At 43.5% G+C, this 72,089-nt stretch overlaps 3 protein-coding genes across 7 annotated transcripts in view; 2 read left to right on the top strand and 1 right to left on the bottom strand.

The window, feature by feature from the left end:
* Positions 1-15,341: 15,341 nt before the first annotated feature.
* KMT5A (lysine methyltransferase 5A) lies at positions 15,342-40,433 on the top strand. Of its 3 annotated transcripts, XM_075833909.1 has the most exons (8): positions 15,342-15,517; positions 26,290-26,387; positions 29,579-29,735; positions 31,275-31,470; positions 32,705-32,792; positions 32,899-32,958; positions 37,099-37,289; positions 38,898-40,433. In XM_075833909.1, the coding sequence occupies exons 1-8, from the start codon at positions 15,508-15,510 to the stop codon at positions 39,106-39,108; spliced, it is 1,011 nt and encodes a 336-aa protein (XP_075690024.1). In that variant the 5' UTR covers positions 15,342-15,507; the 3' UTR covers positions 39,109-40,433. The 3 variants fall into 3 exon arrangements, with proteins under 3 accessions (XP_075690024.1, XP_075690042.1, XP_075690034.1); XM_075833927.1 differs by lacking the exon at positions 26,290-26,387; XM_075833919.1 differs by lacking the exons at positions 15,342-15,517; positions 26,290-26,387 and adding an exon at positions 26,089-26,289.
* A 13,087-nt stretch (positions 40,434-53,520) lies between these two features.
* Positions 53,521-67,906, bottom strand: RILPL2 (Rab interacting lysosomal protein like 2). 2 transcript variants are annotated; one of them, XM_075833885.1, is made up of 5 exons: positions 67,737-67,906; positions 65,176-65,503; positions 63,383-63,534; positions 60,409-60,522; positions 53,521-54,138 (listed from the first exon to the last, which is right to left on the bottom strand). In XM_075833885.1, exons 2-5 carry the CDS (start codon positions 65,479-65,481, stop codon positions 54,099-54,101), a joined length of 612 nt encoding a protein of 203 aa, XP_075690000.1. In that variant the 5' UTR covers positions 65,482-65,503; positions 67,737-67,906; the 3' UTR covers positions 53,521-54,098. The 2 variants fall into 2 exon arrangements, with proteins under 2 accessions (XP_075690000.1, XP_075690011.1); XM_075833896.1 differs by having other exon boundaries at positions 65,176-65,381.
* A 49-nt stretch (positions 67,907-67,955) lies between these two features.
* SNRNP35 (small nuclear ribonucleoprotein U11/U12 subunit 35) overlaps positions 67,956-72,089 on the top strand; it is a 6,146-nt gene continuing 2,012 nt past the window's right edge. The window contains exon 1 of one of the 2 annotated variants that reach the window (XM_075833873.1): positions 67,956-68,074. Coding sequence is in view for 1 of the 2 variants with exons in the window: in XM_075833863.1 (XP_075689978.1) it covers positions 68,111-68,119 (9 nt within the window). In the remaining variant the exon portion in view is untranslated. Of the gene's footprint in view, positions 68,075-68,100; positions 68,120-72,089 lie in introns of those variants that run through there. The other variant, XM_075833863.1, reaches the window with a different exon arrangement.

Raw genomic sequence — 72,089 nt, 5'->3', positions numbered from 1 at the left:
GTGGAACGAGCTGTAGTTTTGATTGGTATCATTTTTTGGCACATACAACTTTTTGAGCACTTTTTATTACATTTTTTGGTAGAGCCAAGGTGATTTTGCCATTTTAAATTCTTTATTTTTCAAGGCGTTCACCGTGTGAGTTAAATAATGCTATATTGTAATAGTTTGGACTTTTACAGACACAGCGATAGCAATTTAGTGTATTTTTTTTTTTTTTTTTACATTACTTTAGAGAAAAAATGTGAAAAGGTTTTTTTTTTTGGACTTTAAATATTTATTAAATTTTTTTCACTAATAATAATTTACTTTTGTTTTTACACATTTTATTAGTCCCCCTAGGGGACTTGAACCAGCAGTCAGTAGATCGCTGGTACAATACACTGCAATGCTAATGTATTGCAGTATATTGTTATTTTTACAGGCTTCTGTAACAGCGCGACCGCTGTTCCTGTCCGTTAGTCCCGGGTGTCAGCTGTAATACACAGCTGACACCCTCAGCGTATGTTGCGGGCTCAGCGCGTGAGCCGCCTCCATACATCACCTGCCACACCACGACATGCTATTAAGTTGTGGTGCGCGAAGAGGTTAATGCGCAACGGATGGGGCGGAGTGCAAATTAAAATTTTCCGCCGATATGCCATTTTAGTGCACAATATGTTATGCCCATTTTGTGCCACTGAAGACAAATACCTCATAAAATATTAACCGGGTTATCCCGGGTTGGGCGATGCCAGATCTGTGGACGTAAACTGCTGTTTGGGCACACTGTAGGGCTCAGAGGGGAGGGAGAGCCATTTGGCTTTTGGAGCGCAGATTTAGCTTAGTAGTAGTTCTGTTTGTCGTGTTGCTGGTATTTCAGTTTATGATGTGGGGGCATATGTAATCTGTACGGGGTACATCAGGGTATAATAAGAGGGTATTATAATGGGGTAAATAACCCGCAGATATGTGTCCAGCGTCGCACTGATAAATGGCGCCCGATCTTATCCACTTTTGGAACACTCTGCACATTTTGTATCGCCATATTCTGAGAGCCAGAACTTTTTTAATTTTTTCTCCACTGGAGCTGTGTGAGGGCTTATTTGTTTGCGGGACAATCTGTAGTTTTCATTGGTACTCTTTTGGGGTACATCTGATTTTATTTTTTATTTATTTATTTTTAAACTCAGTTTATTGAAGGAGACATATTAATACATTAACACAGTTAGCAGCAGGACCCCCGCGTAGCGGACATGTCCATAAGTTATGCATATACAGGGCCGATCTGTTCATAATCACTGTGAAGTACTTAACAAGAGTCATAACACTCCTATACAATAACAAAACAAAACAAAAAAAAAATTATTAACCACATAAACAAAAAAGAAATAAAATAAAATACAATAAAAGAAAATACGTCTCTTTTTATCAAATTCTTGTCAGTTACATTTCTGTCTGTATATAGTATACAGTATCTCAAAATGAACAATTAAAGGATCAGGTATATGAGTATAGGGTACCCCCCTCTGCAGTGCCGATCAATCAACTCGACCCTATTCCACCTAGCTCCTGAATGCTCATATGCGAATCCCTCTAATAGCACCCGTTAGCTCCGTTCCTGAGTAAGACGTAAGATCCGAATTACACCAATTATCCCATATCCAGTTGAATTTTTCAGGACGATTCCTATGAAGAAACATTATACGCTCATAAGGTATAGCTGCATTTACCAATTGGATCCACATAGCCTTGGTAGGTGGACGGGTGTTCATCCACCTGAGCGCTATTGATTTGCGGGCCATAAACAACGTCTCCCGAAGGCAAATTCGAAGATGTGGAGAAATCAGGTCTTCATCCATCATCCCAAATAAGCAGATACCTGGCTCTGCCAACACAGGGATCGACAGAACCCTAGCAAGCAAGGCAGTAACCTCCGTCCAGAAGTGGCGGATATCTGGGCAGTCCCATATCATATGCCGGAAATCAGCCGGGCTATAAAGGCATCTATGACACTGGGGGGAGGGCCTTCTACCCATTTTATATAATCGTAGTGGAGTTAGATAACACTGATGTATTAATAATAGCTGTATAAGTTTGTTATTAATGGCCGGGGATACAAATCTATGTGATTCCAAAAGGCTATCTCTGGCCTCCTCATCCATGGATGGGATCAGCTCCTGCCACTTGTCCAGCGCCGGAAAGGCTGCCCTGCTTGCTTTGGCGTGTATGAGATAAGAGTATATAGAGGAAATCAGCCCTCCCGGTCCCTGGGACCGTACAATACCTATTAGGGGATATGAGGAGATGTCTATGTCTCTACCTCTAAACTGGGCCTGTAAAGAGTGCCTGAATTGCAAAAATTTGTAAAATGCCTGTCTCGGGATCTGATATATCTCTTCCAGCTGGGTAAAAGAAAGTAATACATTATTATTAAACACATCCCCGACAGTGTTGATACCTAGATTAGACCAAAACCCAGCATCCTGTGAAGTACTCATCTGGTCCATCGTGTCATTATGCCACAAGGGGGTTTCTGCCATTATTTGTTCATTCCATGAGAGCTGCCTCGCGGCTCCCCAGGACTTTTTTGCCACCCTGTGGATTGGCAGGGCATTACTGCCAAGTGGAGCCGAAGGTTCCAGTATTGACCACATTTTCCTTAATCCTAGAAAGTTTGCCAGACATCTCTCCAAACCCACCGGTTCTTCATGTGACACCCAGTCTCCCAGGTATTTCAATTGACCAGCTAAATAATATACGTATAAGTCCGTGAGTGCCATGCCCGCCCGGTCTTTAGGCCGTTGTAGTTTGGCTAATTGCAGCTTAGATCTGGAGGACCCCCATATAAACCTTATGAACATAGAATCCATTTCTCTAAAGAACGCCATGGGAATGGGAACAAATATGTGCTGCAGTATATATAGGCACTTAGGTTGAACCACCATTTTAACAAGATTAATCCGGCCCGCCACCGAAAGAGGTAGAGCCGACCAAATTTTAAATTTGTCTTTAAAGGTTGCTAACAAAGGTTCTACATTCAGCTTCAGCATGTCATTATCTGATCTAGCTATCTGAATCCCCAAATATTTAAATTGAGATACCACTTGTAGCCCGCTAATCTTCTGGCCCACCCCCATATTCCGGGTAGGGGAGAGATACATCAGACAAGATTTGCCCCAATTAATACGTAAACCAGAATAGTCTCCAAATAGTTCAATAATTGACATAGCTCTGTGAAGTGACTCCTCCGGGTTCGACATATATAGAAGCATATCATCTGCATATAAGGCAATCCGTTCCTCGCCCCTATTTAAACAGGTACCCCGGAATATCTCATCCTGTCGAATCAAGATTGCAAGGGGTTCTATGTCAAGGGCAAACAATAAAGGAGATATCTGGCACCCCTGCCTGGTTCCCCGTTCCAATTTGAAGTATGAAGACAACTGCCCATTCAGGGCTATGGCCGCTCTGGGATGTGAATATAAGAGGCTTATCCATTGTATAAAAACTGGCCCTAACCCAAATTTTTGGAGAATATGCAGTAAGTATGGCCATTCAATAGAGTCAAAGGCCTTGGCCGCATCCAAGGAGGCCAAGGCCCAGTCCTTTTTTTGCCGCGTAGCTATCTGAGACACAATTTGGGTCCTACGTAAATTGTCTGATGTACTTCTCCCTTTAATAAACCCCGTTTGATCCGGGGCTATAACAGATGGCATGATAGCGTTCAACCTATTGGCCAATACCTTCGTCAGAATTTTATAATCCACGTTAAGAAGTGCTATAGGTCTATATGATGAGCAATCTAGGGGATCTTTATCTGGCTTTAATATGACCACTATAGTTGCATCAGAAAATGAATCTGGTAAAGCGCCCTCAACAAGGGATGCATGATACGTCTTAAGCAGCTCAGGAGCCAACTGGTCTATATACTTCACATAGACTTCCAGTGGGATGCCATCCGGGCCCGAGGCCTTCCCTTTAGGCATGGACGTTATAGCTTCCACTATCTCCTCCATAGTAATGGGACTATCTAGGTACTGTCTTTGGTCTAGTGTTATTTTAGGGCAGCTGACTTGATCACAGTAGCCAACCAGCTCCTCCTTTGATCTATGGGATCTAGTAACATATAAATCTTTGTAAAATTCATAAAACTCCAATAATATATCAGGTGTAGATGTCAGAATCGTACCCTCTCTAGTTTTGATTTTGAGTATGGCTGGTGACGCATTATTCTGGTGAATAATGTGTGCTAGCATGCTACTAGATTGGTTGCCCTGTTCAAAATACTTCTGGTTATTAAAAAACATTCTGCGCTTGCTTTTCTCAGTAAGATATAAAAGATACTGTCTCCCCGCCTGCAGCCATGTCAGTCTGTTAACCTCCGAGGGGTCAGAAATGTAATGTGCTTCCAACCGTGTGCAAGCCTCCGCTAATTCTTTTTCTTTTTTAACCGACTCTCGCTTTATATAGGAGATGGTAGATTGGAGGCAACCCCTGAGGTATGCTTTTTGTGCATCCCAGTAGGCAGAGTGGTTAGGTGTCATCGAATTCTCCCCTACGTATATCTGTAATTGATCCGGTATACGGTCCTGCTGGGTAAACTGTGTTAGCCAGAAGGAGTGTATCTTCCTACTCAACATTCGTGTACCCTCCTGAGTCATCTTTATGCGCACCACGACTGGTGAGTGGTCTGAGAACGTGCGAGGTAAATGTTCTGCAGACTGCAAGGCTAGGCAAATCTGGCCATTCCCGCAGATATAATCAATTCGAGACATCGAATTCTTCCCAGGGGTGAAGCAGGTAAACTCCCGAGCACCGGGCCACATGTGTCTCCAGAGGTCGTGCCACCCAACCTCCTCCAAAAATATTGCCAGTGGCGACGGCCTACTACTCGACAAGGGATCCGGGGCAGCGTCGCCCCTGAACTTATCCAGCCCAGGAGCGGCTAAAGAGTTAAAATCACCCATACAGATAACTGCGGCGGATGGATATGCTGAACCGAAGCCCGCTGCCTTATATAACACAGCTAAGGCCTGTGTAGGGGGTATATATACACACAGTATTACATAGGGCTGACATTCAATCCATGCGTGTATGAAAATGTATCTACCCTCTGGGTCTTTTTTGATTACTCCAGGCTCCCACCTAAGGGACCTATGAACTAGCAAAGAAACCCCTCTGGAATAGGTAGAATAAGTGGCATGTGCTGCCCATTGTATCCATGACCGTCTAAGAAAGCGAACCGTATCTGGAATTGAATGTGTCTCCTGTAGACTTATCATCTGTGCTCCGCTTGCACGTATTTGAGAAAAGACTTGGGTTCGTTTACCTGGGGTACCCATTCCCCTTACATTCCATGATAATACATTGAGAACTACCATTTACTGGGTATTATACGACAGAGAGCTTCAACAGAAGAGAAAAGAAGAGAGACGGAACTTACTAACACAATAAACTATAAACTTCCTCCGAATCTGATGTAAAACTAATCAGATCCTATCAAGAAGATTTTCACGGGGGTAGTCTGTGAAGAACGATCTATCTATCACAGACTATTGCACCGCCCCTTCAGCGTCTCCCAGGCTGTATCAGACATTTTGTTCCACATTATAAAGATATACCCGTATTTGCAGACAATTATTAAATAATTTCACTCCAGCTCCCTCTAATACTTTGTGTGTTATCAGCCACATATATTGTTAAACTTACAGCTATCAGTTGTTTCATACTGCTCAAGTATGTACCCAAACCTACAAATTACAGCAGGAGTGGTTATATGCTTTTTGTAATAAAGAAAAAACAACCCCACACATATTTGAAAAGAACTACCAGGTAATTTACACAGTGGTGCAATTCTGAGTATACAGATATAGAAATCAATCTGGGCTGAAAATAAACGGTACTCAGCCTATCAGTCCAACTTTTCTATCCTTGCCAGGCTCCATGACCTGCTTCACCGCAGGCAGCATCATGGTAAATTTCTTGGCGCCATGGCATTGCGACTGTTCAGCCAGTCTTCGGCCTCCGCCGGCGTGTTAAAGAAAAGGGACCTGTCCTGATGGACGACTCGTAGTCTTGCAGGAAAAACCATTGAGTATGGAATCTGTAGATCTCTCAGGCGCTTTTTAATCCCCACAAACGTGGCCCGTGATTCTGGAGTATAGCAGAGAAATCCGGAAAAAGCATGATGGATGCCGTGTTGTAGGTAATGTGACCTTTTTGGCGCGCAGCTCTCAGGATGGTATCTCTATCTTTACTGCTAAGCAGTTTAACCAGCATGGGTCTCGGTGCAGTCCCTGGGGGGGGGGGGAGAGGGGACTCTGTGTGCTCTCTCAACCGCGTAGGCCATAGATAATTTAGCGTCCGGTAAGATATCCTTAATCCACTGCTCCATGAATGTGCTGGGGTCCAAACCTTCGGCTCGTTCCGGTAAACCCAGAACCCGTACATTGTTCTGCCTTAGGCGGTTTTCCAGATCATCGGATCTTTGTGACCACATTTCTGCTGCCCTCTCCAGGGCCCCAAGCTGTCTAGCCACAGGTGCAGCATCGTCCTCAATCTGTGAAATGCGAGTTTCCGTGTCTTTCACTCTGTCCCGGAGCTTATGCATATCCTGGCGTATCAAGCCAATATCAATTTTAACTTCCTCTATTCTGGTAGTCAATGAGGTAGTCGATTCCCCTATAGCCGTTAATAGCTGAGCTGTGACTTCTTTCAGAGTTGGCTCCTTCTCCCCCTCCCCCTCACCTTCACTCTGCTCTTGCCGCGCCTCAGGAACTTCGGCGCCATGCTGTCCTCCTGGCCTAGCAAACTCCCGGAGCTTGTCCGCTGCCGCCGAATGTCGCGTTTTGCTCATAGTAAGTGCTCCTCTGTTCCTCCGTCTAGTATACCTGGTCCAGGAAATGTTTGCGGCAGTATTATGTCAGGATTATTAGTGGAGACGCTGAGACATGGACGGAGCTCCTACTGCATGTGACTGCTCGTGGTGGTAGCTAGCCACGCCCCCCCTGATTTTATTTTTTATTTTATTTTTAATTCTGTTTTTATTTATTTATCAAAGGTGAATGACAGAGAAATAACACATTTCACAACTCTATAAAACATAGATACGACATGTGAGCACCAATGCAAGTTATACAGTCATAGAAAACACAAAAGAAAGAAAGGGAGGCGGATAGGTGAAGGAAAGAGGGGAGGGAAAGAGGGGTATTAAGGGGGGGAACTTATCCTCAGGGTCCGTCCCCTATTCAGACGTCCCAGAATAGGAACACGAAAATCCAATAATGCACTATTAGGACATTAAATCAAGATACTCCGAAGAATTCTCAAAGTCTATCCACGTAGACCACACACGCATATACTTATCATGAGTGTCTCGTAGGAAAGCCGTAAGCTCTGGGCAACATGTAGTCCGTAAACCGAAATGTTACCGTCCACACCGTCTCCCAGAACGTTTTTAAGTGCTGATACCCTCAGAACGTGTGTAGGAGATCCACCACCCCCACCCCGCATCTCCAACACATAGGAGACACCTCCGGGTAAAATTGATTACAACTGGAAGGGACCCTGTACCACCTCGTCAGAATCTTGTATCCCGCCTCCTGAATTCTACTTGATATCGAGGACTGATGAGTCATGGTATATAGCCGAGTACGCTCATCCGCGGTTAAACTGATGCCAAGGTCCGTCTCCCACTTAGTCAAGTATGAGGGGTGTGAGTCTGCCGTTGGGGAATTTATGAGGCTATAGTTTACCGAGAGGGCGTGACTGACAGTGCCCAACATTGTGCATTGCATTTCAAATGGTGTAAGATCACGCGAGAAATCGGCCGCCGGAGCAAGGGATAACAGAAAATGACGGAGCTGGGAGGCCTGCCAAAGTGGAAGGTGTCCCGGATCCGCCCCGTCCGCTAATTGAGATGTCGTCTTCCAACTGCCATCAGTGATATAACGGTGTGCCTGTGTCGCCCCTACTAAACGTTTGCGGGAAAATGGCCCGGGTTCACAACCCGGATGAAAGGAAGGATTGTCTAATACTGGGTATAGCGGAGACGGTCTCGGGGAGATCCGTAAATGTTGGAACGCCTGCGCCGCAACTCGCAAGGTGGGACCTATAAGAGAGTGCGATTTAGCCAAAGCTGGGATCTGATCCAGTAGCCACGGTGCTGCCGAGAGAGGTAGAGATATGAAGGATTGTTCCAACTTGACCCATGGCTTGGACCCGGCATTTCTACACCAGTCTATAATACGCGTCAAATGTGCCGCCTGGTAATAGCGGTGAATATCAGGCAAGCCCAGACCACCGTCAAATCTCGTGCGGGTCAAAATCGTTCGTGCAATGCGTGCGGGTTTGTTCGACCAGATAAACGTAAGCATTAGAGAAGAGAGTGAGGTAAAGAAAAGACGTGGTATGTAGATTGGGAGAGCCTGAAAGATGTACAACAGCCGAGGCAACACATTCATCTTGAATATGGCGCAACGACCGAACCAAGTGAAGGTCCCTTTCGACCATCTCTCAAGATCTCCCTGGAGTGTTCGTAATATGTGCGGATAGTTACAAGTATAAAGGTGTGTGGGCCGACTTGTGAGCCGAATACCAAGGTATTTAATGGAACTCGTTGCCCACTTGAAGGGGAAGGAATCCGTCAAGGCCGCCACCTCCTGGGGTGAGAGGGAGACATTCAGGGCTTCAGATTTTTGGAAATGAATTTTGAAGTTAGACAGCGCTGCAAATGCTCGGAATTCAGCCATCAGGTTTGGCACCGAAATACGGGGCCGTGAGAGAAAAAATAATAAGTCATCCGCATATGCTGCGACTTTGTGGGTCGTGGCCCCCGTCTGGACACCTGCAACATCTGGGTTGGCTCGGACATGGCATAAGAAGGGTTCCAGACACAGCGTAAAAATCAAAGGAGATAGTGGACAGCCCTGGCGGGTTCTGTTAGAAATGGGAAGGGAGGAGGAATGATTCCCGTTGACCTTCACCGATGCCGAGGGGGAGGAGTACAGACTCAAAATCCAACTGAGCATACCCCGGCCCAGACCTATATAAGATAAAGTCTCCTGGAGGAACGACCAGTCAATCCGGTCAAACGCTTTCTTGGCATCGGTGGAGAGTAAAAACGCTGGGACCGAGGAGGCGGTAATGTGCTCAATTATGTTGACTGCTCGAATGGTATTATCTCTAGTCTCTCTCGTAGGAAGAAAGCCCGATTGATTTCCATGGATTATTGTCGATAAAAATGGTGTGATTCGGGTAGCGAAGATCCTTGAGAAAAGTTTCAAATCTAAGTTTAGAAGGGAGATGGGCCTGTAGCTACTGCATTGGGAGGGATCCTTATCCTCCTTGGGGATTACTGTGATGTGAGCCCGCAACGTGTCTGTAGGCAGCGATCTACCTTCTGTAATGGAATTAAAGGTCGCCAAAAAAGGACTGGTGAGGAGAGGAGTAAGTTTTTTGTAGTAGGGCAGAGAAAGACCATCGGGCCCTGGGGCCTTACCAGAAGGGGAGGTCTTGAGAGCTGCAAGAAACTCATCTGCCATAATCGGGGTGTCTAGGCTTGACACTACCTCTTGCGGAATCTTACGTGGTCCCGAGGATTGGAGATAGGATCTGATGACATCCCGTCTAGAATTGGGAAGCGAAATGCCCTCAGAGTCTCTTAGGTTATATAACTTTAAATAATAGGAACGAAAGGTTTCCGCAATTTGGTCCGGCGAGTGTACCTTTGTGCCCTCAGGTGTAGTAATGCAAGGGACATACGTGCACGTCCGCTGTGCCTGCAGAGCCCGTGCTAACGTGCGACTCGGCTTATTGCCAAATTCAAAATAGTGTCTACGGCATTTAATGAGAGAGGCCTTGGCTGCCGAGAGTGTCAATGTGCGCAGTTTATCCCGTAACCTTATTAGTTCCGCACCCGAGCTCGGGTCCAGTAGTCTTTTATGAGTGAGTTCCAGGGGGTGTATTTTCCCCACGAGATCTGTGAATACCACTGCACGTTCCCTTTTGAGTCTGGAGCCAATCCGTATGAGAACTCCTCTAATAACGCATTTATGGGCTTCCCAGACTGAAAGAGGATTAGAATCGGCCGTAACATTAGTGTCCAAGTAAAATCGGAGTTCAGACATCACTTCCTCCAAGACCGCTGGATCCTGAAGCAAGGTGTCGTTCAGACGCCACTGCCACGGAGTCGAGTGTAAAGAGGGGAGGGACAGGGTTAAAGTGATCCTGGCTTGGTCCGAGAATGATATGCAATCTATTGAGGCTGAGGAAAGTAGTGCAAGCTGGGGTTGCTGAAGCAGAAAATAGTCTATACATGAGTACGTATTGTGCGGGTGAGAAAAAAGGTATAATCTCTATCTTGTGGGTGTAGTATGCGCCAGGTGTCTACTAATTGTTGTGAGTGGAGCAAACGCTGTAGACGATGCGTGAAGGGTCTAGCAACAGCAGGCTGGTTTGTCATGGTATCTACTCTGGGGTCCAGGGCCATATTAAAGTCACCACCTAAAACCAATGTCCCTTCCGCAAAGTCATCTAATGCAGGCAGGACCTCCTCCAGTAATGTCAGTTGACCCAAGTTCGGTAGGTAAATGTTGGCAAAAGTCATGGTGCAGTCTGCAATCTTACCTTTCACGAATATGTATCGTCCCGCGTCATCTGTGTGACATCCCAAACACTTGCAAGGTACAGAGTTCGCAACAAGAATGGATGCACCCTTGGTTTTAGAGTCCGATGAGGAACTGTGGTATACATCTGGGAATATCGAGTTGCGGAGCGACGGCATCTGGTCGGAGCGGAAATGTGTCTCCTGCAAGAAGACCACCTGAGCCTTTTTTTTTTACAGAGAAGACATAGCAAAGAGGATCTTTTCTCCGGTATATTCAGGCCCTGGACATTTAGAGAGGTAATAGTTAGTTTGGACATAGTGCGGACGGTGTAACGACCCCGAGGATAAGGGGAGCGGAGCGGGGGGGAGAAGTGGGTCAAACAAGAGAATAAAAAGAGTACGGTAGGAGGGACAGAGAAGTGGACAAAAGCCAGAGAAAGAGAAGAGCCCAAAGGCTTCAATGGACTACTGGGAGTTGCACGACCCAAAAAGCAGGACGAGCAAGGCCACAGGTCAACAAAGTGGAGTCGCAGAAAGACACAGCAACACAAGGTATCCGGAGCGCCCGGACAACAGACTTCATAAGTCATATTTAGGCAGTAACAGAATGACAGCCATAACCCCAAACTGACATAGAGCCCAGGCGATAAGATAACCCAAACCCCCTCCCTTATGACATAACGTTGGGAACATGGACTCCACCACCCACAAGTCCAACAGTCCCGTTAGAACTTGACGGCCCTACGACAGGGATACAGCCGCTACAACGGCCCACACCACGGGTCATGCGATGAGACCGAACTCCAGGCCTGCAACCCCGAACACTGGCAACATAGAACTCTGCCAGCGGAGATCAAGCCTTAGAGGAGAAAAGGAACAAGGAGCCAGTCAGTCCCTTCAAACTTCGTTTCCCTGGCGAGGGCTACGCGCCGGGCGTCTGGATCCCTCATCTAGCTGCTCCGGCCATCTCGAGTGAGTCGTCGGGTCCCTCCTATGCGGTAATGGAGGAGGCGGTAGAGTCCAATCCGGGACCGGGACCCTCTCAGACTCCAGGAATCGGAAGGCCTCCGTGAGGTCAAGCGGCGTTTTAACGGCCTTCCGAAGGATTATATGAAATGGGTGGCCCCATCCATAAGAGGTACCTGCCCGCTTAGTGGCATCCAGTAGAGGTTTAACAATATGCCTCATGTGGAGAGTTAAGCGAGAGACATCGGGCAGGATCAAGACGTCAGCCCCGTAGTAAGGGACCGAGCCGCGATCCCATTCGTTACATAAAATGTCCTCTTTCTGTCTGTAGAAATGGACTCTACAGATCACATCTCTGGGGCGGTCAAAGTCCCTGATTCCAGGGCCCGCCATGCGGTGTACCCTGTCCAACTCCAGCGGTGCTCCCAGTGCACGATTCAGCAACTTATTAAAGATGGTGGACACCACTTCCTGCAACTCTTCTGAGGGCACTGACTCAGGGATCCCCCGTAACTTAAGATTATTGCACCTGCCTCTGTTTTCGATATCATCCACATGAAACGCAAAGTCCTTCAGATGCATGGCCTGATTACTCACGGTTGTGGAGAGCGTTGACACTTCAGAGGCTAGGGACCGGTTGTTGTTCTCTAGACGAGTGACTCGATCGTCCAGGGAGCGCACAGAGTGTGTGACTTCCATCAAGGCTTTGGCCTGTTTCTTCTCCAGCTGAGACATGTGCGCCGCTATGTCGGATCATGTGGGGAGAGCTCGTACCATCTCCCATAGGCCAGCTAGGGTACGATCCATCTGTGTGCCCAGCTCCTGAACCCCCACGGAGGGCACTACCGGTAAGGGGGAGGCCGACAGGAGAACTGCCGGAAAGTCCTGCGAGAGCTCCGGTAGGACGCATGTGGTCGGGGCAGTGGAGGACGCCATGTCACCTGCAGAAGCGCGGCCGTCAGGTTTCTGCTGCTGGGCAGTCACTGGCTGCAGGAAACGAACCAAGGAGGGTTCTCGGGAGGCTCTGGGTGTGCCGGGCTTAGATTTGCCCCTTGGTATGGTGTTTAGGTCCGGTACCGGGTGAGTATTCACTGTGAGGTAAGCTGATGTGTCCGGAACTCCGAATCAGTGCTGCCTCACGCCGCCATGCCCAAGCCACGCCCCAACATCATCTGATTTTTTTGATCACTTTTTATTTCATTTTTTGGCAAGCAAGGTGACCAAAAACCATCAATTCTGACAATGATTATTTTTCAGCGTCATACACTTCTCTCCACAACACCCACTTGGTCAAAAAGTAAAACACGCCCAGCTGTCCATTAAGAAACTCATTAGCATAAAGCTAAAATAGGTCATAACTCCGTCAAAAATGATTGTTTTTCTAAATAAAAACAACTGTTGTTATCTACATTACAGCGCCGATAATATTATGTAGAATATAGGCCACTTATAATGTGGTGACCATAAACCATCAATTCTGACAACGTTTTTTATTCTTTTTTTTTACGGTGTTCACCCTGGGCTATAAATTCCATTTTACTTTATTCTGTGGGTCGATACAATTACGGCGATACCATATGTATATAGGTTTCTTTATGTTTTGCAGCGTTTGCGCAATAAAATCACTTATTTATAAAATAATTTACTTTCTGTGTTACCATATTCTGAGAGCCGTAACTTTTTTATTTTTCAGTCAAAAAAGCTGTGTAAGGGCTTGTTTTTTGCGGGACGGGTTGTAGTTTGTATTAGTACTATTTTGGCGTGCATGCAACTTTTTTATCACTTTTTATTGTATATTTTGGGAGGGGTGGTGACCAAAAAATAGTGATTCTAGAATTGTTTTTTTACTTTTTTTGTTTTTGTATTGTTAATCGTGCGGGAAAAATAACATTACAGTTTTATAGTTAGGGTTGTTACGAACGCGGTGATACCAGATATGTGTACTTTTTTAACTTGCTCATTTTTTTCCTATAATAAAAGACTTATTATAGGAAAAAAAAGCATTTTTTGTTTATGTAACTTATAACTTTTATTTTTACACTTTTTTAAAACATTTTTATTATCTTTTTTTTACTTGTCCCACTAGGGGACATTTTTCAGCTCTGATCGCTGCTAGAATACATTACACTACCTTTGTAGTGTAATGTGTTCTGTCATTGTGACGGGAGAGTCAGTCACGTGCCATCCTGAAGATCCAGATCAGGTACAGGGGGTGGATGGGAGGGGGGTGATCGGGGGTGTAATAGGGGGGTGCTGGCCCTTATTTAGACCATTTCTCTCCTCTCACAGAATATATTCTAACGGCGATCACGTGACCGGGGACTGGACAAAACGGTTCTTGGTCTGTGCTACGAGGCCTCAGCTACCTCCGTAGCCAAGTCCACTGAGTTTAAAGAGGCTCTGTCACCACATTATAAGTGGCCTATCTTGTACATGATGTGATCGGCACTGTAATGTAGATTACAGCAGTGTTTTTTATTTAGAAAAACGATCATTTTTTACGGAGTTATGACCTATATTAACTTTATGCTAAGGAGTTTCTTAATGACCAACTGGGCGTGTTTTACTTTTTGGCCAAGTGGGCGTTGTGGAGAGAAGTGTATGACGCTGACCAATCAGCGTCATACATTTCTCCCCATTCATTTACACAGCACATAGCGATATAGCTATATCGTTATGTGCAGCCACATAAACACACTATAACATTACTGCAGTGTCCTGACAATGAATATACATTCCCTCCAGCCAGGACGTGATGTCTATTCAGAATCCTGACACTTCGCTAATACAATCCCGACACTACAGCACAGCAAGCGTAATCTTGTTTGAAATGACAGTTTACAGCGTAATCTCGCGAGATTACGCTTGCTGTGCTGTAGTGTCGGGATCACGTCCTGGCTGGAGGTGATGTATATTCATTGTCAGGACACTGCAGTAACGTTATAGTGTGTTTATGTGGCTGCACATAGCGATATAGCTATATCACTATGTGCAGTGTAAATGAATGGAGAGAAGTGTATGACGCTGATTGGTCACTGATTGGTCAGCGTCATACACTCCTCTGTACAACGCCCACTTCGTCATATAGTAAAACACGTCCACTTGTCCATTGAGAAACTCATTAGCATAAAGCTAAAATAGGTCATAACTCCGTCAAAAATGATCGTTTTTCTAAATAAAAAACACTGCTGTAATTTACATTACAGTGCCGATCACATTATGTACAAGATAGGCCACTTATAATGTGATGACAGAGCCTCTTTAAGCTCCTCCCAGGGGGCGCTATCTTATGGCAAAGTGCCGCAGAGCCTTAATGGTCGCCGTGAAACCACGTATAGGCGGTCATTAGGGGTTGAAAAACTAGTGCAAAGGAAAAGTGGAGCAGTTGCCTATGGCAACCAATCAGATTCCATCTCAGATGCCTTTTGGAAAATGAAAGCAGCTACTTGATTGGTTCCAATGTTTCCTTTCCACCAGTTTTGTTATATCTCCCCCATTGAACGTTAATCAGACGTCAATTAACAGCAGAGGTTATCCAAGAAGTCAATGTGCGTTCTCTGTATAGAAGTCGGGTTCACGGAAGTCTCAGTTAACCAATCACCTTTCTGATGCATTTTTCACACTGCCAATCGGATATAACAGCAGAATTTGAAACTACAGGCTCCATACAGAGGACAGGACACGGTGGTGGGGGCGGGACAGTAGGCGGGTCATTTTATTTTACCAATAAGAAGATTAGATCAGCTAACAGGCAGCATTTTGAGCCAATTAAGTGCGAGGTGGGCGGTGACATTTACTCACCCCGCCCCTAGCACGGCAGATCCGGCGTGTGGGGCTTTAAACTTCGCTGGCGAGGTTTAGCGGAATAGCGATTAATGTGGCGATTTCTTTTCTGGCTGTAACTGTATTGTTCAGGTTTTGTGTACGGGATTTACACGATCTTCACCGGAGACATCATGGGGAGAGGTAACGGCGGCTATGCGATTACATTATTGATGTAGGATTATTGGGAAGTGTTCTCTTGTTCTTATGAACAAGTCGTTCTTGTTTATTGATCTAAAGTTGCCATAGAAGTAAATCTTTATTTGCTAAACGAATCAGTGATACGTAACCGTTATTGCCAGTGGTCCTACTAACCACGATCTGTTCCCAGCGATGGAAATCCACCTTATTGTTTGGAACCATTCATGGTCTTATTTTTTTTTCTTTACTCGATTAATAGTAAATGCTAGAATCATAATATTTACTCTGTTATAGCTATTGAGCAATGAAAATATCTCCCATTGTATAAATGCTTTTTGGTCGGAAAATTGTTCATATAGTGTGAAATAATACTTGTGTTTTGAGAAGTGTCCAGGGGAGGAGAAGACTTTTCCTTGGAGGAAATTCACCCCCCCCATCCATGCTGCGGTGACCCCTGTGAATCTCTGGAACGGTGGGAAATTGACGAGTAAGGGTATGTTCACACGGCAAACGCAAAACTGCTGTAAACAGCCTCTGATTTTGATGCGTTTTTTTTATGACGTTTTTGGAGCTGTTTTTCTATTGAGACAATGACAAAGGGCTCAGGAAGTGATATTCACTTCTTCTTTACGGGGTGTTTTTTTTACGCACCGTTTTTACAAACTTTCATGTAAATAAAACGCCCCGTGGGAACGAAATGCCATTTTCCCCATTGAAATCAATGGGCAGATGTTTGTAAGCGTTTAGCCTCCGTGTTTTCAGCCGTTTTTCGGGGCGTTTACGACCTGAAAATAAGCCGTGTGGACATGCCCTTACTGTATAACTTTCCAGAGGAAAACGGCTGCGTTTTCAGTACTACGAATCCGTGAGGAATGGAGCCATTATGTGGCACTCGGGGAGCTCCGTGGGCTGATACTGTATCTCCGTGTGCCCCTGACTTTACACTGTCACAGAAGTTGTTGTGGTGTTTGTTTTTGTTATGGATTTTCTTTTAAAAAAAGTGTTTGCAATCTGAATTACAAAAATCTAGAGCATATAATGCATTGTGGAGGAGACATATGGCAGCACATGAAGTGGCTACAGGTCCACAATACCAGTAGGGACTGCGCCTGTTGCTGTTTTTGTATCCAGCAGAAAAGCCTTTGGCGAAGACTCTTCAGATCTTGCGGTGCAGGATCCAATTTTGGGTTGGTAATGTATAGCTCATGCAAGAAGCTGAAATCTACTTGTGTGCATCAGCCCTAAATGTTACATCCGTTGAGAGCTTCAGGGTATGTCGCTGCTTATGTGGTGGTTTTGTTATGTTGTGAATGGTTTGAACTTAATATTCAGTTTTTAGGGTGGAACCCTTACTTATCTGTTACCCCCTTGAACAAACCCCTAGATGAATATATTAGGGGCTTGCTTGTAGAAGACCTGTTTGCATTCTTGACATGTCTGTTTTAATAAATACTTGTATTTCTGAAAGAATGCTACGTTGTATTGTTACTCCTAGAAATTTATGATAATGACAACTGGGTGATATCAGTTGGGGGTGTGTCCCTACAGACTGACCATATCCAATCAGTGGGATTGTGTGGGGACACGCCCCTGTGAGACGGGGAATGGTAATACCCAGTTGTCAATAGATTCATAAATTTCTTGGAGGAATAACAGAGGAATGGCACAATGCAGATTTCTAAAAAAAGATGCTCCAGAATTGTTACATGGGGAATACAATTATTTTCTAAAATAAACAGACTTGTTGGGAGAGATGAAAGGTCCCCTTTAAAGAGTGTCCCTATAACTAAGTTATCCCGCTGTATTTGGCGAAGATGCAGTGAACACCGAGTGGTACAGCCCACAAGGCAACCATACGACGAAGTTCAGAGTCTTGTGCATGGGTTCTAATAAATATATTCTATTAGAAGAATTGACAAGTTTTGCTATATAGATAATTCCTAAATCCTGAAGCACCTCCTAGGTGTTGAGGCATTTAGGACTTGGTGAGACAGCACTCAAAATCTGGGTCTTCCCTGCTGGAGCTGAAGGAGCCTATATACAGTACTTTATATGAACGTTGGCCAAGCCAGACCATTTTGGCAGGAATTGCCAACCATCTAGTGTGTATTGGGGTGTCCTGACTCCCTGCCCAACAGGAGATATTGATGAAAAGAAGGATTGGGCATGTTTAGGCTATGTTCACACGGGGTATTTTGCCGAGTTTTTTGACGCGGAAACCGCGACGCAAAAACGGCCCGAGAACGCCTCCCATTGATTTCAATGGAAGGCGTCGGCGTCTTTTTCCCGCGAGCAGTAAAACTGCCTCGCGGGAAAAAGAAGCGACATGCCCTATCTTTGGGCGCTTCCGCCTCTGACCTCCCATTGACTTCAATGGGAGGCAGAGAAAGCGTATTTCGCGCTGTTTTATGCCCGCGGCGCTCAATGGCCGCGGGCGAAAATCGGCGCGCAGGGAGAGGAAAATCTGCCTCAAAGTTCCAAATGGAATTTTGAGGCAGATATTCCTCCCCCAAAATACTCCGTGTGAACATAGCCTTAACATGCCCAATCCTTTCTCAATATGGTATCAAAGGAGGCTGGGCTGCGTTCAGAAGAGGATCGCATTGCTAGGATTATGGCAGGCGGGTAAGTATGTGCTTTTATTAATTTCAAATGAAATTAATGCTGCTACTGTATTAAGCTGCTGACTTTCTGCAATGTGACCCGTTGGGGGAAATCTGCAGTGTTTCCGCCTAGTGTGTTCATACTCTAATGCCTCATGCACACGTCCGTTGTGCCACTCGTGCCGTTTTTGACGGCATCCGAGTGGCACCCGATAGCCTTCACGGGCACATTCACTTTAGCGGGTGAATCGGGTCCGTGAAAAATTGTCCAAGTCTCCTATCGGACGGCACACACGGTCGTGTGCGTAAGGTGTAAAGGGGTTGTCTGGGCATGGGGCGGTCTTTCATACTGATGAGCTATTCACAGGATAGGTTATCAGTATATGATTGCTGATGGTCCGACACCCGGACCCTGCTCCGATCAGCTGGCACTGGAGGTTATGCAGTGGGCAGTGCCAGAAGCAGAAGGCTCCGACCACTGTTATAGCGGCCGTGCCGCGGCTCTGCTCCTACTCATTTGGATAGGAGCAGAGCTGCAATATTGCAGCACGTCCACTATACGATGGTCGGAGCCTTCTGCTTCTGGCACCGACCACTGCAAAACTTCAGATTCCGGAGGACTTGTCTTATTTTATACAAACAAATTGATTTGAATGAATATTGTGTAATGCTTAAAATCGTTATCCGGGATGTTTAAATTTGATAGGCCATCAGTTTGCGATCAGTGGGTGTTTGACCCACCAAGTGCCGATCATCTGTTTAAAGGGGCCGCGGCACTCGCATGAGCCCCTTCATTGTTTACATGGATTTTTTTTTTTTCGGACTTGCATGAGCTGCTACTTACGTAGTGGCTCACACGAGTATGAACAAAAATTTAATTCATGTAATCAATGAAGATGCTGCGGCGCTCGTACGGGCGCTGCGACCCCCTTCAAACAGCTGATCGCTGGGCGTGCCAAGATGCTGACCCCCACCGCTCTAATACTGACAGCTTATCTTAAGGGTAATATCCAGGATAACCCCTTTAACTTCCCCTGTGGTGGTGCTGCAGGGAAATAGAACACTTAGGGCTTATTCAGATGAGTGTATTTCACGTCCATGTGCTGTCTGTTAAAAAAAAACTGTACGGAACATGGACCTATGCAATTCAATGGGGCTATTCACACGTTCGTGTCTTTTCACACAGCGTGACCCCCGTTGCGTGAAACTCCATGTACATCCTATTTTAATCCGTTTTTACAGACCACGTCGCCCATTGAAGTCAATGGGTGCGTGAAAACCAGTGACCGCGCAGGGACGTCATCTGTGTGCTGTCTGTTTTTCGCACACCAGTTGGTAAAGAAATGATGGGAAAAAAAAAAACCAGGAACACTGATACCACATGTAAAACACACTGATGCCACAAGGAATGGAAATGCATGAAATACGGTCCTTTTTTTGTGGACGCAAAGCGGACACACTTGTCTGAATAAGCCCTTAGAAATTGGTTTCCCCGCAGATTACAGCTGATGGATAAGTGTCCCAGCAGGGGGCACTTTGGGATCATCTTATTGTCAGTGTACCAATCTAACAAGTAGAAAATAGTCCAAAGCGAACTTTTTTTTTTAGTTGTGTTTTTTTACTTTTGACACTACAGTATCCCATATACATAGAAATTGTATCGCTCTCTCTCAGCCGAATGCGTCAGCTCAACTGACAGCTCTGCTGAGTGCCCTGCCTGTCTCTGACATACAGGATCCAGCTAATATCGATCACATCGAAATTCATACCTTAGATGTGATTGATAGAAGTTCAATCCTGTGTATCAGACACACAGGATCCGACAGAGAACGTCACAGCTTCTATATATACAGGATACATAGAAGCTGGATTGTAAAAACTTTTTTTTAATAGTTTAAAGTAGAAAAGTTTTTTTAAAAACACAAATATTGATTTAATAAAATAAAAACAAATACTCGTGTACACGTAATAGGGGGAATAGTCCAGGTCCGGTATCCAAGGTAACCATAGCTAGTAGAAAGTCTGTTCTTCTGCAATATAATAGTTTGATGGGCAGTATTTCCATGTGGAAATCCCCAAAAAACGACAGTGAAAATAAACAGGGTTTTAGAAAACATAATGTGTTAAAATCCGCAGCATGCCCTTAGTGTCAGATTTTTGTGCAGATTTCACCCATTTCAATGCAGAGGGTGAAATCCGCATGTTAGGCCACGTGCAAACTTCCATCGCCGTTTTTGACGGATCCGTGTGCCCGTTTTAGCGGCCGTGTGGTTTCCGTGTGCACTCAGTGTTTCCGCGCGTCGAGCATGGTACTGTCCAGGGTGCTGAAAGAGCAGGGTTGTTCAGCGCTAGTCATTGTACAGGGTGCTGAGAGTTAATGGGCTGCACTGATCGGCGGTAACTCTTTCAGCACCCTGGACAGTGACTAGCGCTGAAGAATGACCATTCTCGGTGCTCGCAAAATACAATTTTAATTAAATAAAAAAATCAGTTCATACTTACCCAGAGCTCCCTGCATTTTCCTCCTAGGATGACGTTTCATCACATGTCACCGCTGCGGCCAATCATAGGCTGTAGTGGCGGTCACGCCAGACTGGATGACGTCAGAAGTCCAGGCTCCAGGGATGACGCTTCATCCCACGTGACCACCTCTGCAGCCAATCACAGGCTGCAGCGGCCACATGGACTGTCGCGTCATACAGAAAGTTTGGACTGGAGAAAGAAGGACTCGTCACCAAGACAACGACCGGGGTACATATGAACTGCTTTTTATTTTATATTTATCAGCAGCCTCTTCTCTATCAGTGCTGGATAGAGATAAGTGGCTGCCAATTAGTGTAATATCTCTAATGTACCTCTGCCCGCCCGTTGCTAGGCAACGGCTCCATCACACACGGACGGCACACGGATGCCTTCCGTGTCCCTTCAATTTTTTTGACGGCCCCATTGACTTGCATGAGCCTCACGGTCACGGAATCTCGGACCAAAGTAGGACATGCTCTACTTTTGTCGGAACGGAGCAACGGGACCGTCAAAAAAACTGTGTGCATGGCTGCATTGAAATGAATGGGTCAGGGTGCTAGCCGTCAGAAAAACGTCTAGCACCCTGAAAGACTGAAGTGGGCATGAAGCCTAAGGGTATGTTCACACACACTAATTACGGACGTAATTCGGGCGTTTTTGCCCCGAATTACGTCCGAAAAATGCGGCTTGAAAGCGTTGACAAACATCTGCCCATTGAAAGCAATGGGCTGACGTTTGTTCACACGAGGCATATATTTACGCGCCGCTGTCAAATGACGGCGTGTAAATAGACGCCCGCGTCAAAGAAGTGACCTGTCACTTCTTGGGGCGTAATTGGAGCCATTATTCATTGACTCCAATGAAAAGCAGTGCCAATTACGTGCGTAATGGACGCGGCGTTCAAGCGCCTGCACATGCCGTTACGGCTGAAATTACGGGGATGTTTTCTCCTGAAAACATCCCCGTAATTTCAGCCGTTACGGACGCTGCCATGTGAACATACCCTTAGTCATACAGGTATGCAGGCCACTTCTGCAGACGCAAGGTTTTTTATTACATGTAAACATGGCTAAAAGGGTTGGTTTCATCCGGACAAACTTTCCATATGCCTTATTCGAACACCTCATTCGAGCCTCCCTTGGCCAATAGCCAAAGTGGAAGGCCACTACAAAAAGTGCTTGGGGCAGAACGTGGTGCATGCTCTTGAGCTCCATATTTTCCAAAGGTTTGACATTTTTGTCATGGAGAGATTGATAACCTGAGCCCCTGGATTTGTGATCAGATGTGCATGAGATGTGACAGTTGCCCCTTTATTCTCTAGTCTGAACTGTGTGGTTGAGTAAAGGTGGTCCCAGATGACTATGGTGCGGGATCAGCTCACTGTCATGTGTGGGTCTCCTGGCTCTGTCTGCGAGGAGGAAGAATTGGATTTAAGCATGGGTGATCCTTTGTTCCTGTGGGAGAAAAGCCACTGCCAGAGAAGTTTGACGGCGACTTATTCTGCACTATCAGTGCCATTGATTTTTGTTTCAATGAGCTGAAAAATCAGCAACGTGTGAACTATGGCTGATACTTATTAGAAGCAATGGGAGCTAAAGGTCAGGTGAAAAATATGAGATTGGCGTGCAGAAGACGCAGTGTGAACCTGGCCTTAACTGGTTGCCGACACAGGAAGAGTATGCTCGTCCTGAGCGGTGAGTACTTCGCGCATTAGGACGAGCATACTCGTCCTGTGTGACAGCCGTCTCTGCGTGCGATCGAGAGCGGGGCAACGGCTGTAATACACATCCACGGCCCCACTCTGACAGCGGAGAGGAGAGAAACCTCTTCTCTCCGCTGTTAACCCTTTGAACGCCGCGATGAAATCTGATCGCGGCGTTCAGAGAGGGGGGACTGCACATTGATCGCGTCACAGAAGATAACTGTGACGCGATCAAAGCCCACAACTCGTATGGCCAGACAGCCCATGGGCTGTCTGAACATATTTCCTGTTAGGGCATACTGAGGTATGCCCTAACAACTGCCTGTGTACAATCAGTGCACAGGCTAATGTACTGGCATATAGATCTATGCCAGTACATTGCAGTTACAAAATGATAAATCCCTTTATGGGATTAAAAAAAAAAGTGAAATGAGTGTAAAAAAAATTAATGATAAATAAATAAAAAGTAAAAAAAATACACAAACACACATTTTTTATAATAAATAAACTTTTTAAAATATAAGTCCCAAAACATGAAATAATATAGACATATTTGGTATCGCCACGACCGTAACAACCTGTACAACAAATGTATACCATTATTTATGAGCGGTGTATGGTGTAAAAAAATAAATATTAAAACAGCTGCGCAACTGCTTTTTTTTTCTGCATTTTCGCCAAAATAAAACTGTATAGAAATTAAATGATGTATTTGTACCACAAAATGGATACTTACATAAAGTACAACTCGTCCCGCAAAAAACAAAGTCTCATACAACTACGTCGTACAAAAAATAAGAGTTATGAGCGTCGGGATGCAAAGAGGGAAATGTAAAACAATTGCTCTGTCCTCAAGGCCAAAATTGGCCGTGTCCTTAAGGGGTTAAAGGAAAGGTGTCATGTGGTTTTGTTTTTTATTTTTTTTTATTTTTATAGCTTTTAATATAATAACATTTTATTTAATTGTGTTCTCATTTTTTACTTTTACTTCTCTATGGGGGCTGCCTTTTTTTTTTTTTCATCTCTATATGTGTCGATTAACGGCACATACAGAGATGGAATACGGCACATACAACCCCATAGCGAGTATGAACGGGAGCCGTTCCATTCTCAGAAGCGTACGCCGTCTGTGTGGGAAGGGCGCATGTGCTGCTCCCACGCAGACCAAAACGAAGCTTGTTCGTAGAGCGAAATCCGGCCGCAGCTTCCGGCCATATGTTCAACGAAGCGAAGGCGCAAGGAATAGGAGCGTAGACCAGCGGAGGCGACGGCGGCAGGAGCAGGTAATTTATGTTCGTGTTATACTGTCTGCTGAGCCCTGTATCTAATCCTCCTAGCACTATGCAGTCGCTCAGAAAATGGCGGCACACAGTGTAGGAGGTTTGAAGACCTTCAAACCCTTCCTTCTCCTGGCACTAGCCAGAATAAGGGAGGGGGGAATTGTGTGAGGACACTAGAGAGAGTGTGTCCACCCCAAATTTGCAGCATAAAGCAATGAGGTTGCTTTACCACATTGACCATGCTGCAATTTTGGGAACTGCTCCCTCTAGCGGCCAGCACATGGAAATGTTATAAATTAGAATCTAACTTCTAATATTTCCTGACTTGTGAAAAAGTTAAAACAATGTGTAATCGCACAAATACTAATTGTTTAACTGAAAAAAAAATAATATTTATTCTAGCGACACATTCCCTTTAAAGAGGCTCTGTCACCACATTATAAGTGGCATATATTGTACATGATGTGATCGGCACTGTAATGTAGATTACAGCAGTGTTTTTTTTTTTATTGCGTTATGACCTATATTAGCTTTATGCTAATGAGTTTCTTAATGGACAATTGGGTGTGTTTTACTATATGACCAAGTGGGCGTTGTGGAGAGAAGTGTATGACGCTGACCAATCAGTGACCAATCAATGTCATACATTTCTCCCCATTCATTTACAAGGCACATAGCGATATAGCTATATCGCTCTGTGCAGCCACATAAACACACTATAATGTTACTGCAGTGTCCTGACAATGAATATACTTTACCTCCAGCCTGGACGTAATGTTCAGAATCCTGACGCTTCTGTAGTGTCTCTGTGATATTTACAGCAAGGCAAGCGTAATCTCGTTTGAATTGACCGTTTACAGCGTAATCTCGCGAGATTATGCTTGCTGTGCTGTAGTGTCAGGATTGTGTTAGCAAAGTGTCAGGATTCTGAGTACACATCACATCCTGGCTGGAGGTAATGTATATTCATTGTCAGGACACTGCAGTAATGTTAGTGTTTGTGTATGTGGCTGCACAAAGCGATATAACTATATCGCGAGTGCAGTGTAAATTAATGGAGAGAAGTGTATGACTGATTGGTCAGCGTCATACACTCCCCTGTACAACGCCCACTTGGTCATATAGTAAAACACGCCCAGTTGTCCATTGAGAAACTCATTAGCATAAAGCTAATATAGGTCATGTCATAACTCCGTCAAAAATTATTGTTTTTCTAAATAAAAAAAACACTGCTGAAAATCTACATTACAGCGCCAATCACATCATGTACAAGATAGGCCACTTATAATGTGGTGGCAGAGCCTCTTTAAAGAGGCTCTGTCACCAGATTTTGCAACCCCTATCTGCTATTGCAGCAGATCGGCGCTGCAATGTAGATTACAGTAACGTTTTTATTTTTTTTAAAACAAGCATTTTTGGCCAAGTTATGACCATTTTTGTAGTTATGCAAATGAGGCTTGCAAAAGTACAACTGGGCGTGTATTATGTGTGTACATCGGGGCGTTTTTACTTCTTTTACTAGCTGGGCGTTCTGACGAGAAGTATCATCCACTTCTCTTCAGAACGCCCAGCTTCTGGCAGATCACGCTGTGACGTCACTTCCCAGGTCCTGCATCGTGTCAGACGAGCGAGGACACATCGGCACCAGAGGCTTCAGTTGATTCTGCAGCAGCATCGGTGTTAGCAGGTAAGTCGATGTAGCTACTTACCTGCAAACGCTGATGCTGCTGCAGAATCAACTGTAGCCTCTGGTGCCGATGTGTCCTCGCTCGTCTGACACGATGCAGGACCTGGGGAAGTGACGTCACAGCGTGATCTGCCAGAAGCTGGGCGTTCTGAAGAGAAGTGGATGATACTTCTCGTCAGAACGCCCAGCTAGTAAAAGAAGTAAAAACGCCCCCGATGTACGCACATAATACACGCCCACTTGGACTTTTACTTTAAACACGCCCACTTGGACTTTTGCAAGCCTCATTTACATAACTACAAAAATGGTCATAACTTGGCCAAAAATGCTTGTTTTTTTAAAAATAAAAACGTTACTCTTCTCTACATTGCAGCGCCTATCTGCTGCAATAGCACATAGGGGTTGCAAAATCTGGTGACAGAGCCTCTTTAAGTGTATGGCCAGCTTTATATTCCAGACAGGTGGTATAAAGCTTCCATAAAAGTCGTGGGGGTTTGTGTTTTTTCCCCTCTGTGCAGGATTGCCTATATGACCATTGTGGTCCCATATTATTGGGACACACACACACAAACTCACTCTGATAGCTGCGATAGGGAGAAGAACGTGTTGGGAGTTGTACACATCGCTTGTAATGCCATTTTTCCATTTAGTTGCAATGTTGATGGGCGGCTCCCATGTCGGTAGTGTCTGGTCACAGGTCACACGTGCATTACCGGCAGTGGCGATGAACGTACGTTATGTGATGCCCACAAGGACTGATAATCCCGGCAGCATAGCTAATGTGGAGGCATGGCACTGCTGCCATGGTATACTGTGGTGGGTGGAGGGTGACAGGGGGCGGTGCCCGGGTGGCTCTATCTTCCATCGGCCTGAGCCTTCTCCGCCTCCTGGCCTTTTAAAGATGGCGGCGCTATGCCTGTCATAAATCGCTGAACACCTCAACAGCAAACCCCAACAAACCCACCCTGTCTGTCTCCTAGGTAAGAAAATGTCCAAACCCAGCGAAGGAAGAAGTGGGGACGCACCGGAAACCTGTCGAACCGGGGGAACCAATGAGAACAACCCGAAAACGAACGGGGTCGGTGGGCTAGTTACTGTCTTGTTTGTTCTGCTGAGCCAAGTTCAGACGAGGAGCCCGTGTATTGATCGCTGTGCGCCCCCTACATGTGATCTGCCGCATCTCCCCTTGCACGGGGCTGGGCCATGATGGCAGCTGTGGTTGCGGCGTGTGTAGCAGAGCCGCATGTGTTCTTGATTTGTGGTGTAAATTGCCGCATCGCTTCTGGATGGGATTTATTTAGATGACCTCTTATTGTAAAAGGCCGGGGCACATGGAGCGATCAGCATTCACAAGCCAACTATAAATAATGGTGATGGCAATAAGATAAAGTTGGAAGTAGGTAAATTGGAGTCTGCAAACCCAAAAAAATCCCACAAATCTGGCCATGTTAGTGACTAATATAAACCAAAATGTGACAATTGCACCAATCTGATTAAACCAGCAATTGCTTCTGATTCTTCCTATCCTTTACATGTGAACAGGTCTTAACGTCCGGGATTATTGCTGCACTCTGCGTTGTGAAGGAACGCACGTCACCGCCATTCTACGTCTAGTACATGTACTCTAGTCTGCTTCCATAGAGGACCTGTCACCTCTCGACATTTTTGTTAGCACTCTGGTGTTCTGTTCCTCTGTTGTTCCTCCTAGAAATGTTTGAATATATTGACCACTAGATATTACTAGTTGGGCGTGTATAAACACATCACCTTGACAAGAGGAATGGCAACACCCATTTCATAAATTTCTAGGAGGAATAACAGAGGAATGGCACAACTCCGAGTTCTATCCCAGACTTTTCATAGGGAAGACAATTATTTACTAAAGGAGAGGTGGCAGATCCTCTTTAAACAGTAATTCCCTACTACATACCTGTTATCTAACTAATTCCCTCTAAAATAGGGAAGCTGTGGGTACTTAAGTTTACTAGTATAGAGTTTTAGGTTTTTTAAACTAACCATTTATACTTTTTTTTTTTTTTTTTTTAATAGCCATTGTCTGGTTTGTAAATTTTTCTTTATTTTTTATTTTTGTATAAGCGATACAATTTTCCAATAGACTTTCTGTATTCCTCACAGTTTTCAAGATCTCTGCTTGTTGTGATTCCGTAGGAACGTTGTTTACTTCCAGGGGATAAAGTTCTGTCCATGGTCATGTGATGGACACACAGGTGCTGGGATCGTTACAGTATGTGTATCAGAGCTGTGTCTTCTAAAGATCCCAGCGCCAGTGTGTCTATCACATGACCATGGACAGAACTTTATCCCCTGGAAGTAAGCTCTAAGACTATGATCACACTGCGTTTTTTTGACGCGGAAACAGCGCCACAAAACTCGTCAAAATCTACCCTAAAATGCCTCCCATTGATTTCAATGGGAGGCGGAGGCGTCTTTTTCCCGCGAGCGGTAAAATTGCCTCGCGGGAAAAAGAAGCGACATGCCTTATCTTCGGGCGTTTACGCCTCTGACCTCCCATTGACATCAATGGGAGGCAGAGAAAGCGTATTTTGCGGCATTTTATGCCCGCGGCGCTCAACGGCCGCGGACGAAAAACGCAGTGAAAATCGGCGTGCAGGGAGAGGAAAATCTGCCTCAAAATTCCAAACTGAATTTTGAGGCAGAAATTCCACCTGCAAAAAAACTCAGTGTGAACATAGCCTAAGGCTGGGTTCACAGTTTTTTTCAGGCGGAAAATTTGCATCAAAATTTCCGTTTGGAATTTTGAGGCAGACTTTGCTCTAACTGCACGCCGGTTTTCGCTGCGTTTTTCACCCGCGGCCATTGAGTGCCGCGGGGAAAAAACACTGTAAAATATGTTTCTTCTGCCTAAAAACGCCCAAAAATAGGGCATGTCCCTTTTTGCCGCAAGCTGTTTTTTCCGCTCGCGAGAAAAAAGCGCCTCTGCCTCCCATTGAAATCAATGGGCGGTATTTTTGGCCGTTTTTTGACGCGGGTTCCGTGTCAAAAAAACTCACTGTGAACTGGCCCTAAGGCGGGATTCACACGACCGGGTCGTTCCCGAGCCCGAGTGTCGGCCGGTAAAATCGGCCATTTTGCCCGGCCGGTTTGCATTAAGTTTTGCATCCGTGCCGGTCTCGGGCAGATCCGGACAGTGACATCAGCGGCAACTCCTGAAGGGGAATCCCCATGTGTTCGGGGATTCCGCTTCAGGAGTTTCCCCTGATGTCACTGCCCAGATATGGACAGAGACATCAAGCGCTCTGTCCAGGAGCGGAATCCCCCAAAACACTGGGATTCCGCTCCTTCAAGGAGCTAAAGTGCGGCTAGCACATAGCAGAGCGGGGAGATACCTCCCTGCTCTGCTATAGTGGCATCGCTGCAGTAGTAGTAGCAGCCGCAGCTGCTAGCGGCGCCATCGAAGGTGTCGCCGGGCCAGGGTGCTTTTCAAGCAGGGGAAGGGAGCCAGCGCAGCGCTCCCTTCCACCTGCTGTACACCCCGGCCCTGCCACACAGTGTACAGCGATGCCATTCGTCAGAATGGCATCAACTCCTCCTCCTCACATACACTCTGCGCTGTGAGGAGGAGGAGATAGAGCGCAAGCTCCGGAAAACCCGGCCATCACTCGGGACACATCCCGGTGATGGCCGTGTATTACCCGGCCCCATAGACTTCTATGGGAGCCGGGTACCCGGGCGAAGATAGAGCATGTCCTATTTTTTGACGTCCGGATTTCCCGGCCGTCAAAAAAACTGTCGTGTGAATAGCCCCATTAGGGGTCTATCATTCCTAATGCAGCCGGGTGCCGGCCTATTTATGAACGGCCGGCACCCGGCCGGGAAACCCTGACGTGTGAATGAGGCCTAAATGTTCCTACTAAATAAGCCGCAGAGATCTTAAAACCGGTGAGGAATGAATACAGAAAGTCTATTGTAAAGTTGTATAACTTTTTTTTTTTTTTTTTTTAAATTTTTTATTGATATAAAAAAATTAAAATTTTCTGAAATCTGACTAACCCAGTAACTTACAGAAAAACAACTTTGCAAAATGAAGTGCCAGATGATAAATTTATTGTGTTGTTTGCCAGAGAGGTAATTTGGATCTTTTAATCCATTATTTGGCAAGGGATAAAATGTTTGTTTGGACCCATACGCAAAAATTCAATCCCCATGCAATATGGGCATTGCTGGCAGCTGTTGCCCTAAAGATGTTGGTGCTTGTGGCATGATTTTATTTCATCATTGTTTTGGCAGGATCTGGGACATGGGGGACAGTCAAAAATCTTCTCTTATATGAGCCCTACCAAATCTGTCAGTACAAGACCTCCTCTTCAGGAAGAAAACTCTGCAACGCACAATGAGGGCAAATATCCGGGCAAAGCCTCTGTAGACGTGCACAAGAAAACCGATGGTATGATCGAGTCGTTAGTTTCTATAACCTCTTGCTGAAGAAGAAATAATAATTTCTGTATGAGTTATAATGTAAACTGCAACAAGCAAAGCAGATGATAAAAGTTTAGGCTCTCGTTACGCCACGTGTGGTGGACTTTCGGCGTATACACAAGGGCTCTTGACGTATTTGTTGAACATACATCTGACATTTTCCAATATGTGCCATACAATTGCATGTGTCTGCCATAGACTCGACATATGTTGGCAAACACGGCGTGAACTTTTTCTTCCGTTGGGTGCTAAAGAACAAAAACAGCGGAGTGAACGTGCTGGGCTATATCTCTTATTGCCCTGACCCTCTGATCTGAGTCCATTGGGCATTCGGCAGCACCAAAAAATAGGATGTAATAGTACGGGCAGTGGATGGCCGTTTAACCCCTTAGATGCCGCAATCCATCGCTGCCGTAGCTACAGGAGGGCGGCTCGTGGTCTAACAAAGTGCTTTCAGGCCTGCCATGACTTTTTGCCTATTAGGCCGTGCCAAAGACATGACCTAATCGCCTGTCCGTTTATAACTGACAGGCAATAATGCTTCGGTATACTTGGAATACCAAAGCTTTTTAAGGGGCTTTTACACAGGACGATTATCAGGCAGACGAGCGTTACTATAACGCTCGTTGCCGATAATCGCTCCGTGTAAACGGGAACGGTCAGCAGATGAACGAGTAAACGCTCGATCATCTACTGGTCGTATTGTTTTAAAAAAGTAAAAGATTATCGTTGTCGGCAGCGCTGCCGACATGATGTATGGGGACGAGCGATCGGAGTAACGACCACTCGTCCCCATCCATAGCTCCGTGTGACAGGAGCAAACGAGGGCCGATCAACGATGTCTCGTTGATTGTCGCTCGCTGCACCGGCCGGTGTAAAAGGGCCTTAAGTAGCGTGATTGTATTGTAAAGTCCCCTAGTGGGATAAATAAAATAAAAAAATATACGTTTTTGGTATTGCTTCAATTGTAATGACCCATATAACGGAGTTAACGATCTAATACCGCATAGTGAAAAAAAATAAAGTGCCGCAATTGCTGTTTTGTTTTTTTTCCCCAATCCTCTAAGTAAATAAAAAAAAATGTACGTTTTGTACGTACTCAAATGGTACCATTTGAAAAATACAACTTGTCTCGTAAAAAACAAAACAAAAAAAACAGCCCTCCTATAGACCCGTAGATGGAAAAATAAAGTTATGTCTCTCGGATTGTGGCGGTGCAAAATAAAAAAAGTTCATGCTGTTCTTAATGCCAAAATACGCTTAGTCCTTAAGGGGTTAAAGAGGGTCTTCCATAGCGCACAGATTATTTTAATATTGACGCGTGTGACTCGGTGTTCATGCTGCCGCTATCGGCCTTTTTATGCGGGCGGTATATCATGTGGACTTGCTGCGCTTCACTTGTGGTTAGTTTTGCAGCGAGAGGTTGTAGTACTTTTAAGCCGCCCGTCCCTTCAGTTGCTTTTAGCTCTCACAATGATTGAACTTTGTATCTCACATCTAATTATAGTTGAGAAAATCAAACTTGGTGCTACATCAGAAGTGGTGAAGGTTATTGAAAACAAGCAGAAGAAGTTGAATTCTACAGAAGCTAGTCCTGACCAGAAAGACTCCGTTCCTGAAACCCAAAAGAAATCCTTTTTACCAGCGGCTGACAGGACGTCGGGGCCTCAGAAGATGGTGAAGGCAAAATCTAACAAAAAGAAGTGAGTATGGCAAATATGTTCACCCAAATAAACTCTCTTCAATTCATGTTTTCCATCATTGACCTACTGGCTTTGCTCTACGTATATATGCATGAGGCTGTGTTATTGGGTCACTGTCATTTCAACGAAGACAAGTTAGGTCTTGTGAACCTGGACCGCCATCAATGGTGCCCTATGTTGAGAAAAAAAAAAAAAAAAGTTGGCGATCACAAACCCATACTGAAGTTTTCGGAGCTTTGTCAGACCGAATACCCTTTTATTGCGCATAGTAGACATCCTGTATGCTTATGTTGTTTTGGCGCGAACAGCAGCCGGCATCTTTCAAGTGTGGCATTTTTAAAGAATACCTGTCGGCAAGACCTCTTTCTATTCAGTACTCTGGGAGTACATCATTTAATGTACTCCCAGAATGACCATTTGGGTGCCAGGGAATGCAGGACCCAACGCTTAGACGGGCTTTATACGGTTCAGTGATGCATCCGATTTAGCTATTCGACTGCTTGTTCCACTATAGCTCCTGAATGTGAAGCGTTTGCGCAACACATCTTTACATGTAACAATTAATTGATATTGCGAAGTTCAAATCGTAGTCACGTGGTAAAGGAACATGACGATAAGTCAACTTGGTGCGTGGCAACACCCTTTTTAATTGCTAGACCATCGAGCAATTGTTTTCGCACAGTGATTTGATCTTACAATCACATATTTTATTTTGCATTCCTAAAGATTTGTGATTACAATTTTGACTATCTACGTGTTGAGACAATTTGAGAACACATACGCTTTATACATTTCAAAAATGTTCAAAGTCATCTCTAGAAACATGATTTCCTAAAGCCTTTAGGCACCAGGCCCGTAATCACAGACCGTGAATACGGGCACGGACGGCCGCGGACAGTCATTCGCAGGCCGTGCTCCCATTACAAAGTATGACAGTGCGGTCCGTGAAATCCAAAAATAGGACGTGTCCTATTTTTTACGGGTGTCTTCTACAGCCCGGACACATACCTGTAAATATACGGGAAGGTGTCTATGGGCCATAGAAATGAATAAAACCGTATTTTGATCCGCAATTACGGTCCATAATTGTGGACCACAATTAGTCGTGTGCAAGGGGCCTTATAATGTAAAGCTTTGGCACCGACCAATGGCTGTAAATATTGATGGACTATGGAGCCTTCTGACAAGTGCTGCAAGCAGATTTTCTGTACAATTTGCTTCTTATTTTCTTAAGGGTTCAAGGAACAAAATCTCCAAACCGGAAAGTTACAGACTATTTCCCTGTCAGACGAAGCTGCAGAAAAAGTAAAAAAGAGCTGGAGGTAACTAGAACCGGTGACCTTTACACCTAAAATGTGAAAAAATTTGTAATGGTCCTGATTGTCGTTTTTTTTTTTTTTTTGGTTTTCATTTTCTTCCTTCTTCCAGACGGAAGAAAAGAAGAGAATAGATGAGCTTTTAGTAAGCGGCAAAGAAGATGGGATGAAGGTAGGTACTGCACAATCTGTTTGAAGCCTTGGCCGTGCTTTGTGATGGTGACCTATGTTTCTGCTTGAAGATGATGTCATTGAGATCGTGACTTCACAGGGTTACAAACACCCTTGGTTGAATCTGTTCCTAGGCTTAAAAACGCAGGAAAACTGCACATCTTGGTGGTATGTCTCTTTGTAAACACAGGGGCAGACATGCACCACAGCCTATTGCGGTCTAAAAAGCACCAAGATACCCAACAGATGTTTAGTTTAACCCGTTAGTGACGCCAATACGTATTTTGACTGCGGCCACTAACGGGCTTTATTCCAATGCATACGCCTTTTCACGGTGTTGCATCGGAATAAACAAACCGAGCAGGGAGCTGTTAAATCTCCCTCCTCTCAGCTCCCTCGCTCATTTAACCCCTCCGATGCGGCGCTCAATAGAGAGCGCCCCATCTGAGTGGTTTTGGAGAGAGGGAACTCCCTCTCACCCCACCGGCATCCTGCGATAGGATCGCAGGGTGCCGGTGTCTTCTATGGCAGTCGGGGGGCCTAATAAAGGCCCCCAGGTCTGCCTTTAGTTAATGCCTGCTAGGCCATGCCAGAAGACACGGACGGGCAGTAATGCACTGCAATACAGAAGTATTGCAGTGTATTATAAAAGCGATTGGATTATTGCGCAGTGGGACTAGTAAAAAAAAAATAATTTTTAAAAAAAAATAAAGTTAATAATAAAAAAAAACTAAAACCCACTTTTCCCCTTACAAAATGCTTTATTATTAAAAAGGAAAAAAAGTTACACATTTATCGCCACATCTGCACCGACCCCCTACTACAAAGTCATTACATTATTTAAGCTGCTTGGTGAACGCCGTAAAAATAACCTAAAAAACAAAGCGAGAATTGCTGTTTTCTGTGAATCCTGCCTTAAATAAAAAGTAATCAAAGTCGCATGTACTCCAAAATGGTACCGATAAAAACAAGTTAGTCCTGCAAAAAAAACCCTCATATGACTGCATTGACAGAAAAATAAAAGTTATGGCTCTTCAAATATGGAGACACAAAAACAAAAAATTTTGAAACTACTGTTTTTAGTGTAAGAGTAGTAAAACATAAGAAAACTATATAAATTTGGTATCGTTAGTCTTAAGGACCCGCTGAATAAAATGGTATGTACACCAGATTATAAGTGCCCTATCTCCTACATAATGTGATGAGCGCTGTAATGTAGATAACAAGTGGTTTTAATTTGAAAAACGATCATTTTACACTTCTCTCCATTCATGTCCATTTGTACTCGTGAGATCACGCTGTGCTGTCACATACACCCACAGTAACTTTACTGAAGTGTCTTGAGAGTGAATAGACATTGTCTCTAGCAATGCAATGTCTATTCACACTCCCGACACTTCGGTAATGTTTGTGTGGGACTTAAAGAGGCGACCAGATTATAAGTGCCCTATCTCCTACATAATGTGATCGGCGCTGTAATGTAGATTACAGCAGTGTTTTTTATATTTAGAAAAACTCATTTTTTACGAAGTTATGACCTATATTAGCTTTATGCTAATGAGTTTCTTAATGGACAACTGGGTGTGTTTTTTTACACTTTGGTTAGCGTCATACACTTCTCCCCATTCATTTATATAGCACATGGTAATCTTACTAGATCACTATGTGCAGCCACATACACACACATTAACGTTACTCAAGTGTCCTGACAGTGAATAGACATAACTACCAGCCAGGACGTGATGTCTATTTAGAATCCTGACACTTCGGTAACGTTTGTGTGAGATTTACAGCAAGGCAAGCGTAATCTCATGAGATTACGCTGTAAACTGTCATTTAAAACGAGATTACGCTTGTTGTGCTGTAAATCTCACAAATGTTACCGAAGTGTCAGGATTCTGAATAGACATCACGTCCTGGCTGGAAGTGATGTCTATTCACTCTCAGGACACTTCAGTAAAGTTAGTGTATGTGGCTGCACATAGTGATCTAGTAAGATTACTATGTGCTGTGTAAATGAATGGGGAGAAGTATGACCCTGATTGGTCAGCGTCATCCACTTCTCTTCACAACGCCCACTTGGTCAAAAGTAAAAACACGCCCAGTTGTCTAAGAGTCATTAGCATAAAGTTAATATAGGTCATAACTCCGTCAAAAATTATCGTTTTTCTAAATAAAAAACACTGCTGTAATATACATTACAGCGCCGATCCCATGTACAAGATAGGGCACTTATAATGTGGTGACAGAGCCTCTTTAATCACAGCATAGAGTGATCTCGCGAGACCGTGCTCTTTGAGTAAGTCCCACAAAAACTTTACCGAAGTGTCGGGAGTGTGACTAGACATTGCGTCCTGGCTGGAGGTGATGTCTTGCGAGATCGCTCTGTGCTGAGTACAGATGGACATGAATGCAGAGACGTGTATGACGCTGCTTGGTCACTGATTGGTCAGCGTCATACACTTCTCTCAAACGCCCACTTGGTCAAAGGTAAAAAAACTCCCAGTTGTCCATTAAGGAACTCATTAGCATAAAGCTAATATAGGTCATAACTTGGTCAAAAAATTATCGTTTTTCAAAATAAAAACCACTGCTGTAACCTACATTACAGTGCCGATCAGATTATGTAGGAGATAGGGCACTTATAATGTGGTGACAGAGCCTCTTTAAACATATTGCCAGCTAGTAAAAATAAATAAATATAGATTTAAAGTGTCACAATTCATTTTATACAATTTTTATTGGTCCAACAGTCTTTATTACTTTTAGTATAATTCTTTAAACTGACATCTGGCCGCTAAGTTTAAAATCTGTAGTAAAACGAGAGCCTACATGTATAGCGTTATGGTTTCTGCAGCATGCTCTAGGTATGTTTTTATTTTTTTCTGGTGCCTTTTTCCGTAAGCTTCTGTATAAAACGTCAAAAAGGACAGTGCTATTTTGTACATGCGTTTTTCCAAAGGTAAGGAACATTGTAAGGATGTGCCATAATTTACTAACTGGTGAGGGTCGGACTACTGGGAATTTCCAGAACGGAGCCAAGGTGCTTGTAAGGCCCGGTTCACATCAGCGTTGCCCTTCCTTTGAGGGGTTATGTCAGAGGTTTCTGTCAGGTTAACCCTTCAACGGAAAGGCACACGGAAACCTAAGCTTCCGTTTGCATGACCATTGATATCAATGACTATGGATCCGTTGCTAAAGGTTTCCGTTTGTCACAGTTGTGACAGGATTCTGTTTTGACGGGATCAATAGCGCAGGCGACTTAATCCATACTATAGTCCTACTGCGCTATTCATTCCGTCACCGCAACCCTTACACAACGGGGACAAACGTAAACCATTTGCATCAGATCCGTCACCATTGAAATCAATGGTGATGCAAACGGAAACCTATGGTTTCCGTTTGTTTGCCTTTTGGATTCCGTTCATGGGTTCCCCTGACGGGACAGCTCCGACAGAACCCACGAACGGATTCCCGACGCAGATGTGACCGAAGCCTAAACTACAAATCTGTATGTAGGGAGCTCCCCTTAATGGAGGTGAATATTTTTATTATCCTCTGTCCTTTGAAGTGTCGTGCTGTTTTTGTTTCTACAGCTCCTATGCAGACCTATGTGTCCATTCAGACCGACTGCAAACTATTTCCGTGGAGTCACATTGACATCCATCCTCTTCAGTCCCCTATGTACGTTCTGTAGGTTAGCACGAGGTAGGGGATGGATAAACCCTGCGTAGTCTGATCTTGCAGTCATGTCTGTTACCATGGCGACGCATCGGACCTGTAGAAACAAAAATCTGTCTTGATGCTTCGTTTTTAATTTTAGCTAAGTATGACAAAAATAGATGGATGAGGATGGACACAACCTTCTTATTATAGGGCTCAAAGAATGCTTCGGGAACTTTCCTGATCTCACCGGACCGGAGCCTGTCCTTTTGCTGTATATATGCACTTGTGTGCATGAGCTCTTAGAGAAGGCAAGTAGGGGGTCAACTGTACTGATATGATGTAGTGCGTTCACCAGTCCTAAGAGAATGGCTGGTGGGGCCTTAAAAAATAAATAAAATATACATATATATTGGCTAATGTCAAACATTCACATTAAATCCTCCATACTGACTGCGTCCATTTTGTTTCTGTCCAGGTTGACATAATTACTGGTAAAGGTAGAGGGGTGATTGCAACTCGGAACTTCCAGCGTGGGGAATTTGTGGTTGAATACCATGGAGACCTCATAGAGACAACGGATGCTAAAAGGCGAGAGGCGTTCTATGCTGAGGATTCATCCACCGGCTGCTACATGTATTATTTTCAGTATTTGAATAAAACCTACTGGTGAGTATTCTAAATGGATAATCTCGACATTTTCCTCTAAGGCTCTTTTTAAACGTAATGCTTAATGTCAACCGCTTTATGGAAGTATAGTTACACTTTAAGTTATGAGGAAAGGATAAAAGAATTAAACCTATTTAGCCTTGAAAAAAGACGACTAAGGGGGGACATAATTAACTTATATAAATATATTAATGGCACATACAAAAAATATGGTGAAATCCTGTTCCATGTAAAACCCCCTCAAAAAACAAGGGGGCGCTCCCTCCGTCTGGAGAAAAAAAGGTTCAACCTGCAGAGGCGACAAGCCTTCTTTACTGTGAGAATTGTGAATCTATGGAATAGTCTACCGCAGGAGCTGGTCACAGCAGGGACAGTAGATGGCTTTAAAAAAGGCTTAGATAATTTCCTAGAACAAAAAAATATTAGCTCCTATGTGTAGAAATTTTTTACTTCCCCTTTCCCGTCCCTTGGTTGAACTTGATGGACATGTGTTTTTAACCGTACGAACTATGTAACATGTCACTGAGACCCCCACCGATGGCTGAATGAAGCGGCAGAAGCGCTTAGTTGAGTGCTGTGGTGCTTCGTTTCTTTGCTTTCCTCAGAAAGCCGAGCAAGCGGTGTACAGACTCAAATTTTCTATAGACTGCTCGCTCGGCTTTCCTGGGAAAGGAGATAATCCGAAACTAAGTGGTTCTGTCGCATCGTTTTAGCGATTGGATCAGTGGGGGTCTGATAAGGGAGACACCCCCCCCCCCCCCCCCCCTAATCGAACTTCTAACATGTTACGTTTTATGAAAGTTTTTAGTTACCCTTTAAAATGAATCCATTGCATCTATCTATTGGGTTATTTAGAAGGAAATATTGAGCAGCTTGTTGGGGCAGTTTGATCAATGTATTTATTCAAGTTTTGAAAAATAGATGGATTGCGGGTTGAACAAAATATTCTGCGTTCACGTGTAACTGTATAGAAAAAGTGTGCATGGCTTCTGTCACATTCATCAAGCTTTCAGGTCTGACTTGACATTGTTTCATGTCCCCCAATCATATTCTTTACCTGGGAATGCACTCTTGGTAAATATGGCCCGTGCGGCACTATAGGAGAGACTGGCACACCGTTCCAAACAAACCGGAATAAACAAATGTGGTGATGGGATCTTTTTTGTTTCCTTTTTAAAAGCGCAGGACAATATAAAATGGGACCTGAAGCTCTTGGTAAGACAGACTTATAACGTCTGGCTCCTTGAGCACCAGGCCATCAGCTGAGGTCTGTCCTGAAAATGTAGCATTACATGCCGACTATTCAAATGAATGGATTACCATGTAATACATGACTGGGCCATGTCTTTCTTGCTTCGCAGCTCATAGAGGGATATGGAGGGGGTCTTGAGCTGGGGACCCCCCTTCTGATGTCCATATGCCTTAATAGGGTGAATGAGTATCATTGGACTCAAACTACAGAGATCTACCTATTGTCACTACAGACAGGGCGGCGTCCACATATGACCGATCCACCGTAAACTCCAAATTTTCCAGTGACTTGCTCCATTACACCACCTCATCTGTGATATATTAAACTTTTTTTTTTCCTTTCTATCCTTCCACCAGTGTTGACGCTACAAAAGAGAGCAACCGTTTAGGAAGACTAATAAACCATAGTAAGAATGGAAATTGCCATACAAAGTTACATGATATCAAGAATGTACCGCACCTTATATTGATTGCATCAAGGGACATAAACGCTGGTGAGGAACTGTTGTATGACTATGGAGATCGAAGCAAGACTTCCATTGAAGCACATCCATGGCTGAAAAACTGACTTCAATATTAACTACTGGATTTTACACCTTGCTGATTGAACTGGTTTTACCCTCTCCCCCTCCTATTTGTAGACCGTTACAATGAATGCAGGTGTTCTTAGAGACTGAGAATAGTTTTATTCTGTGTTTTGCATGGAGGAGTCTGTCCTTCCTGAGCATGCAATTCATTGATCTACATCCTTTTTACCCTTTTATACAATACTTTGGCTTTTGTTGGGCCTACGCACCTACAAATAGCGTTGCTCCAGATTATCTGGTGGTGGCCAGTCCATTTTCCCTAAAAAAAAAAAAAAAAAAAAAATTTGTAAAAAATAGGGCTATGGCTATAAGCATTTGTATATTATTGAAGTAATATTCTCTTCTGCTCAAGACTGTTTAACTGTAGGTTTATACATTTATTTTTTTTCCAACCTGATTGCTATATAATGGAGTTGTTGGAGTATTCATGTCTATAGTTTTGCCTCGACTTGTGCATGCTCATCTACAGCTCCAACAATGAAATCCTAGGCGGTGTATCTGTACATGAAAGGTCCCCAGCTCATTCATTTTATATCTAGATACGCTGCGCGTTTTTGTTCTGCGGTGATCAGTCTTGAATACTTTTTTATGTGCGAGCCACAAGAAGCCCTTTTAAACCAATTTGAAATGCTTTGTATTTTTCCATAGTCACCGGTCTATGGGATGTGACATTTGCCACCTGTTATCTCAAATTATGGTGCTTTTTGTTGTTGTTTGAATAGCAAAAGTGGTGGAAAAATAGCATCTTTTTAGAATAAGATTTTAAATGCCAGTGGCAGACGCTGGCCAGTATTGTACCATGACTTAGGCCTCTTGCACAAGGCAGAACCATGTGCATAGGAACCTGTACAACTGCGCATTGAGTCTCTACAGCTCTTTACTTGAGCACCGCCGTATGTTGTCCCCTCGCAGTGATGTTTTTAGGGGCGGATAACTACTTAAAAGAGCATCCAGTATAACATGTCAATTATGTATACTTTTTTTTTATTTTTTTTTTATGTATTCCATATCAATTAGTGAGGAAAACTTCTGTATGAAATAAAGTGCATATAGAGGTATATTATTGGCCCATAGATTGCTAAGGGTGCCATATATTACGGATCTGTAATATGGTTGGGTGCATGAGGCCTCAGGCAGTTATACAATAAAAGCCTCTAGGGCATCCTGGACCATGTTTAGGGGTCCAAGTCCTGATTGCTATAATGAGTATTGGGTTTTTTTTTTGTTTTTTTTTTAAATGCTGTAAAATATCACATTGTAAAGACACTTTTTATATTTCATTGAAAAGAACATTCTGTAGAATAAATATTTATTGGTAAGAATGTGACTTTTAATCTGTAGCCTAGTGATGTTTGTGGTTTCACATTGACATTTAGACCATCAACGTTCCAATTTTCCTATAAGGCAACTAACCCGATTTTAGTTACACCAATTCAATACCTCCTAATAATGAAAATAATTTTTTTTGTTAAATGCAATTAGCCTATACTCTATTTATATTTTATAGAGTCTATATTCTATATAAATATCAATGTGGGCTCCTAGTTAGATGTTATAATTTCCTGTATTTGAAAGTGTAAAAAAAAACAAAAAACTGATTCTTCCTAATACAGCATCCTGCTGGGACAACGGATAATGCTATCAAAGGTTTTACTTATTTTCTATCCATATTTCTGGTGTCTAAGACAATGGAGTTTAAATGGGGGGGGGGGGGGGGGGGGGGGTCAGCCTAATCCTCTTGTCTTGATGGAAATATGGTTCTGTAAAGTGAAGTTTTCAGTCGACTGCATGTAACATTCATGGACTATATTCCCTCTAGACCAGGGGTAGGCAGCCTTAGAGGTGAAGGTCTATGGTTTTTAATTTGGGAGGTTGAGGTCTACTTGGTACTGAGGTTTTACAAGACCATAGGGCGAATGGTGTGTGGGTTGTCAGGTGTTGCTAGGGTCTTAAAAGACACAGTCCCTTGATAGATATTACTTTTTAAATTAAATTCCAGATCATACCGGAGACTCCAGTACTGATCAGGCAGAATACATAAGACGCCACCTGATGTAGTTATCTGATTGCAGATGTTCTTTTTCTTCATCTTCTCTGTTCAGGCTAGACTGCCTCTTCTAGCCGCAAATCGTCCCTGCAAATTTAGCCCGGTCGGTAATAATAAAGTGTGTGTGTGGCTTAAAATGGGCCAAAATGCACCAAATGAAAACTAAGCCAACCAAGGGTTTGTATAAGGAGAGGTGTCTAGAAAAGTCCCAAATTTATCAGTGAGTCACTGATAAATCTACTGCATCTTTAGACTCCCTGGTCTAAATTTGATCTTGTCTACATTTTAGATCTAGTGGGGGCAGATCTACTAAACTCTAACATTTAATCTGGGCCTATTGTGCATTAGAAACCGCACCATAAGATTTATTTTCTGTTGCTTATAAACCTCTTTTGCATGGCTTTGCAGAAATTGATACTATTTTTACATTGGTTCCTATCCTTAATGAGGCTCACAATCCAATGTCTGAGACACACACTTGGCCCAATTTCATAGGAAGTTGATTCAGTATGTCTTTAACCCCTTCCCGCTCCTGGACATACTATTAGGTCATGGCAGCTGTATCGTTCGCGCTCCATGACCTAATAGTACGTCTCGGGAGTAACGGCCGTTTCGGCCGTCCTCCCGACACATATAGGAGCTGCTGCAGCTCCTACAGCGGGGACCGATCGCTGTGTCCCCGCTTATTAACCCCTTAAAAGCCTCGTTCTATAGAGATCGCGGCTTTTTAGGGGTTAAGCTGCCATCGCCGGCCTGCTACACGATAGCAGCCGGCGATGGTGACTATGGCAACCGGACACCAAACAATGGCGTCTGGCTATGCCATAGACGGAAGCCTAGTGGGTCCTGACAACGTCAGGACCCACTATGCTTGCTGTCAGTGAGTAGCTGACAGCTCTAATACACTACGCATGTAGTAATTCACTGTATTTTAACGATATATATTGTGCTCCCACAAATATGAACATTTGAAAATTCACTGAAGTGATAAATGAGTAAAATGTATAATTTTTATTTCATAGCTATCTAAAAACAGGGGTACAATCACCACTGTGAAAAGCCCACCAGTGTATTTAAAAATGTATTAAACACAATACTCCCATTCCTAGTTCGTTTGCGAACCCTTTGTGACTGGGTATGTAAACAGAGATATCAAAATATGGAATCAGTGTATAACATTGGTAAAGCAGTGGTTTGGACCCTCGTTCACACAGGAGCCTGCGTTAACCGCACCAGATTCTCCCAATGTACAGATGCACAACAATGCCACTGCCCCCTACGCAAAATTCCCTCACTTCACCCGACCCTACGCGTTTCTATACTTATCATCAGGGGTCTGTCAGTCTGGCCAGGATGCCAGCGATATATCTTCAGCAGCAGATATTCTACTGCACAACACGGAAGCATGCACGCATAGATGTCAGCGGCATGCTTCACTCTGGGACTCTGAGTCACTATGAACTGAATACTCCGCCACCTGGCTCCGGCAGCATACATCAAACAGCCAATCACACTGGCCCAGCACATCCATGATGCTCAACCATGTGACTCCCGGCTGTCAGTTGACATACCCGGAAGTAGCAATGTAAACAACACAGAGCATGCTGACTCAATGGGAGGCTGTAGAAGTATCTGTTTGCTACACAAAGACTCATGCTATTCAAGGATGGAGTATAACACTATTAGGTTGGATATATGTTGCGGATCAGCTCAGGACCACAATTGGACTACCACGATAGGAGCACCTCCCCTGAAAATACATAATATATGGATGGAAGAACGACGTAATTGTAAACCTCACATAAAACATATGACACACTCCTGTACTCAATTGCCATACCTGCTACTTATTGATTGATATATTACAAGTGACTAAACTGGGACTAGGAATGCATTACCATACCCCCACCCAGAGGACCAAAAAAGCCCTATGACTTGATATGGATTGTATATTAAATAAAACAGGTATAATTTGTTTGCTCGTTTAAACCTTCAGGATGTACGCAAGCCAGTCTGTAGATCCATTGGGCCTCTTTACGCAGAATGAGGTTATCCCAATCCCCTCCCCGTTTAGGAGGACGTACCAATTCAATTGCCTGAAATTTTAAACATTCTGCCCTGCCTTGATGTTTTGCATGCACATGTTTTGATATGGAAGTATCTCTTTCATTTGTAACATCTCCAACATGTTCCCTAATCCGGCGCCGAAACTGCCGTATCGTCTTGCCCACGTAATTCAGTGGGCACGGACATGTGATTAAATAGACAACTCCAGCCGTTTTGCAGTTCACAAAATCTCGGATATCATACTCAACCTTGGTGGTAACACTTTTGAATTTTTTTCCACTTTGAATGAAATCACAGGCTCTACAACAACCACATCTGTGTGTACCCGGTATCTGCCTGTCTAACCAAGTACCCTTTTGGATTATTGGATCAAAACAACTCTGCATGACCCTATCCCTGATGTTTTTACCTCTACGGAATGTGACTGAAGGCCATTGTGTTATCTGATCCGCCAAGTCTGCATCGGCTCCTAGGATACGCCAATACCGCTTGAGGATTTCCATGATCTCAGATTGTTTGGAGTCAAAAGTACCTATGAGCCTAGTGACCCTTTCCTCTTGACGTTGTCGGTGTACACCGAAAGGAGACAGCAACCAATAGTTTCCTACAATGGAACAGTTGTCACCCTTATCCCCTCAAACGTGGGATTCCCAGAGGCCAATTCATGAGAGTACGAAGAAATTGTAGTTCAATGGACGATTTTGAGTCACAGGCACATGACCTCACAAACAGATTGAAGGAGAGGGGCTTCCCTAAGGGGGTAATTAGAAAGGCCTATGAGGGAGCGAGGGATGCAGATAGGCAGAGCCTTTTAGTCCCTAGTCAACGTCAAGAGGAAAGGGTCACTAGGCTCATAGGTACTTTTGACTCCAAACAATCTGAGATCATGGAAATCCTCAAGAGGTATTGGCGTATCCTAGGAGCCGATGCGGACTTGGCGGATCAGATAACACAATGGCCTTCAGTCACGTTCCGTAGAGGTAAAAACATCAGGGATAGGGTGATGCAGAGTTGTTTTGATCCAATAATCCAAAAGGGTACTTGGTTAGACAGGCAGATACCGGGTACACACAGATGTGGTAGTTGTAGAGCCTGTGATTTCATTCAAAGTGGAAAAAAATTCAAAAGTGTTACCACCAAGGTTGAGTATGATATCCGAGATTTTGTGAACTGCAAAACGGCTGGAGTTGTCTATTTAATCACATATCCGTGCCCACTGAATTACGTGGGCAAGACGATACGGCAGTTTCGGCGCCGGATTAGGGAACATGTTGGAGATGTTACAAATGAAAGAGATACTTCCATATCAAAACATGTGCATGTAAAACAAAACAAGGCAGGGCACTTCACCTCCCAAAAAATGGAATAAAAAGAGATCAAAAAGTCGCATGTACCTAAAAATGGTCCTGATCGAAACTACAGTTCGTTACGCAAAAAATAAGTCCTCGCACGGCTTTATTGACTGAAAAATAAAAAAGTCACCACGCCACCTAAAAATAGAATAAAAACTGATCAAAAAGCCGCATGCACCCCAAGAAAACTACAATGGATTCCTCAAGGGGTCTAGTTTCCAAATTGGGGTCACTTTTGGGGGGTTTCCAATGTTTTGGCACCACAAGACCTCTTCAAACCGGACATGGTGCCTAATAAAAAAGAGGCCTCAAAATCCACTAGGTGCTCCTTTGCTTCGGAGGCCGGTGCTTCAGTCCATTACCGCACTAGGGCCACATGTGGGATATTTCTCAAAACTGCAGAATCTGGGCAATACGTATTAAGTTGCGTTTCTCTGATAAATCCTTTTGTGTTATTAAAAAAAGGTATAAAGAGGATTTTCTGACAAAAAAAAAAATGTAAATTTCACCTCTACTTTGCTCTAAATTTCTGTGAAACACCTAAAGGGTTAATAAACTTTCTAAATGCTGTTGTGAATACTTTGAGGGGTCTAGTTTCTAAAATGGGGTGTTTGATAGGGGTTTCTAATATATGGGCCCCTCAAAGCAACTTCAGAACTGAACTGGAACCTAAAAAAATAAATAAATGAGGCAATACTTCGCTTCTTACATTATACTGATAATGAGCCGTTCCCATCCCGAGATGACCCCCTGTTTTGACCGTTTGTATAAACGGAGACCCCCTATTAGACCGTTTCAGTGCCCGGTTTTCCCAAGCATACACCCCCGAGAAGTGTATTTCTATTGATGAGTCCCTGGTACATTTTAAAGGGGGGGGTTCAATTCCGCGAGTACCTGACGGGTAAGAGGGCAAGGTATGGCGTGAAGATGTATAAGCTGTGTGAGAGTGCATCAGGGTATACCTACAGGTTTAGGATATATGAAGGAAAGGCCACCCCCAAACCAGACTGCATCCTGGACTACAATAGGTACATGGGAGGGATGGACTTGTCAGATCAAATCCTGAAGCCCTACAGCGCCATGCTGTGAGGTATAAGAAGCTGGCCGGGCACCTCATACAGATAGCAGTGTACAATGTGTACGTGCTACATCGATGTGCAGGCCAGAGGGGAACTTTCCTGGAATTTCAAGAGGTGATTATCAAGAACCTAATCTTTAGGGACCAAGAAGGGGGGGCACCCAGTACTTCTGGAAGCGGGGCCACACGCATCTTACTAGGGCAACACTTTCCAGGAGAAGTTCCCCAAACTGGCAAAAAGGGAAAAAGTCAAAAGTGGTGCAAAGTCTGCCATAAGAGGGGGATAAGGGATGACACAATATATCAATGTGACACGTGTCCCGAATAACCAGAGCTCTGTATGAAAGAGTGTTTTAAAATTTATCATACATCCCTTGGTTTATAATTTACCCCAATTTTACTGACCCTGACGCCCTCCGCACAGCATATCCCCCCTCGTCTTTCCCCTCTGGGCCCTGCTGTGTGCCCAGGCAGCTGATAACAGCCACATTTAGGGTATTGCCATACCCGGGAGAACACACATTACAGTTTATGAGGTGTAGGTCTCCCGTCAAAATGCTCACTACACCTCTAGATGAATGCCTTAAAGGGAATGTGTTGCCAGAAAAACATGTTGTTTTTTTTTAAATTAAACATTTAGTGTGTGGGTGATTAAACATTGTTCAAATTTTTTTTATTTTTTTCACGAGTCAGGAAATATTATAAATTAATTCTAATTTATAATACTACCCATTTTTGGTCACTAGATGGAGCTATTCCCAAAATTGCAGCATTGCAACATTGGGTTAAAAGCCCTCGCTCTAGTGAGCTCTCAGCATCCCCCCCTCCTTTATCCTGGCTAGTACCGGGATAAACGAGGGGTTTGAACGGTGTAACCTCCTACACTGTGTGTCGCCATTTTTTGCGCTAACACACAGTGTAGTAGGTTTACATACAGTAGTAAACACACACAAACACGAACATACATTGAAATCTCTTACCTGCTCCTGCCGCCGCGGCTCCCTCCGGCCCGTCCGCTCCGTTTGCTGCCGCTGGTCCAAGTGCACAGATCCGGAAGCCGTGACCGGAAGTAGTAATATTACTGTCCGGCCGCGACTTCCGGTCCACAGGAAAATGGCGCCAGACGGCGCCAATTTCGAATTGGACTGTGTGGGAGCGGCGCATGCGCAGTTCCCACACAGACGCCGTACACTGAAGTCAATGGGACGGGAGCCGTTCGCAGTCCCTATGGGACTGTGGCTGCCGTATTCCATGTCTGTATGTGTCGTTAATCGACACAGACAGAAATGGAACAAAAAATGGCAGCCCCCATAGGGAAGAAAAAGTGTAAAAATAAGAAAAAGTAAAACACAAACACACAAATGAATATAAACGTTTTTAATAAAGCACTAACATCTTTAACATATAAAAAAATAATTTGTGATGACACTGTTCCTTTAAGGGTGTAGTTTTTAAAACGGGGTCACTTCTTGAGGGTTTCAACTGTACTGGTACCTCAGGGGCTTCTACATACATGACTTCGCACTAGAAAATACCCAGTAGGCCAAATGGTGGTCCTTTCCTTCTGAGCCCTCCCATGGGCCCAAACGGCAGTTTTTCACCACAAATGGGGTATTGCGGCACTCAGAACAAATTGCGCAACAGAATGGGGTATTTTGTTTCTTGTGGAAATAAGAAATTTTCAGCCAAAACGACATATTATTTGAAAAAAATTATTTTGTTTTAATTCCCAGCCGAATTCAAATAAGTTCTGTGAAAAAACTGTGGGGTCAAAATGGTCACAACACCCATAAATGAATTCCTTGAGGGGTGTAGTTTCCAAAATGGGGTCATTTGTGGTTGATTTCTATTGCTTTTGATACCTCTGGGGCTCTGCAAATGCGACATGGCACCCGAAAACCAATCCAGCAAAATCTGGACTCCAAAGAACAAATAGCGCTCCTTTCCTTCTGAGCCCTCCCATGGGCCCAAACGGCAATTTATCGCCACAAATGGGGTATTGCTGCACTCAGGAGAAATTGGGCAACAAAATGGGGTATTTTGTTCCCAGTGAAAATAAGAAATTTTGATAAAAAATGACATCTTATTGGAAAAAATGAAATTTTTTTCATTTCACAGCCCAATTCAAATACGTGCTGTGAAAAAACTGTGCGGTCAAAATGGTAACAACAACCATAAATGAATTCCTTGAGGGGTGTAGTTTCCAAAATGGGGTCACTATTGGGGGATTCCTACTGTTTTGGCACCTCAACACCTCTTCAAACCTGGCATGCTGCCTAAAATATATTCTAATAAAAAAAGGACTCAAAATGCACTAGGTGCTTCTTTGCTTCTAGGGCTTGTGTTTTATTCCACGAGCGCAGTAGAGCCACATGTGGGACATTTCTAAAAACTGCAGAATCTGGACAATACATATTTAGTAGTGTTTCTCTGGTAAAACCTTCTGTGTTACAGAAAAAAAATTGAATAAAATTGAAATTCAGCAAGAAAAATGAAATTTGCAAATTTCACCTCCACTTTGCTTTAATTCCTGTGAAATGCCTGAAGGGTTAAAAAACTTTCTAAATGCTGTTTTGAATACTTTGAGGGGTCTAGTTTTTAAAATGGGGTGTTTTATCAGGGTTTCTAATACATAGGCCCCTCAAAGCCAATTCAGAACTCAAGAGGTACCTTAAAAAAAAGGCTTTTTAAATTTTCTTAAAAATATGAGAAATTGCTGTTCATGTTCTAAGCCTTGTAACGTCCAAGAAAAATAAAATAATGTTCAAAAAACGATGCCAATCTAAAGTAGACATATGGGAAATGTGAACTAATAACTAGTTTGGGTGGTATAACCGTCTGTTTTACAAGCAGATGCATTTCAATTCTGAAAAATTCTATTTTTTCAACATTTTCTCTAAATTTTGCAATTTTTCACCAATAAACACTGAATATATTGACCAAATTTTACCACGAACATGAAGCCCAATGTGTCACGAGAAAACCATCTCAGAATCGCTTGGGTAGGTTTAAGCATTCCGATGTTATTACCACATAAAGTGAAATATGTCAGATTTGAAAAATGGGCTCTGAGCCTTAAGGCCAAAACAAGGCTGCGTCCTTAAGGGGTTAAAGTGTGGGAGAAGATCCGAGTACCTGGAGGAAACCCATGCAAACGCAGGGGAGGACATAAAAACTTCATGCAGATGGTGCCATTGGTTGGATTTAAGACCTCGATGCTGCGAGGCAGCGGCACTAACCACTCTGATACCTGAACTGAACAGATACACCAATCGTCCAGAACGTTAAAACCAACTGCCAAATAATGTGTAGGTTTCCCTCGTGCTGCCAAAATAGCTCATCGAGGCATCGACTGCTCAAGATCTCTGAAGGTGTCCTGTGTGATCTAGCGCCAAGATGTCAGCAGCAGATCCTTTTTTTTTATATATATATAATATTGCTTTTAGTATGTCATGAAAATAAATTTTATTTCTGTTTTTGTGTTGTACTTTTTACTTTTTTTTTTTTTTTCTTTTTACGTCTCTATGGGGGCTGCCTTTTTTTTTTCTTCCCCCCCCCCATTTCCAGAGATGGAAATACGGCACATACATCCCCATAGAGAATGCGAACGGGAGCCGTTCCATTCACTATAGCGTACGCCGTCTGTGTGGGAAGGTCTTTGGTAGAGCGACATCCGGTGCCATTTTCATGTGGACCGGAAGCCGCGGCCAGACAGTAAGATGGCGACTTCCGGTCATATGTTCAAGGCAACGTAGACGCAAGGACTAGGAGCAGTGGCGGCAGGAGCAGGTAAGTTATGTTTGTGTATGTGATGTGTGTGTGTGTGTGTGTGTGTGTGTGTATATGTTAGTGTTCTACTGTCTGATTACCACTGTATCTAATCCTTCTACACTGTGCATGTGCTCAGAAAATGGCGGTACACAGTGTAGGCCATTTGAACATTCAAACCCCTCCTTTCTCCTGGCACTAGCCAAGATAAAGAAGGGGGGGATTGTGTGAGGACACTAGAGCGAGTGTGTCTACTCCAAATTTGCAGCATAAAGCAATGAGGTTGCTTTACCACATTGCCAATGCTGCAATTTGGGAATTGCTCCCTCTAGTGACCAGCACATGGAAATGTTATAAATTAGAATCTAATTTATAATATTTCCTGACTTGTGAAAAAATTAAAACAATGTGTAATCATTTATATACTGTTTAACTGAAAAAAAAAAAATTCTAGTGACACATTCCCTTTAACTCCTGTAAGTCATGAGGTGAGGCCTCATAGATATGACTTGTTTGACCAGCACATCCCACAGATGCTTGATCAGATTGAGATCTGGGGAATTTGGAGGCCAAGTCAACAACTTGAACTATTTATCATTTTCCTCAAACATCCTTGAACAATTTTTGCATTGTGGCAGGGTGCATAATTTTTGCAAAAAATTGCCACTGCCGTTAGGAAATACCGTTGGAATGAAGGGTTGTATGTGGGCTTCAACAATGTTAAAGGGAAGGTGTCACGCATTTTTTTTTTTTTTTATCTTATTGCTTTTAGTATGTCATTAAAATTAATTTTATTTATTTGTGTTTTTGTGTTGTACTTTTTTCTTTCTTTTACTTCTCTATGGGGGCTGCCATTTTTTTTTCCTCTCTGTATGTGTCGATTAATGACACATACAGAGATGGAATACGGCACATACATTCCCATAGAGAATGCGAACCGGAGCCGTTCCATTCACTATAGCGTAAGCCGTCTGTGTGGGAACGGCGCATGCCCCGCTTCCACACAGTCCAAAAGGAAGGTCTTCGGAAGAGCGATATCCGGCGCCATTTTCATGTGGTCCTGAAGCCGCGTCCGGACAGTAAGATGACTACTTCCGGTCGCGGGTTCCGTCCATATCTTCAGAAGCAAGGACTAGGAGCAGCGGCAGTGGCGACGGCGGCAGGAGCAGGTCAGTTATGTTTGTGTATGTGATGTGTGTGTATGTTCGTGTTATACTGTGTGATTACCACTGTATCGAATCCTCCAGCACGTGGAAATGTTATAAATTAGAATCTAATTTATAATATTTCCTGACTTGTGAAAAAATTAAAAAAATTAGAACAATGTGTAATCATTTATATACTAACAGTTTAACTAAAAAAATATATATATTTTTCTAGCGACACATTCCCTTTAAGGTAGGTTACATGTGTCAAAGTAACATCCTCATGAATGCCAGGACCCAAGGTTTCCCAGCAGAACATTACCCTGGTGCTGGCACTTCCCCAGGTAAGACACACACCGTCAAATAAAACACGATTTATCAGACCTGGCCACCATGTTGCTTCACGGTCCAGTTCTGATGCTCTTGTCCTTTCTGTGGTGGACAAGACTCTGATCGGTCTGCAGCTTTGCGACCCTATACGCAGCAAGCTCCTATGCATGTGTGTTCGGGCACCTTTCTATCATAACCAGCATTAACTTTTTTTTTTTTAAGCAATTTCTGCTACAGTTGGCCTTGTGTGGGATCAGACCAGATTGGCTAGCCTTCGCATCCCTCATGCATCAATAAGTTTTGCACACCCGTGTCATCGGTTTACCTTTCTTGGGTTACTTTTGGTTGGTACTAACCACTGCATACTGGGAACACCTCACAAGACCTGCAGTTTTGGAAACACTCTCACCCAGTCACCTCGTCCTCACAATTTTGCCTTTGTTAATGTCTCTCAGATTCTTACAATTGCCCATTATTCCTTCTCCCAACACATCTGCTTCAAGGACTACACATAATATATTTCACCCCATGATGGGCGCCATTATCACACCATAATCAATGTTTTTCACTTCACCTGTCAATGGATTTAATGCTATGGCTGTTTGGTGTAGGTAATGTATCTTATCTAAAAAAACAATGTGACTTGTATAAAACCAATATCACTACATAAACAGTTTTTTATAGTATTACCTTGTAGAAACCAGTAACTGGTAAGCAGCACCACTTACGGCTGTAGCTGAAATCATTTGCGCCGGGCAATACACTGACTGTGGAAACGACAATCATGTGCATTAGCCCGTAGGTAAAAGTGTTTTATACTATCCGTGATTGCGGATAGTATACAGCCGCAAATGCACAGTCGCAGTAGAAGAACTGTTTCATGCAATAATGAAGTACAGTAAAAAGTCGTGTAGTAGTGCAGTAATAAAGAATTTCATCTCAGCCTACGTGCTACCTGCTTCACTTCTGCGAGAAGTTGGTTACTCTAGTGCAAGGGTGGGGAACGTTTTTCTGCCAAGGGCCATTTCGATATTTATACCATCATTCGCAGGCCATACAAAATTATCAACTTAAAAATTACCCAGCTATATTTGGTCAAACATCTAAGTAACTCACCCCTAATGCGATGGCTGGAACTGCTTCTCTTTGGTGCGGCGTGTGATGTTAGCCGGTATTGATGATGTTACTACTGCGTCGGTCAGTCTGGAGCGCAGTCGACCTTTTTGCAATGATACGTTTTGAAAAGAACTAGAAGTAAGTTGTTCTGACTTACTTGAAGGGGTTTTCCCATCAGGGACATTTATGACATATCCAGTGGATATGTCAAAAATGTCAGGTAGATGCGGGTCCCATCTCTAGAACGGGGCCCCCTAAACCCTGTTCTACCTCCTATGTGTTCCGGCTGATTTCCGACCATGAAGAAGAAAACAGTGTAGCTGAGCTCCCATAGTAGTGAATGGCAGTTACGGAAGCAGCGTAACATGCGAGCTACGCTGTTTCCGTAACTACTATCCAGTTCTATGGGACTTACAGAAAAAGAGTATCTCAGCAAACTAGTTTTTTTAAATTTTTATTCATGGTCAGAAATCACAAGCTTCAGCCACAACAAGAGGTAGAACGGGGTTTAGGGGGCCCCGTTCTAGAGATAGATCTGAGACCCGCGCCTATATGACGTGAGGTCAGGTGACCGGACTGGTCCACTATTTGGCCGGCACACACCGATCTCACTCAGACTGCCGCCGCTGCCGCCACCATACTTGGCTCCGTCCGCCCTCCTCCTGCTTCTAAATGTGAGTGAGTGGGGCGGACAGAGCCAAGTAGCGAATGACGCAGTCTGAGTGAGGTCGGGCCAGACTAAATGATCTTGCGGGCCTTATACAGCCCGCGGGTCGGACGTTCCCCCACCCCTGCTCTAGTGGTAGGTATGTTTTGTGTATAAATACATAATCTGGACAAGAGAAGTTACTTCTGATCTTAGATTTTGCTCACAACAGACACCAAAGTATTGCTGCAAATCTGTGGCAGAATAGAGAATGCTGCAGATGTTAAAGTCTGCAACTCCTGTCAACTATTTCCAAAGTGTGTGAATGAGGATTTGCAAAACCCCAAGCATTGTACTGCACTTGTGCATGTGGCCTCACAAGTTAACAAACTGGCCTGCTTACTAGTTCCCATCTGAGAATGATAACATACTCACTTTTAGGCCTCATTTAGACGGCCATAGATCCCTATGATGTTAGTTTGTGTCATTAGACCCTTGGTCGAGCCAGGATTTGCGGACATAATAGAGACGCTAAAATGCAGCCGCATTACGGCATTTTAATGAGGACTTATGCCTCATGCACATATAGAGGTACAGTAGGGCTCCATAGACTTCTACGGCACCAGTAATATGGCCGGTGAATGAGGTCTTACATGCAGTCCAGTTCTTGGGGATGCAGTGCTAAATCAATGTAACGGCCACTACATTTTCAGGAACAATGGGGTAACCATGGGTCAGACCCCCTCATAAACTCATGGCATATCCTAGCTATATGCTTTCACTTTATAAGATGGGAAAACCACTTTAATTGAACAAATTTCTACTTTTTCTTTTTTTATTGGCAGTAAAGAAATAATTTAAACTATGTTCATACAAATATACAAAAAACAATCACTAAATGAATGCATAGTAAATAATGATACAGGTTTTATCATCCTTCCTTATTATAAAAAAACGTCAAACAAAACATTGTGGATCCTTCTCTAGTGTGAGAACAGAAGAATAATACATCGCATACTTCACTGAAAGTAGATAAGAAATTAGACAAATCCCCTTACGTCACAAAAACGGGATCTCTGGAATGTTTTGTTTCTAAATCTTTCGGACTAATCATGTTCATTGAAAAAACATGAGTAAACCGTATTTAAGCATACTAATGGCAAGTACGTAAACATACCTGGTACGAAACAAGCGCCCCGTTTAGAACTTATCTCCCCATTTTTGGGCTAGCTCATTGAGACATAAACACACAGTATAAATATATACTTCTCGTTCCAATGTTGTCTTCTTTCTTCTTTATACTATTTTTCTTTATACACTCTAGCAAAAGCTTTCTTATATAGTCAAAAAAAATCCAGTTTTGTGAAACACATATACAATTATCTGTTAAAAATACTCAGGGTAAAAATACAGAAAACATCATTACTTCTGTGCTTGCTTATCTTGTTTAAAAGGAGAAAACCTGCGAGGGAAAAAAAAAGAAAAATATATAAGAAAAGCAATTCTATTATATTGTTTAAATGCTTTTACAGCTAGTAGCTTTACGCCTCTTTTCACATGTGTATTTTGGTCAGTATTTAAAAGCCCAAACCAGCAGTGGTACTACACAGAGAATAAGTATAATGAAAGGATTTACACGAGTGTGTGCAAAAGGTACTTAAAGGAACAGTGTCACCAAATTATTTTTTTTTATATCAGTTTTATGTTAGGGTTTTATTAAAAACGTTTATATTTATTTGTGTGTTTGTGTGTTACTTTTTTCTATTTTTACACTTTTTCTTCCCTATGGGGGCTGCCATTTTTTTTTCCATTTCTGTATGTGTCGATTAACGACACATACAGACATGGAATACGGCAGCTCCAGTCCCATAGGGACTGCGAACGGGGCCCGTTCCATCCACTTTGGTGTACAGTCCGATTTGAAATGCGCGCCGTCCGGTGCCATTTTCCTGTGGACCGGAAGTCGCGGCCGGGCAGTAAGATTACTACTTCCGGTCGCGGCTTCCGGACTTGTGCACTTGGAGCAGCGGCAGCAGACGGAGCGGACGGACCGGAGGGAGCGGCGGCGGCGACTGGAGCAGGTAAGTGATTTCTATGTATGTTCGTGTTTCAGTGTGTTTTACTAGTGTATGTAAACCTTCTACACTGTGTGTTAGCTCAAAAAATGGCGACACACAGTGTAGGAGGTTAGACCGTTCAAACCCCTCGTTTCTCCCGGCACTAGCCAGGATAAAGGAGGGGGGGATGCTGAGAGCTCACAAGAGCGAGGGATTTTTTCCCAATTTTGCAGCATAAAGCAATGTCGTTGCTTTACCACATGCAATGCTGCAATTTTGGGAATTGCTCCATCTAGTGACCAGTGCTGGGAAATATTATAAATTGAATCCAATTTATAATATTTCCTGACTCGTGAAAAAAATAAAAAAAATTAGAACAATGTTTAATCACCTACACACTAATTGTTTAACTAAAAAAAACAAAACATGTTTTGCTGGCAACACATTGCCTTTAACAGCTCTGTGTGTCATGACCATATGGTGCGCGGCTGCGTGATTTTCGCGCAGCCGCCATCATTATGCCACTCCGTTTGTATGTTTGTAAACAGAAAAGAACGTGGTGCTTTTCTGTTTACATTCATAGTGTTACTGCTGTTGCGCGAACCACGCGCGTCACACGGAAGTGCCTTCGTGTGGCATGAGTGGTTTTCACGCACCCATTGACTTCAATGGGTGCGTGATGCGTGAAAAACGCAGAAATATAGGACATGTCGTAAGTTTTACGCAGCGGACTCACGCTGTGGAAAAATCACTGACAGTCTGCACTGCCCCATAGACTAACATAGGTCAGTGCGAGGCGCGTGAAAATCACGCGCGTTGCACAGACGTATTACACGTTCGTGTAAATCCGCCCTTAGGGTAAGTTTATACGTAGCAGAAATACTGCGGATTTTCCACAACGGATTTCGTTACGGAAAATCCGCAGCATAATACAGTAGCAGCAAAATGGATGAGATTTGAAAAAATCTCATCCACACGCTGTGCAAATGCGGAGCAGAAAAAATGCTCAGAAATTGACCTGCGGTGCAGAGTTTTATTCCGCAGCATGTCAATTGTATTTGCGTAAACGCTGCTTATTTGTTGCAGGTTTTATCAAATTTAATTCAATGGGAAGGTAAAACCTGCAACAAATAGCAGATGTTGCGTTATTTTGCGGCGAAAAAAAGCAACGATTCCGCTGCAAAAAACGCAACTCCGGAAAAAATAAATCTTATACCTATCCAGAATTCTGTGTTTCAGCCCATGTGACCTCTGCAGCCAATTACAGGCTGCAGTGGTCACATGGAATGTAATGTCATCCCAGAAGGCCAGCCTGCAGGACGGCAGAGGGACGTGTCACCATGGTTGTGTAAGTATACATGTTTTGGTACAGTTTTCCGCAGCGGACATTCCGGTCAAAAACTACACCACAATCTGGTGCGGTTTTTCGGCCGGAATTCCCTGCGACGCACAGGGCGGATACGCTGTGTGCTTTTATGCAGTGTATCCGCTCTTTGAGAACATACCCTTAATGTGTTATGGACCCCTCCCTGATTTTGGCTTACAAATACTGAAGCAAAAGGCCTTAGGGAATGTTCACACGATGAGAGGCATTTACGTGTGAAAAGACAGACTGTTTACAGCTGCCTCGTTTCACACGTAAATGCTCCGTCTCCGTCTGAGACGCTCTTAAATCTTGAGCTGTTCTTCATTGAGTTCAATGAAGAACAGCTCAAATTACGTGGCAAAGAAGTGCCCTGCACTTCTTTGCCGAGGCAGTCCATTTACGCGTCGTCGTTTGACAGCTGTCAAACGACGACGCGTAAATGACAGGTGGTCTGCACAGTACGTCGGCAAACCCATTCAAATGAATGGGCAGATGTTTGCCGACGTATTGCAGCCCTATTTTCAGACGTAAAACGAGGCATAATACGCCTCGTTTACGTCTGAAAATAGGTTGTGTGAACCCAGCCTTAGGCCCCATGCACACGACCGTAAAATCACCCGTAATTACGGGCTCATTCATTTCTATGGCCGGTGGCACCTTTCCGTAGGTCTACGGGAGGGTGTCCATGCCGAAGAAACCGGCCGAAAAAAAAATAAGACGTCCTATTTTCTTATTTTACGGACCGTGCTCCTATACTTTATAATGGGAGCACGGCCCGTAATTACCGGCACGGTCGTATGCATGGAAGTCTAAGGCTGTGGTCACATGTTGGGGTGCAGTGTGCTGGGGTGCATTTTTTTTTCTTCTTCAACCAGATAATAGATTGGATGCAATGGGGTAGAAATGTGTTTGGTTTTCTTATTTTTCTTTCTTAACAAGCTTTCCTTCACATGGACGTAATTGACGTAATTATGTGACCTAATTATTGCAGATTTTCAGTACTGAATTCTGCACTGAAAAAATGCGACAAAATACGGCACAATGCTAGGGCATGGGGTTTTCAAGACGAGGTCCTGCAGGGGATTTCTAAACCACTGCCAGATCTACTTCAGCCTACATGCCAGAGCATTTCCTTCTGATGGTGCTAGGATCGCATTCATAGTCTCTCTCCTGGCTGGCAAAGCCCTGGCATGGACGAATCCCATCAGGGAACGTCAGGGACCCGTGACTTACAGTGCTTCCTACAAACTATCCACACAGTATTGGAGGAACCTGGATGAGTCTCTTCAGCAGCTGCATCCCTGCTGACCCTGCGCCAAGGAGACACCTCTGTGGGGGCGAGTACTCCATTCAGTTTCGTACCCTGGCGGCCGAGCTGACCTGGAACGACGCATTAGTGGTCACATTCTGGCAGGGTCTATCCTCTGAAATCAAAGACGAGCTTGCCGCTCGAGACCTGCCCTCTACCCTAGATGACCTCATTTGCTACGCCAGCTGAGGAGCATATGCAAGTATACCGCCTCAAATTGTCTGTCCAAGAAAAACAACGCAGACACACTTTGGAAATATGTCTGTATTGCGGCCTCGGAAGCCATTTTGTGCGTCTGTGTCCCCAAAAAACAGAAAAATCCAGTGCCTAGGTTTGGTTGGAGAGACAACCCTAGGCGCTAAATAAAAGACTCTCCCAAATTGTCCATCCCCGTGACCATAGGGGCTGGCGAAAAGACGCACCAGACTCAGGATCTGCGGCAAACTTCATCCAGCAAGATCTAGTGAATCATGTCCAGTTGCCCACTGTTCCTCTGGAGACATCTTTGGCTGTTGCCTCGGTGAATTGCCTTCCACTGCCCGATCCGATCGTGTCTGAGACCAAGCCACTGAAGCTCCAAGTTGGAGCTCTTCACACGGAACTGATTACATTCCTTGTCTTGCCTAAAGCCGTCAATCCGGTTTTGCTGGGTCTGCCTTGGCTCCAGTTGCATGCTCCAGTCCTGGATTGGAATTCAGGAGTTCTCCAATGGGGTCGCAAATGTACCCACCGCTGCCTGGTACAGATCCATCCTATCCAGCCTCCGCTGCCTCAGTCATTGGCGAGATTGCCCACTCATTTTTTCCAGTTTGCAGACGTCTTCAGCAAAAAGGAGGCTGAGATGCTTCCTTCACACCGGTCTTACTACTGTCCGATTGAACTAGTTCCTAATGCTTCTCCTCCCCATGGATGGGTATATCCTTGCTCCTTGCCAGAAACTCAGTCCATGTCGGCCTATATCAAGGAGAATCTTGAGAGGGGTTTCATACAAAGGTCTTCCTCCCCGGTCGGGGCCGGGTTCTTCTTCGTTAAGAAGAAAGACGGATCTCTTCGACCCTGCATTGACTACCGTGGTCTCAACCAGATCACGGTCAAGAACAAATACCCGTTGCCACTAACATCTGAACTGTTTGACCGCATACGAGGAGCCAGGATTTTCTCTAAACTAGACTTGCGTGGGGCTTACAATTTGATCCGAATCCGTCAAGGTGACGAGTGGAAGACGGCGTTCAATACTCGAGACGGGCACTATGAATACCTGGTGATGCCCTTTGGTCTGTGTAACTCTCCCGCGGTCTTCCAGGAATTAGTCAATGATATCTTCCGAGATCTCCTCTATGTCTGTGTTGTGGTCTAGCTCGATGATATTTTGATTTTCTCTCCAGATCCGACGACTCTTTGGAGGCATGTTCGTCAAGTTCTGCTGCGTTTACGAGAGAATGGCCTGTATGCCAAGCTGGAGAAGTGCATCTTTGGAAAAAAATTCTCTGCCCATCCTGGGCTACAGCATCTCGGATCAAGGTCTCAAGATGGATACTTAGAAAGTACTGTTCGTCCTGGAATGGACACGTCCTCAGGGCCTGCGGTCCATACAGCGTTATTTTGGGATTCGCCAGCTTCTGCCAGAAGTTTATCCCAAACTTCTCATCGCTAACGGCTCCTACCCTCATTAAGAAGTTCCTCTCTCGCTCTGGTCCCAAGAAGAGGGGGCGTAAGAGGGGGGGAATACTGTAACGTCCATGTCCGCGGACCATCAGGATTACTCAGCCCTCGACGGCCGCAGCCATGGTCTGGTGTGCACTGGCCCGCATCTCCTCCCCAGGAGATGACATAACTCACTTCCGCTTCACTCTGCTGTGTCCCGTAGGGTGCGCGTGCATGCGCCCGGCCTTAAAGGGCCAGTGCGCGCACATGTAAAACATCATTAATTAGCCCATGATCACCCTGGACTATAAGAAGGTCCCTGCCCCTTTGCTCTTTGCCTGAGCGTTGTTCGTTTTCATCTGTTAGTCTTGCAAATGGTCCCTTAGTTTTAACCTGTTCCCATGCCCTGCTACCTGTATCCAGTATCCCGTGTTGTAGTTGTTCCTATGCCCGCTACAGTGTTGAAGTCAAGTTCTGCCACGTCTGCTGTGTCACACCACGTCTTGTGTCATCTGTCTCGTCTTCATCACCTGCCGTCAAGATCCCATCTGTGCCTAGCCGTTGCTACTGTCTGGACTATCACAGGTACCCTGGATATATATTAACTTGGTACACTGTAGTTTGGCCAGCTGCCATCCCGCTACGACGGTGAGGCCCAGTGGGTCCATATACCCACAGATCGTGACATCATTGATGCGCTCTTTTTGAAATTTTGGTATGCCGGCCACTCTTGGAAAGGTCCACCACTGTTCCAAGTTTTCTCCATTTGTGGATAATGGCTCTCACTGTGGTTCGCTGGAGTCCTGGAGTCTTAGCATTGGCTTTGTAACCCTTTCCAGACTGATAGATTTCAATGACTTTGTATTTAAACCTCTTTAGGACGTGGCATCAAGTGCTGCTATTTGAGACCTTCTAGCTGGCTTCACATTAGCAGACAGGTTCTATTTAAATGATGTTTACATTTAACAGGTCTGGCAGTAATGCCTGGGCGTGACTAGTAAAATTGTATCCAATTGTCAATGGAATTTGGTTAACTGGTTGATTTAGTAGCTAATGGAGCAATTGCTTTTTCACATAGGGCCAGGTAGGGCTGAACAGAATTTTTTCATCATGTGAACTTATCATTTAAAAACAGTATTTTCTGTTTACTTGGGTTATCTTTGTCTAATATTAAAAGTAGTTTGATGATCTGAAACATTTAAATGTGATAAATACAAAAATAAAAGACATTTGGGAGGGGGCAAGAACTTTTACACAGCACTGTAGAATGGTAAAACTAAATAGTGTGCAATAAGATAATGCTTGACCTGCATGGAAATCACAACAGCAATGAATAGCGAAGAGTAACACACTTACAGACGCCTTATAGTTGACTTCTCTTTGCTGCTGTCGTTTGGCCTCGGTGAACTGGTGATTATGGATTCATTTTCCAACGTCACAATATGGTCTTCAGTTGGAGGAATGACACCACTGAGAAGAAGATTGGAGGAGGTTACTTATTAGCTTATAGTGTTAATCTTTAGAGACACTCCGGTGATTTTTGTTATTGCGGCCCCAGTTTGTAAATTACACCCGGTAAAAGGTAGGCAATGTCATACTCTTACCGGGAGCTTTGTTGCCGTACTATCCAGGTCGCAGTTGTGTCACGTGACCGCAATGTGACCGGCCGATCACATTGATGTCTCTTAAGAATGCATAGTGAAAGCGATTTCCGATCCACACAGCAGACGCTGTAGAAATTGGCGTGTCACGTGACATAATTGCAGCTGGGATAGTTTGGCAACAAAGCGCCCGTTAAGAGGATGACCTGCCCTACCTTTTACCGGGTGTACTTTACAAACGGGGGCCGCAATAACAAAAAAAATCACTGGAGTGTCTCTTTAACATTAAAAATCATTTTAATTAACGGAAAAACAATTATTTTTTTAACATATTTTTTTATTTGAATTTTCTGTAAACATGCAGTATATAAACTTTGTTGCCAAACAAAGTGTACATATGAACGACAGTCATGGTGTACAGACAACTAGTTATTACATTGCAATTGGGGCATAACCCCTGGAGACAAGAGTAACGCAGAACATGTAATCGGCAATTACAGATCAGATTCATAAAGATATACTTTCATATTAGACAATGGACCATAAATGAAGCTCCTCGGACACCACGGTAGTCCCCCAGAAAGACCCAGGCAGAAGCAAGAAAACTAGTGCTCTTTTCCCCTGCTATGGATATCAATATAGCACTCATATTGGGAGCAGTCCAAGAGACCCGTTCAGAGCCTCCCTCACATACCGAGCAGTATGTCTAAAAGTAGAAACCAAGTCTATGATCTCCTGTCTATTTAGGTGTGTTATGATAATGTTTCCATTTTTTATAAAAACGATCAGTCCCTCTTTCCCTATGCCTCTCTGTATCTAATCGGTCTATGCCTAGGAGCAGTTTCAGCTGGATGATTATGTCTGGTACTGCCGGGGTGTCCAGTCACAAACAGCAGTTTAACAAACATCGTTTCGCCACCATTAAAATACGATGCACAAATCGGGGGTACTCCCTTTGACTCTGCAGTATTCTTCATCTGGAGGTCTCACCTGATGGAATAGCATGCATTGCGGAGATACTGGGATAGTAAGTATACAATAGGATGCAATAAATTGGCCAGTAAGTTCCCAAAACTTTTGGGTAGCTGGAAATGCCCAAATACCATGCCATAGCTCAGGTACATAACATAACATAACATAACATAACACTTAGGACATGCGGTAATCCTATCAGAACAATTGGTTGAAACCGTAATATTAAAACCATAAATGGCCCTAGGCATGAGTTTAAAACATGTTTCCCGCCATCTTTCATTTAGAATTTCTTTGCGGACAATCTCCCTTTAGTATGGTATTGGCTATGTCCGTGTCACCAGTCATTCTCTCCTAGGCTTTATAATAATCGGTGGTAGTTTTATGACCTTATTTCTGAAGACATTATATAAAGAGGAGATACTAGCTTTCTCCGTTCTGGAGCCTGTAATTTTATCAAATGTGTGAACATTTGCTTCTTCGTGTAGTGATCTTAGTCTGGTCTTACAAAACGCCATCATCTGCATAATAAGGAAATTATTCAAATGAGAGAATTTGCATTTCTCTTTGATTTCTAACATAGTAAGCCATCTTTTGTCTTCTAAGTGTATTAGATGTTGGGCTATCGTAATGTCTTTCTCTCTCCATTCTCGAAATAGACCATTATCCCTACCCTGGGCAAACTCAGAGTGATCCCAAAGCGGCATATGTTTAGACAGTAAAAATGGTAGTTGGAATAATTTCCTTGATATCTTTCATGTTATTATAGTATCCCTAAGGAGGACTGATTGCCTAACATAGCTTGGGAGCTTAGTATACCTAGCGTGTGAAAGAGATAACGGATTTCAAGGGGCCGCCACTCGCCTTTCCAAATCGCAGTTGGAAAAATGACTCGTTTAATGTAACCAGTCCAAAATGTGTTGGAAAATTGTACCCCATATTGTTTGGGAAATTGATCCCACCCTCCCCTTTGCAATGCATCAGATTAGATAATGCAATTCTGGGGTGTTTCCCATTCCAAATATAACGGGACAAAGCAGAGTTAAGTCTTCTCATGTCCGAGTGTTTCACTAGTATTGGGAGTGTCTGTAAAGGGTACAAGAGTTTTGGGAAACTCATCATTTTTATCTGATGACAATGGCCCAGGAAAGTAAGCGGGAGATATTGCCACTTCTGGAGTTCCAAGACAATCTTATGTATGAGGGGAGAATAATTTAGCGCGTATAAGGTATCCGGAGTCTTACCAATTTTAATGCCCAGGTAAGTAATGTGGTTAGCAATCGGTTTAATGGGAATTCCCAAGGTGGACCAATATGCAACAGAATGGCCCAACTCCAATAATTCATTTTTTTTGAAATATTGATTTTGTATCCGGAGAGGGCACCAACATCATTAATACTATCTAGCAGTTGACGTAACTGCCGACTTGGGTCTGACAAAGATTAAAACATCATCTGCAAACAATGTTAGACGCACCTCCCGCTCCCCAACCCTTACACCCTCGTAAATATTGCCAGCCTCCAATAATCTTGCCAAGGGCTCCAGTGCGAAATTAAAAAGAAGAGGGGACAGGGGACAGCCCTGACGAGTCCCTTTCTCCAACGTGAATGCTTCAGATAAGAAGCCCGGAGTATGTACTCTGGCTTTCGGAGAGTCATATAAGCTTTTCAAGAATATTCTGAAAGTTCCTAATATATTCATTCTGTCCATCACCGTCCCCAGCCTGTGAAAAACTATTTTTAAAGCCAGGTAGTCACCTTTTATAGCACTGCACTTCATCTTGTGCAACCAAAAGCTGAACCTTCAGCTTGTTCCGCTCTTGCAGCACCTCCCGGAGTTCTTGTAATGTAAATCGTGGCCGGTTTGGGTCTGTGAGATCTATAACCATTTTGTCTGGTCCAATGTCAGTCTGCAGAATAAAAAACATATTCAAGCACAACTAGCACTATGCTGGTGTTACAAAGTGCAGTGGAAAATAACTTCTATGATGGCCACAGTGAATCTGCCATTGGTGGGGGGTGAGAGATCTCCTCATGACTATGATACAGCAGTATTCTTTTTTTAACAGCTACAGAATATTTTTTAGTGCTGTTAGTCCAGTGAATCCGTCATAATATGCTGCTCTTAAAAAGGGCAACTTATTTTGAGGACATATCTGCTTTAAGGGTTGATTCACACATCGCGTATTTGTTGCAGATTTTGATGCTGTTTTTTTGAGCCAAGGCCAGGAGTGGATACAAAAGGAATGGGAAATATAAAGGAAGAATTTATTACTTCTCCTTCTTCCTGGCTTTGGAATTTATACTTCCTCCACTTCTGGCTTTGGTTAAAAAAAAACAAAAAAACTGCATCAAAATTCGTGTCGGTTTCCTGCGGAAGCTGAAAAACAGAAAATAATGTCTTTTAAAATCTGAGTCAATGGAGAAAATCCGCCACAAATTTGTGCCTAATCCGCAACAGAAATGGACGTGCTGCAGATTTTAAAATCCGCACAGAAAATTTCCACAGAACGTAGAGGAGATTTGGAAAATCTCATCCACTTGCCTTGTACTATATTCCACTGCGGATTTTACCGGTACAAATCCGCAGGTATAATCTGCATCAACTCCATTCTGTGTGGACTTGTAATGATAGCACCTAGCAACCAAACACAATATTTAACGGAGATATTTTACATCGTAAACCTTTGAAGTCAAATTTTCTTTATATTATATGTATATATATCGGTATATGATGTGATTTTGAACAACTTTTAAAAAATGTTTTTAATGTATATATAGAAGCTGTATCTTGCGCCAAATCCGATAGGTCTGCAGGATTGACAGCTTTGGTGAGCGCTAGTCCTGCGTGTCTCTGATCGCAAGATCCAGCTGTTATCGATCACATCTAAGTATGTGACTGATCACAGCCTGATATATATGACGCAGCATTTAACGTCACATACAACGTCATGATGCTATACGTTATATAAGCCACAGCGTGCTGGAGAGCCTGATAGGACCCATAGGGGAGAAAAGGTGCGGTGAGGGGAGTATACTTCTTTTAAATGCTAGATGGGCGAGGGTGGGAAGTAGTCCTATCTGGGGGGGGGGGGGGCAAGGTACGGGGCTTGGCACAGGACTCTACTTTGCAACGCCCCACAGTGTGAAATTTACGCAAGCTAGGAACTGGTGTAGATTTCCGCTATAATTTTCTGGCGTAAATTCCAATAAATTTGTCATGCCGCTGTGGCCGCCCCTTTTAGAAAGCCACGCCTCTTTCACAAAAGGATGACTTGCGATGCAAATTACCATCTTTGGGCTCTTTTGCGATTTTTCTATGCCAGAAAAGAGTGATCAATTCCCCCCCCCCGTGTTCCTTTCATAGCGTGGAACCATCAAAAACAGAATAGGAAGACATGGGGGCATATGATTTGACTCATACTCTTATACGTATATTTGATCTCAACAATTTTTTTCATCATTCTAATAGGGCTTTTTTGCGCTATAAATACGAAAATATTGAGGAAGAAATGATCTGTCTACAAATAATTGAAAGAATTGGCAGATACCTGATCAGCTTGTGGGCTTTCTCTCATCAGTCTTTCCACCTCTCCCTTTAGATTATCCCTTTCCATCTTCATCTCCTCAGTAGCGAGACTTGACTGGTTCACCAGTGTTTCCAGGACCTCCAGAACACGTACAATCTTAAACTGAAGATCGGCCACAAGGTCTGTCACACCGCGGGCGTCTTTGCTGATCTTCATAAGATCTTTGCCTATAACATGTGAGATATCATACACATCTTCTACTGTCATCTGGAAGGGGTTCTTTTCAAATGCTGTTTCCGGTGACATGTCCTCTTGTTCAAGTTCCATTTTTCTGTAATTCTCTTACTTTCTACCAAACATACAAACCAAAATGTTGTATTCACATCTGAGTAGATTGGACAATAAAGAAACTCAGGTGTCCTCAATTTCATGGAAGGGGCACTGCTCTGGTCACTGGGCACACAGCTTCAACCACTGTGCTCACTAATGCTGGGACTGCTACCTTACCCATAGCAACCGGATCAACGCAAAATTCCTCCATGCCACATTCTTTTTACAATAAATGGCATGGAGCTAAAATGTTGTCCTAAGTGCTGGCTCTGAAAAAATTGCAGAAAATAAAATTTTGTTTAAAATGGTAACTCAATTGGTAAAATTTGGTAAAATGGTAACTAATCCACAGCCAAGCATTTTTTGCAGGATGCCGCAAAGACATGACAAAGTCTATAGTGGCTTACAGATTTAACCCCTTCCCAACATCCAACGTTTGGAAGAGTTTTGATATGTCATAGAGACAAATTAGAAGTTTTGATCGGTGGGGCTCCGGGTGCTGAGACCACCACCATCACTGAAATGATGTTGTAGAAGCGCGCGCTCAGCTGAGTGCTCCGCACCATCAGCTGTGATCTCCTCGACAGGCTAAAGACGTTCTATGTGAGCCCGTCTTCAGAATGACAAGGAGCGCCGATCACAGCTGAAGAGGCAGAGTGCTCAATTGAGCGCGCGCTTCTGCAACTTCATTTCAGAGATGGTGGTGGTCTCAGCACCCGGAGCCCCACCGATCAAAACTTCTGATATGTCTCTATGACATGAAAGTGCAGATACTCTTTAAAGATTTTATCATGGCAGGGTCTGTTTCATAGGGCCGAAACATAGCAAAAGTGATCCTGGAAACTATAGGCTAGTAAGTAAAATGTTTGGAAGTTTTCTAACAGATGCGATCCTGGAGTATCTCAATGAAAATAACCTTATAACAGCATCAGCACGGGTCCTGTAAAACGAATCTGATCAGCGGAGAAAAGGTCTAGACCGGACCTGGGTGAGGCTGTGGATGTGCTGGATCTAGACTTTTCAAGGGCGTTTGATACGGTGCCACCGGGGTCAGTATTGGGTCCTCTTGTTTTTAATGTTTGTAAGCCCTACACAAGGTCAATAATAGAGTCGAATTTCAACTCGTCCCACAAAACCATTTTTTTTTTTTTGGGTAAATTATATTTGCCATAAATTGGAATCGGCGCCTCTTGAATGTCATGTTTCTATTATTTTTACCTAACAGGATAACACATCCTGTAAGAAAAAACCCCACAGAAAACTGAAACCTGTTTTGTTATTTTCATTATTAAAGTCAATAGCGTGTGTTAAGATCCTTTCAACCTCCATTGTGATTGCTAAAGAAGGAAGCCTTGATACTAGTGTGAACAGAGCCTTATCTATGTAATTACAGATGTAAATAAAATACAATAAAATACATTTGCATTAACCAGCGCATAATCCACTCTGTACTTTTCACACACAAACAACCACTAATTCTAAAATTCTGTTCCTATCATGTTAATTAACCAGCAAATGGTCTGGAGAACAGTGAATGGATGACAGCTAACTCTGGGCTTTTGCCATGGTAATGTATGTAAACAAAGTCTGCCATCAAGTCTAGGGCTCTGTTCACACCATGCTTTGTCATACATTTGAGATATAAGTTGGCTTCATTTTCTAATTCATTTAATTATATATATATATATATATATATATATATATATATATATATATATATATATATATATATATATATATATATGAAATTGTCCTATAAGACATCCAATTTCCCCTTAGGAATAATATTAATATAATCCATGTTAATGAAAGTTTTTCTGTGAATAATATTTGTATAAGCATCACGATATGACAATTATATAGAGAGGAGTGGCGCTACAAAGGCAGAAGTGACATGTTTTTGCAGGAGGTCCCTTCTTCCGTGCCGGCCACTGACTGACATGACGTTCTCCCAGCTGTAGCGTGTATCTATACAATTATGCGCCGCAGCTGCTGCAGAACATCATAATGAACACCTCACATTTCAAGATGAGGACATTTAGTTTCAATGATGGATTCTAAAAGAGGTTCTGTAGCAGCTGAGCTCTGTATCATCATGAATATTGTAAAAATATTAAAAGTGACTGTGGCGTTTAGAGGACACTTACCTGATACTAGATTTCTTACCATCAATCTACATTGCCAGGGCTTTACTAATTCCCCAGGAATTAGACAGATATTAACCAATGGTCTCCTATATATAAGTCTCTTACCACAGATGTCGCAGCCGAGGCCTCCGTTTTGTCCCCAGTCTGGTCACTTCCTCAAGTCACTTTCTAGTTTCAGCAGGTGACTCTACGGGCGGTTGTCATGGAGACGGCATTCTTCACACCACTCCTTCAGACTGGGCCAGCCCTCTGCCAAACGTAGTCAATCACGTAACGGCGGCGCTCCATGTGACGTTTGCGTTCCAGGCCTCGTGATCAGCCATCCAATAGATGTTTTTGTTGCGGTGGAGGAAACAATTTCATTGGTCTACGCTTACAGCACGAGCCCCAGATTGTTAACGCTTCGTCTACCGTGCCTGCTGGTGGCTGCGTGTTTGGGAGTTGTGAGTATTACCGTAATATATAGACGCTCATGTAGAATGATTGGAGTTGAGTATGTTTGGAATGATAGCAAGGAAGTGTTATTATGGGATGTATGTTCTTGTCAGAAGGATTTTTTAGGCCTGGACGGTGTCATGTTGCTCTCAACTGGAATCAGCGTTATCTTTATTATATTATTTATTTATTATATTGCTCCTTTATTATAACGCCAGGGCTCATAAATAGACCTCTGATCACACCTTATGCGTTCCTCTAAGGCCACATGACATTTCGATTGCATACAACTGTGATATTTTTTATTGGAAAAAGTCCAATAATGTCTTTTTTTTTAAATATATATACTTTTGTATTCAGTTACATATACCACAGCTGAGCGTATTATATATATTATGACTGAGACTGGTGTATGTGGACTGTGGTGCCCTATATATGTTGGGAAAGTTGGCACAGGCTGCAACCTTTATGTTCACACGGCCTATTTTCAGCCGTTTTATGGTCCGTAAACACCCCGAAAAACGGCTGAAAATATGGAAGCTAAACGCCTCCAAACATCTGCCCATTGATTTCAATGGGAAAAATGCTGTTTTGTTCCTACGGGTGTTTTTTTACACAGCCACTTGCAAAAACGGCGCGTAAAAATATGCCCCATTAGGGTATGTTCACACGCTAGCAGGCTTTTACGTCTGAAATGACAGACTGTTTTCAGGAGAAAACAGCTGCCTCGTTTCAGCCGTAAAAGCTCCTCCTCGTATTATGCGAGGTTTCTGTGACGCTCGTAAATCTTGAGCTGCTCTTCATTGACTTCAATGAAGAACGGCTCAAATTACGTTGCAAAGAAGTGTCCTGCACTTCTTTGCCGAGGCAGTCAATTTACACGTCGTCGTTTGACAGCTGTGAAACGACGACGCGTAAATGACAGGTCGTCTGCACAGTACGTCGGCAAACCTATTCAAATGAATGGGCAGATGTTTGCCGACATATTGTAGCCCTATTTTCAGACGTAAAACGAGGCATAATACGCCTCGTTTACGTCTGAAAATAGGTCGTGTGAACCCAGCCTTAAAAAGAAGTGCATGTCAATTCTTGAACCGTTTTTGGAGCTGTTTTTCATCGTCTGAATAGGAAAACAGCTCCAAAAATGGCCATAAAAAACGGCTGAAAATCAGAGGCTGTTTTCCCTTGAAAAACTGTTTTTGTTAAACGTGTGAACCTAAGGGTATGTTCACACAGCAAACCAAAAATGGCTGTTAAATACAAATCTCTTTTCAAGGGAAAACAGCCTCTGATTTTCAGCTGTTTTTAAAGCATCAAGCGTTTTTTAATGCGTCTTTTACGGACGCTTTTGAGACTATGATAAACGGCTCAAGATGTGACATGCACTTACTTTTTTACGGGGCGTTTTTACAAATGGTGAATAAAAAAACGCCCCGTGGGAATGAAACTCAGTTTTTCCCATTGAAATCAATGGGAAGATGTTTGGAGGCGTTCAGCCCCGTATTTTAAATTTACCGCCAGAAAAACGGCTGAAAATAGGCCGTGTGAACATACACTGAGGCAGTCGCAACATTGCCTGAAGGGGGCCACATAAAAAACAGCATTTGTTCTCACTGTCCCATAACTGTTTTCATTATACATGTGTTTAATAACCATGTGCTGTGACATCACTGTGTTCATTTACTAAGACATCCCTCTTGTGTGACATCACTGTTCATTTACTAAGACATCCCTCTTGTGTGACATCACTGTGTTCATTTACTAAGACATCCCTCTTGTGTGACATCACTGTGTGGAAAAACCCTTTCCTATCATTTCACATTGTTTATTATCCAAATGCGGTGATATCACAGTTGTCCTTAGCGATTAACTGTGACATTATTCTATTTATTATATCTGTTCTGTAACATCACTGTACACCATCAAAGCGAAATCTCGCGAGTTCACGCTGTAAATGACACGTTACAGGGAGATTATGCTTGCTCTGCTGTAAGTACCACAGAAAAGTTACGGAAGTGTCGGGATTGTGAATGGACATCCAGTCCTGTATGGAAGGAATGTCTAGTCACTGTCTAAACACTTCAGTAACGTTAATGTGTCAGTATAGGCTGGGTTCACACAGAGTTTTTTGCAGGTGGAAATTCTGCCTAAAAATTCCGTTTGGAAGTTTGAGGCAGATTTTCCTCTTGCTGCATGCAGATTTTTGCTCCGTATTTTGCCCGCGGGCCATTGAGCGCCGCGGGCATAAAACGCAGCAAAATACGCTTTCTCTGCCTCCCATTGATGTCAATGGGAGGTCAGAGGCGTAAACGCCCGAAGATAGGGCATGTCCCTTCTTTCTCCTGCGCGACGGTTTTACCGCTCGCGGGAAAAAGATGCTTTTCGCCTCCCATTGAAATCAATGGGAGGCATTTTTGGGCCGTTTTTGACGCGTTTTGCGGCGCGGTTTCCGCGTAAAAAAACTCAAAAAACTCTGTGTGAACATATCCTAAGACAGCACATACTGATCTAGCAGGATCCCTATGCGCTGACTAAATGAATGGAGAGAAGTGTATGATGCTGATTGGTCACTGATTGGTCAGCGTGATACACTCCTCTTTACAACGCCCACTTGGTCTAAAGTAAAAACACGCCCACTTGGGCATTAAGAAACTAATTAGCATAAAGCTAAAATGGCTCATAAAGTGGTAAAAATAGATTGTTTTTCTAAATAAAAAGCATTACTGTCACCTACATTATAGCGCCGATCTCCTTATGTAGGAGATAGGGCACTTATAATGTGGTGACAGAGTCTCTTTAAACTTCTCTGGAGAATTGAAAGCTGAGCTCTGATTGGTTGCTATCGGCAACAAAGCCAATTTTCCGGTTGATAAATGAGGACCATTATTCCCATAATGTGACGTCGCTATGTAGCACATCGTGACCATGCATCAACCGTGCATGGTGACATCACTGTGACAATTATTCATGTGCTGTTACTCCACTTTGGTGTTTATCCATGTGCTGTGACATCACTACCTTGTAATATCACTGTATTTATTATTCTTATTCAGTGACATCACTGTGTGCATTGTCAGGAGCATAAATATGAGAATAAGAGGTTTTAGTGGCAACTGGTTCCTGAGGGGGCCCAGCGGTTTTTCTTCAACAGTAGAGGACGCCAGCACTATAAATTGCATGTAAACTTGTAAACAGATTTTGCATTGAGGCCTACCTACTTCAAGTTGTGGCACTTAGGGTATGTTCACACGGAGTGTTTTCAGCCGTTTTTCGGGCCGTAAACGTCCTAAAAAATGGCTGAAAAATCGGAAGCAGAACGCCTCCAAACATCTGCCCATTGATTGGGAAAACTGGCGTTCTGTTCCAATGGGCCGTTTTTCAAAAGAAGTTCCTGTCAGTTCTTCAGCCGTTTTTATGGTCATTTTTGGAGCTGTTTTTCTATAGAGCCTATGAAAAACAGCTCCAAAAATGGGCGTAAAAAACGTAGTGAAAATCGCGAGTGGCTTAAAAAACTTCTAAAAATCAGGATCTGTTTTCCCTTGAAAACAGCTCCGTATTTTCAGACGTTTTTGAGTTTGTGTGTGCACATACCCTTACCATAATTTTACCATGAGTCCCTCCAGTCACAGTGTATGTATGACCTTGCATTTAAATAGAATCTGTCAGAGATAAGCTGCAATAACCATGGTACCATCTTCTGTTCTATTAAAATCATTACCTATGGCTGTATTTACTTACTTTAGCTTAGAGTAGTTTTTGTATTTGTAATTAATTGCCTTCATTCAAAAAAATAATAATAAAAAAAAAAATTAAAATTTCCCTTTTATATATTAGTTACATAGGTTGAAAAAAAACCACAGGTCCATCAAGTTCCAGCTTTCTCAATCAATTACATGTCATTCATTGCCATTCCTCAGTAAATAAACTGCTAGCTCTTTTTTTTAAATGCAGACGAGGTATCTGCCATCACTACCTCTTGGGTAGGGCATTCCCCAGTTTGACTACTCTAACTGTAAAGAACCC

The sequence above is a fragment of the Rhinoderma darwinii genome, chromosome 1 (assembly GCF_050947455.1).
Source record: "Rhinoderma darwinii isolate aRhiDar2 chromosome 1, aRhiDar2.hap1, whole genome shotgun sequence".
NCBI lineage: Eukaryota > Metazoa > Chordata > Amphibia > Anura > Rhinodermatidae > Rhinoderma > Rhinoderma darwinii.
Note: the sequence above shows the minus strand (reverse complement) of the source record. Positions and strands in the feature narration are given on the sequence as shown.

Excerpts from the sequence above, each read along its gene's own strand:
- KMT5A (XM_075833909.1), top strand. Across the intron at positions 26,388-29,578 it reads ACAACCCGAAAACGAACGGG|GATCTGGGACATGGGGGACA; the intron begins GTCGGTGGGCTA and ends TTGTTTTGGCAG. Across the intron at positions 37,290-38,897 it reads TATTTGAATAAAACCTACTG|TGTTGACGCTACAAAAGAGA; the intron begins GTGAGTATTCTA and ends TCCTTCCACCAG.
- RILPL2 (XM_075833885.1), bottom strand. The coding sequence starts at position 65,481 with ATGGAACTTGAACAAGAGGACATGTCACCGGAAACAGCATTTGAAAAG. Across the intron at positions 63,535-65,175 it reads AAAGCCCACAAGCTGATCAG|ACTGACATTGGACCAGACAA; the intron begins GTATCTGCCAAT and ends TTTATTCTGCAG. Across the intron at positions 54,139-60,408 it reads AAGTCAACTATAAGGCGTCT|GTTTTCTCCTTTTAAACAAG; the intron begins GTAAGTGTGTTA and ends TTTCCCTCGCAG.